The 60,948-nt window shown below is 37.5% G+C and overlaps 2 protein-coding genes across 2 annotated transcripts; both read right to left on the bottom strand.

Moving 5' to 3' along the window:
* Nucleotides 1-2,455: 2,455 nt before the first annotated feature.
* On the bottom strand, nt 2,456-11,200 carry LOC104100623 (double-stranded RNA-binding protein 2-like). The gene is made up of 3 exons (XM_009607892.4): nt 10,699-11,200; nt 8,492-8,711; nt 2,456-3,853 (listed from the first exon to the last, which is right to left on the bottom strand). The coding sequence occupies exons 1-3, from the start codon at nt 10,942-10,944 to the stop codon at nt 2,874-2,876; spliced, it is 1,446 nt and encodes a 481-aa protein (XP_009606187.1). The 5' UTR covers nt 10,945-11,200; the 3' UTR covers nt 2,456-2,873.
* A 30,934-nt stretch (nt 11,201-42,134) lies between these two features.
* Nucleotides 42,135-43,282, bottom strand: LOC138892773 (uncharacterized). The gene is made up of 3 exons (XM_070176510.1): nt 42,922-43,282; nt 42,749-42,838; nt 42,135-42,529 (listed from the first exon to the last, which is right to left on the bottom strand). The coding sequence occupies exons 1-3, from the start codon at nt 43,280-43,282 to the stop codon at nt 42,135-42,137; spliced, it is 846 nt and encodes a 281-aa protein (XP_070032611.1).
* Between the last annotated feature and the right edge of the window lie 17,666 nt (nt 43,283-60,948).

The raw sequence follows: 60,948 nt of genomic DNA, 5'->3' as shown, positions 1-60,948 counted from the left end.
ATAGCCCAATGAATTTAAACTTTTTATTAAATTCATATTTATTGGATTTAAATAATTAATCCAATTACATTATCTCACAATATTTATTTGAAAAAAATATATCTTGAATTTAATATAGTCCAGATTATTTTTATGAATTTAGATCCAATAAAAGTTAAATATGCACACTTCTAGTTTTAAACAAATTTAGTTTGACCTAAGAAGATAAATTATTTAGTATTGAAATGAAATGAATTTTAAAGAACAGAATACATATATGTAATTCACATAATAAAACCTAAATGATGTGTGGAAAAAGGATTTTATCAAAACTTTTTCCTGTTTTTTCAAAAAGTGAAAAAATTTCAATTCTTTTTCAAACCAAAAACATTAGAGTTTCAATTTTTCGAAAAACAAGTTTTAATTTCAAAATACCCCTTTCAACTTAACTTCAGATATTACTTTTTCAAATATCACATTTTTTATGTTTAAATGCTAAAAGCATCTAGAAAGGTATACTTGTACTCGGCTGCATCTACGGTCGAGGTAGACACGCACTTGAAGTGATAGTTATTAATCTTGTAGTGAAGAAAATATTTTCTAACAACATTTAATTATTAATGGTGTACTCTTCGTCTTATTTTATGTGAAGACGTTCGACTGCACAAAGAATTTAAGAAATTTTTAAAAAAAATTAACATATGAGTCAAATATATGCAAAGTACCAATATCATCATTTTAAATGATTGATGATGAGAGTCCAAGATAATAATTCTTTCTCTCTTTTTATAAAAGAATGAACTTTGACATCAAGGGGTCTCAATAAGTCATATTATCAAAGATAAATGATAGGCTAAAATTAAGAGCATGTTTAAAAAGTCACCTAGAAATTAGATTTGGGTGTAATTGGGTATAATTACACAGTTTGACATATTTGTTTGGCCAAGTAATTACTTGGTCAACATGGAATTGGAGTTAATTGGAGAGGTGTAACTACACTCTCCAATTCTCAGGGGGAGGTGAGAATTGGTAGTAATTACATTGTGTAATTACAAGATTACTTTTTAATTTCTTTCCTTTTTGTTTTTATTTTATTTTATTTTTTATAACTTTTTATTTTTATTTTTATTTTATTTTATCTTTTAATTTTAAAATATATTTTTCTTTGTGCATTATTTATCTTTTATTTCTCTACCTTTACTTCTTGTGATTCCATTTAATTGCTCGTGTATTTTATTTCTTATTTATTTTATTTTTTTCATTTAGCATAAATGCGTTATTAAATTATTCTAGTTTTTGAAACTACACCTCCTAATATTAGAAATAATGAGTCATTATCAAACTTGACATATAATGAGTGATGTCATTAAAGTAAAATTTTGTTGTTGAATGAAATTATTAACTTATTATGTTTCCTAATCTTAAGTTGTATTGGAACTTATTTTTATTATGTTGGAGTTTGACATATATTAAACTTTTAAAAAAATAATAATTAAAATTGTGTTATATTTATGGTTCTGATTTACTTGTTTTAGTAGTATTGGCTTGCTATTTCATATTACGTGTTGTTCATCTTTTAGATAGAATTGATGGGTTAGTTTTGTCAAACAGTTAAATAATGTTATGAAGTTATATTTAAAAATATTAATTTATTTTATTAAACATGCATTCCATGATGTTCTTACAAAACGTATGTTTTTAGCTTTTATAATTAATTAAAATGAATATTTATTAATTTGGATATATATCAATTATGTTTACAATATTAGTATAAATATATGATTATTAATTAATGTATATTCAAGAAAAAAATATGCATCTTAAATACCAAATCTAATTTCATTTATACTTATAAAAAATTATTTAAAGGCATATATTTATTATATTAACTTTTAAGTTTTGATAATTACTTCATTTAAAATTTAATCTAACTGTGTAATTACACTTGTACAACCAAACGGTACGCTTTTAATTACACTGTAATTACTTTATGACAAACAAACAGATCATCGTAATTACTATATTGAGTAATGCTAGGTCAAGTAATTACCACGCTTGTAATCACACCAATTCCAATGACTTTCCAAACAGACCCTAAATAATTTTCAAAAAGAAAGAATATGTATGTCACAAAATGAGAGAATAATCAAGAAGATGTGCTTTAACAACCTAATCATTTTTGAACTTTTCGCTGTGCATTCTATCGGTGGCTAATCATAAACCTATATTCTTTAGTTTGTCCACCACTTCTTAACTAATAATTCTTCCGCATGGACCTCGGTGAATAATTATTTAATGGGAGAACTATCCACCTTTACAGCCACAGTCAGCCTGCGTTTGGCTAGTTCGTGGAACTTAAAAATGAATGTATGACAGATTTTGTCATCCTATAGTTGTACCAAAATGAAAATGAAAAGAGGAAGAGAAAAAGAAAAGTAAAGAGCCAAGTCAGTTCACTATAAAAAAGTGGAAAATATAAAAGCAGAAAGGCATATTGCATTTTATATCGGTAGACTATTTCACAGAAGCAACAAGCTAAGACTTTAACCAGTAGGCACCTGCATACCCTAGGAAAGAACTGATAGTACACTTACTACTTGCTCATACTAAATAATTTCTGATAAGAACCTTACATATATTGACTTCTATTATAACTACATATCCATTCTCCAAATAACCAGAGGCAGTTTCGAGGATTGCTGGCAGTGAACTGTGCTTTGAACTCAAGAACCGGGGGCAAAGGCAGCTACACCTATTCCACAGGAGACTCTTCTAAATAGAATGTAAAAGGAACTGAAAATTTTAAGCCTACATAAAGACGTACAAGATAAGTACCAGTACAACAGCCTACATCAAAGGTTCCTGCATTTTAGAACTCCATTCCCGAGATCACATCAGATCTTCAGCTGTTTCAATTTCTCTATCTCTTCAGACTCTTGCAGCTTCTTGTCAGCTGCAATCCCAGTCACATCTGTTGGCGTTGCTGAGTTCTTTGAAGCCACTGGATCAACTTGAACTGGTAAAATGTCAAAATCAGTTGGCTTCTCTAGCTGAGATGGTTGGACTCGAGAGCCTGGTCGCTCCTCAACATGGACCTCTGCGAGGCATTGTGGTGATGGAGCTACTTTAATCGATGAGTCATGCACCTGAATTTCAGGTTCTTTTAGAGCCAGTTGCTCCTCAACTTGAACAGGTGGAGTTCTAGAATATAGGGGTTTCTTTACTTCAAGTGCTGGATCTAATACCGGTAGTTCCTCTGGCCGTGTAGGGGGAGCAGCATAAACTGGCACTGTCTGTCTTACACAGACAGGTGGTGCCACTCCGAATCCTGGTGGCCTCATCGCCCTTGGAGATTGAGATGGTGGCGGAAGTGGTGGTGCGGAGAAAACAGGAACTGCATTCCTTATTGTCACTGGAGGCGCCATTCTATGGTGTGGGCCAAAATGCCTGATAGGAATATATGGCGCTGCGCCAACGGCAGGGAACTTATCTGCTCGAACACTGTGGCTCTCCATGGAGAAGCTTTCATTTATAATACTACTGATTGCTTGTGCTGTTCTTGGACTCAAGGATGTATTACTTCCTGTAGTGCTAATAGGTCGACTTTGAGAAGTAGTTTTTACACATAATGGACTGATTGGTCTAGTGCGAGCAGCAGTTCTTGGGCATATTAGGGGAAGGATTTTTGATGTTGAGGATGGAAGCTGCTGTATACTTGATGGTCTGGGATTAGGTATTGGAAATTTAATTGGAAATGGTACTTTAGCCAGCTTTGCCTTCAAAATATACTTTCTCAGAGCACGTGCCACAGTTACATGCTCTTGCTCATCATTTTTACCTCTATCTGGTACTGAACTTTCAGACTGATGTGCCACTGGATGGACCAAAAAGTAGAAGCATGTCAAACAAAACAGGTACACTAATAACCTTAAGTTTTTTTATCACATATCAAAGTGCATATCAATTGTGATACTGAACAAAACCAAAAAGAACAAAAATAAGAAATCAGAATTGAAAATTCATGCTAATCTCTGAAAAGACAAATGTTCAGACAAATATCCAGTTGCAGCAGTGAAAACATTCTATATAAACCCTACCATAAAAAACAAATAAATCATGCCTAATTGACCAAAATAATCATTTGTAAGCACATAGAGGCAAACATTAGACTGTCACACTGAAACTGCACTGTCGACATCATTGTACTGTTGAAAAAGCTAATACTCCTAGATTATTGCTGGAAGGAACTGGCAGTATGAGAGTCAATCAGCTCAAGAAAAGTCTCATAACATGTACTATTTTCATCCTTTCAATTACTTAGAAAAGGATGCAGGCTGCCTTGCATCACAATAGCAACCTTCAAGTATGGCCTGACAAAACCAAGACATGCTGCGTGTGCACTCGAGATCACATTTTCGTAAAGGGCCACTTCGTGGAGCTTGTGAAACAAATATGGATCTGCTACGTGTCAAGTGATGAAAATAATCAAAAGGCAGGAGGATATGTGATTGTGACTGTTTAAGTGGTTTATCATTCGGGAAGCTGTCTTCGTGTCACTAGTCATTGCCCTCCTCACCAGCTGCTGTTCAATTACTACTGTTGAGTTGTCCCACCAGTGTTTTGGATAGCGTGTGGCGACAAATAGCGACGAGGGCCCGCTTCACTGAGGCGAGAGGCGAGAAGCGAAGCGCTCGCCTTTTTGATGTGAAGCAACAATTTATACAAAAAAATAAAATATTAAATTTGAAGCAACAATAGCAACAATATATTAATAAATATATCAATTCAAAAATTAAAAACTCAATAGATAGTGCTGCTCCATCAAAAATAGAGCAAAAACAGAATTGAATGCTACTCTTTGTTGAGTGTTGCTCGATCAAAAACAGAGCCAAAAAAAAAAGAAGAGAAGAAGAAAAAGGAAGAAAGAAAGAAAGGAGAAAGAAGAAAGAAGACCAAAGAAAGAAGAAAAAATGGCAGAAGAAGAACAAAGGAGAAGAAGAGAAGCGTACCTGGCTGGGTCGACTTGGATGAAGAAGAAAATGGCAGAAGAGATGAAGAAGAAAGAAGAATCGTTGTGGGTGGGTCGACTTGGAGAAAGAAATCGCTGGTCTGCTCGGCTGCTTGAAGCTTGAAAAAGAAAGAAATCCCTGAAAGCCCTAATCGCGGGTCTTTTTCTTTTAATCCCTGCGCTTTTTCTTTTATTTTTTAAAAAAGCGACTCTACAGTCGCCTCTCGCTACACAGGCAGAGGCGAGCACTATTTTGAAAACGCAACGCAACAGAGGAAAAAGGCGTTAGATGCTCGCATCGCTACGCCTCACGCTATTAGCGTTGAGGCGAGCGCTATTTACAACATTGTGTCCCACATCGGTGGAATGTGAAATATTTGGTCTACTTATATGGTCTTAAGCAGTCCTCGTCTCATCGCTTTTGGGTGCCCATATTACTTCTCTTAACATGGTATCAACGTCAGACCAATTCCAATTCTTGGTTTACCCGATGTTGGCCCTGCATATTATGTTGTCACTCCAGTTGGTAGGCCTGGGCGTGCCGGGGAAGGGGGTGTTGAGTTGTCCCACATTGGTGGGATGTGGAATATTTGATCTCCTTATATGGTCTATAGCAATCCTCACATCATGAGCTAGCTTTTAGGGTTGAGTTACACCCATAGTTCATTTCTTACTATCATACACATGATGCAGTATAATCCAAGTAAAGCTGAGATTCAATAATATTCATTTTAAGGATGCTACTAATACTGCAGAAGGAAAAATGTCCCAAATACGCTTGATATGGTTTACACACAATAAAAGTGACAAATCAGCAGGATTCGTTTTATGCTGGTCAATGCAAGGCAGTTTCTTTTTGTTTTTGTTTTTTCCTTTTCTAGTGGGAGGGGCCGCGAAGGGGTAATATTTGGAACTAATCAAGTTTTAAGAGTCAAGATGAGCCTCAAGTAAAAACTCGTGCTCCAAGTTTGATACGGCTTCTCCTTTCCAAAAGTTGGATACAGCTTCTGTGATTAGAGTCTCACATAAAGCTTCGGTTGACTCCGAAAAGTCTTATTCTCCAGGCTTTGTCTTGCCTATCAATCTTTCCATCTTTCTTTCAATTTCTCAAGCTAACTATTTGTATGTGTTAGGAATGCTGTCCTATGGTTAATGTTTTCACAGGTAGACATAACTGACAGTCAACATCATCTATTAGATATCTTTAGCATCCATAGAAATCAACTGATTTATCTGTTTGCTAGCTCTAATTACTAACTACACTCTTTAGTGATCCCTTATTCTTGCTCCTTTTCTCCTACTTTTGCAACAATTCTTCACCCAATCTACTCTTCAGCTGCTCCTTGCAATCCCTTTTTTTGTTTTTTGTGAGAATGAGCTTCTCCCTGCAGTTCTTCCAGCAGAGGCACTTTCATTATCATCGAACTAAAAGCCCCTGAGTCTCTCTCTCGAGAAAATCAAGCCATTTTGTTTCAATCAACCAAACAAAATTTCATTACATACCCTATCATGAAACCAACAGTACAACAGAAATTTATAGCACAGATAGTAAGTGCCATACTACTAGTGGGGGTTGTCATACAAGATTAGACAAGACTAAAAATGATCACATTTGCCACAAGGTGCAAGCAATACACATAGAGGATAAACTTAGAGAAGGTCGCTTGAGATGATTTGGTATGTCCTGTGACGGGTGTGAAACCAGGGAGAGTGAAAGTGCTTAACAGGAAATGAGATAGACCTAAAATCATATGGAAGGAAGTTGTCTTGGAAAACCTACAATTTCTTGGAATGCGTGCAAATTTAGCAAAAGATAGAGCACAATGAAAGAAAAAGATCTATACAAGCAATATTAATTAGGGGATATATGTTTTAGTCATGTTAGTACATTTACTCTAGGTCTTATGCTTTCTAGGAGCTTAACCCTATCTTAGATTTTTATGCCAATAGAAGACTATGTAGAGCTTCTAGTACTTTCTATTTTTATCGTATTTTGAATTATGTTGGGCTAAGATGAATTTAAATGGAAAAACATGGTTAGTGAGGATTCATAAAGCCGACCTCAATATGTTTGGGGATGAGATTAGTTGCGTAATCATGCGCAAGCAAAACATGGCACACATAGCTCTACACTATGTTGCTCGGCTTCGGATATGGGTATCCGATGCGGATGCGGATTTAGAGGTCGGATTCTTCATCACCATAAATTTTAGGATTTGGGGATATGAATCCAGGTGTAGATACGGATGCGGGGATACAACCAATAAATGTATATTATGACACATAAAGTATATATATTTCGATTAGTTAAAGTTATTAAACTAAAACTAATAAAACGTTAGTCTTTATAAAAAGGGCAGCCCCAAGCACAAAGCATCTTGCGTTCACTTACGGTTCGGGGAAGAGTCGTGCCCTGATGTAGACAACCTACCCTAATGCAAACATTAGTGGTTGCTTCCACGGCTCGAACCGTATTTTATATTTATAATATACACGCCAATATTTTATTCATAATATAACTATATATATATATATATATATATATATATATATATATATATATTTGACGAGTGGGTTGCTCTACTGGTGAGCACCCACCACTTTCAACCAAGAGGTTGTGAGTTCGAGTCACCCTAAAACTAATAAAATGTTAGTCTTTATAAAAAGGGCATCCCCAAGCACAAAGCATCTTGCGTTCACTTACGGTTCGGGGAAGAGTCGTACCCTGATGTAGACAACCTACCCTAATGCAAACATTAGTGGTTGCTTCCACGGCTCGAACCGTATTTTATATTTATAATATACACACCAATATTTTATTCATAATATAACTATATATATATATATATATATATATATATATATATATATATATATTTGACGAGTGGGTTGCTCTACTGGTGAGCACCCACCACTTCCAACCAAGAGGTTGTGAGTTCGAGTCACCCCAAGGGCAAGGTAGGGAGTTCTTGGAGGGAGGGAGCCGAGGGTCTATCGGAAACAACCTCTCTACCTCAGGGTAGGGGTAAGGTCTGCGTACAAACTACCCTCCCCAGACCCCACTAGTGGGATTATACTGGGTTGTTGTTGTTGAATATATATATATATATATGACATAAACCCAAAAATCAAACCAAATATGCAATCAATCTATACTTCTCAGTCGTAGAATGTAGTCAACGTACCCAAGGTAAGTTGACCAAATCTGGTATGGATCCCACACCCATATCATGTCGACACGGGTGCAACAGGGATTTTGAAGAGTCCACACAACATAAGCTCTACATATGTTAAGACAAAAGATGGACAAATTTTCTAATTCTGAAATTGAACTATAGAGAGCGGAAGACTACTCCTTCCACAAGCATGAAATGGCCAATTAGACAAAAATTTGGGGGGGGGGGGGGGGAGCATCACACATCCAGATACACCTTTAGAGTCTCTCTTCATAAGGAAATACGGTTTCCAAAGTTATAATGCTCTGTAGGTATTCAAATCACTTACATAGCTTCAGAGATGACCAGGCTGCCATTGCTGCATTCTTTTCAGCTTGCTTCTTATTCTTAGCTGGTTCTCCAGTAAATGTGACGCCTGCCAATTCTACTGTGCAGGTAAAGATGGGAAGGTGTCCTACACCGGACCTAAAGGTTGTATATATTGGCAATAATGCTCCTACTCTTTGTGAAACTTCCTGCAACAGATTCTTATATACCCCTGTCTCATCCTGTAAATTGTAGATAACAGAATTAGAAAACAATCATGACGAAAGAAAACAGCGAATCATTAGTTTTTCTTTTTCTTTTTTCTAATAAAGCAAACAACAAATCATAAGTATGAGCCTGCAGAAAGATTAGTGCCAATACTTGGCAGCTACATCTCCAATGACTAGATGAATTTTCCATATCCTTATATAGTACCAACACCATTACATAGGTGTTTCCATTGCAAATACATCAATGGGCCACATTATACATATGTAAAAATGGGCTTTAATCTCCAAACTCTAAACCTAAGGAACTAAGTTCACCAAACCACAAATTTCTCAACAAAGATGATTTAATAATACAAAGCAAACTATAAGAGTCTTTTTTTGGGCACGAGGTTTGAAACTCGGTGGATAATGCGCCTGGCAATCTACTTTTCTCCACTTAAATACAAAACTTTTGTCTATGGCTTGACGTGCACCTAACCCATAGATGACTTGTAACGCTCTTAGCACCAGACCAAAGCTCAGGGAAACTAGTAAAGAAGAGAAAACCAATACATTATGTTATTGAACAATAACTCTTCCCATGCTATTAAGTACTATACTTGCTAAAGGACAACAGGTCACCATTTTTTTCTCCTATTTCAGAAAAGATACAAGAAACCAGTTGTTTTTACAGTACCCAACTTAGCTAGGACCCCTTCACTTATCAAAAGTTCAACAATATTAAGTATCGTGATTGATATTAACTACTCAACCACCAATTTCATTGTTTCAATTATACTCTATCATCATGATTGCACCACTTCCACTTGAAGAGTTCCACTTCTGTTGTTCTGACTCCCCAGTTTCTACTCCTAAAAAGATAATGCAAATGCCTACTCTATCATCTGTAATGTGCCAAGTATAATCCACCTTAAGAGACGTTTAATATGAGTGTAAATATTAACACTTCCCAAAATATGAGACCAATCCTCCTTCAAGTCCATATGTTACTTCGGTCTCGAAGGCCTTAATCATATATCACTATGATATTATTATAGTTCAACTATAATCTTTGAAACATCCAACTTAAAGATAAAAATCAAATATGCTTAAGTTTGACTTTTGATAATTAAAGCTAAAAAGATATGCTTAAGTTTGACATGTGCAAGAGAGACTTTCCAACAATAGAAATGAATCTTGACAAAAAGAATGTGGATAACTGATAATTAGGAAATCACTAGGAATCCCTCCTGAGTGAAGCATCAATTCAAAGTAGAATATCAAAATACTACACTTAAAAAATGATTTATCCCAAATCTATTGATGTAAAAATAGGCAGGAGAAAGCGGAGACAGAACAGACAGTCATATATGATACACATTGATAAGCCATTGTATGTGTCAAATTCTAAAATGTGCGTTGATAAATATAAACGTTCTAGCTGTATCCACATTTAACTCTAAAATGCACATAAGATACATATAATTCCAAAATTTCCAAAAGAAGTGCTCAACACTTCAAGTCACAGAACAATCAAGTAATTTTGGCACAGTTTAAAGTTGCTGGAAAAAATCCATATTCAAAACAAACTTAAATCCGTCAAATTACATTAGACACAATTTCACAACCATAAGAAGCCGAGAATGCAACGACCAAATATCTTACACACAGCTCTTCTATTACTTCAACTAGAAAAAAGAGGATATAAATTTGGATTTCAATTATATGCACCACAATAAATTTTTTTACACCATTGGTATAATTTAACCATATATGGCATGATACTTACTATTTTCCGGGTTACTAATCAATGCTGACTTTTAGGCTAATAATGGCAAAGTCATTGAAGCTTATGAACATTTCTGCTACCTCACCGCCTCAAAAAGAGGAATACCTTTCTACCCAACCTCTTACCATAGAAGATCAGCATTCCTTATACAGCTAAACTCAACTCAAACAACCCATAAATGCAACACATATACATTTACGGAAAACCCTAAAATTTGAAAAATTAACTCACGAGAATTCTAGCGGCGAGGGAGTTAGAAGGACCACGATTAGCGAGTGCATTGAGTGCAACCTCAGCGGCGGAGTGTTCAGCCTGACGAAGTGTGGAGCAGTAATTAGGACTCTCGAAAATCTCGCCGTTGAAGTTCACCGTCGCCTTGAACCGCGGCGCGTGATCGGGACCTTCTCTTATACATGTGTAGGACGGCAAGTTGAAGCAGCTTCTCTGTGCCAGCTCCTGTAGCTGGTTCTTATACATTTCTTCAACAACCGACACACCAATCCCAGCAAACACGAATAATGAAACTTCGAAAAAATAAATGGAAGAAAAATCAGCTGAAATCAGTTAATTGAATAATCGGAGGCTTCATGTTCGCTGGCCATGGAGATCGATCGGAGAGTTACCCTAGGGTTTTTGGTGTATTTACATACACTCCAAGTGTATGTAATGATTTACAGAGAGAGAGAGAGAGTAGCATCTGAGGATTTTCGCCTCTAGAGAGAGAAAGGCAGCTAGATTTTCTTCAGAAAAAGAAAAAAAGAGTTTAATTAAATTAGTGCACTCTTTTTTCGGCTTGCATTAAAGAACAGGTGTGGACTACTCATCTACGCGCATTCTCATGTTGTTAAGGTAGAGAAATTACGAAATTTGACCGTTTAGAGGACCATTTCTTTCATTCACGAACTAATTTTACAAAACTACAATAATGGTTTCATTATCTATCTCTATATCTATCTATCTATATTTTATCTATCTATATTATTATAAAAGTATGAATACAATATCGGTTTACAAAAATAATCTTATAATATTAACCATAATAACTTACAATAAAATAATATAACAGGAATTCTAGACATTAGCCTTATAATCCTATTAGTTTTAGGACATATATCACACGTTAGGAATCCTACACGATTACCTTTAGCAGTCCTATTAGTATACTTACTTTCGGGCATAAACATATAATATTACATGTTAGCATGTAAACCTAATACCTTTAGAAACACGTTAGGTTTTCTTTTAGTATTTTGGTTAACTAAATTGGAATACTATTGGGTCTTAGCAAAAGATTGTAACATAATATTTCCTATTAAAAATGTTGTGCCATCTTACAAATTAGGTTTTGGCTCATCCAAAAAGGCCGTGATGCTTTTGATCAGTACCTTTTAATTTATTAGAAGGTGAAAATGAAATCAACGATAATTAATCTTTGTCTTTATGAAAATGAAAGTTAATAAATTAATCTATCTATATTTATATCTATCCATCTATCTATCTATATCTATATCTATATTTATATTTATTATAAAAGCATGAATACAATGTCGGTTTATAAAAATAACCTTATAATATTAAGCATAACAACTCACAATAAAAGGACATAACCGGAATTCTAGACATTAGACTTATAATCAGGACATATACCACATGTTAGGAATCCTACATGATTACCTTTAGGAGTCCTATTAGTATAATTACTTTCGGCATAGACATATAATACTACATGTTAGCATGTAAACCTAATACCTTTAGGAACACGTTAGGTTTTCTTTTGGTATAATTACTTTCGGGATAGAGACATATTTTTAGTCATGTAATCCTATTACTTTTAGGATACACTTTTTAAAAATTTCTATTACTAATTTAATTTGAAAACGTATTATAATGTCCTATTACTAATTTAATTTGAGAATGTATTATATTGTTCAAATCCATTTAAAAAAATGAGAGCCTATATATCTATATCTATATCTATATTATTTATTATAAAAACATGAATACAATCTCAATTTACAAAAATAACCTTATAATATTAAGCATAATAACTCATAATAAAAGGACAAAACCGAAATTCTAGATATTAGCCTTATAATCCTATTAATTTTAGAATATAATACTGCACGTTAGGAATCCTACATGATTACCTTTAGGAATCCTATTAGTATAATTACTTTTGGGCGGTCTAATTCATATAAAATTGAACAAGTAAATATCTTTAGTCATGTAATCCTATTACTTTTAGGATATACTTCTTTAAAATTTCTATTACTAATTTAATTCGAAAACGTATTATAATGTCCTATTACTAATTTAATTTGAAAATGTATTAGATTGTCCAAATCCATTTAGAAAAAGGAGAGCCTATTTTATTATAAAAGCATAAATACAATATTAATATACCAAAATAGCCCTAAAATGTTAAGCAGAAGAATTCATAGGGAAAGGACATAACTGCAATAACCTATTTTTTGGACTACAATACCTTCTTTGCTAATTTTTAATATTTAAGTTTAAAATTAATAAAATTTTATCTATTAAATTCTTATTAAAAATATGTAGGAAGGTTTAATAAAATTAATTTTATAAGAATCCTCCGCATTGGCAATACATTACCACACCACAATGTCCAATACCAAAAAAAAATAAAAGTAATATTAAATAGACTACATAAAGAGTTGAAATTAAGAAAAAATACCTCCACGGTAATATAAATTTGTATTATATTTGAATTATTTTCCTACTCAAATAATATTTTTTAATTATTTTTTCGTATAATATTGAAAAATACTTAATTATTAAACAACAACTAAGAAAATACTTAAGAATATAAATGTGTGAGAAAGAGGAAAAAAATGGTTAGTAAGAGTCAATACCACTAATGATTCTACAAACATAAAGATCTAAAAGTGAAATGTCATATCAATCTTTTACTCTTTGAAAATAAAATTTATAGTGGATAAAATTATAATTAAGATTAAATACTCAAAACAAGAGATGAACTAATATTAAAAGCTGAATCGACATAGAATAAATTATTTTTTATGTTAAAACCAAATAACTAAATCTTTAATTAATTATTTAGCAAGAGAATCCAATTCAATTATATTTTAAATTCATCATATGAGTAAAATTCTTATTCAAGTTAAAATAATATCTTAGGATACATAAATTTATTCAATTAAAAAAGCGTTAGAACACAAACTAAAAATGTTAGTATATTATTAAGAATCAAAATGCTATACAAGTGACTGAGGAAGCACAATCAAAATTAAATCATAATCAAGAATAAGCTTTCAAGACTATATTATAAAGAGTCGACTCTGGTATAACAGGAGTATTCTTTGCATATGCTTCCGGCATAATCAAAATAATATTTCTATGTCATGTATTACTTGCAAATATCATATAAAAAGGCATGACACAGTTAGCAATAATAGCAAGTGATGTACCAACAACGATTTTATTGTGAGGCCACCCACTTTAGATTTGATATACATCTTCAAACAACTTAAATAACCATCACAAATATATTAAAGCAGAGCAATGATATTAAATTTATCAGGAAAGCAAAATTGATAATATTGTATGAAGCACGTATGGCAAAGTGTCAAACAATCGAAATAATTGCCCAGAGTTCTTATTAATGAACCATTTGGTAGAAAATTAATGGGTTGGGAAGTGATTTCTATCAAGTACTACTAGTAGTTCTAAAATAGACAAAAGCAGAGAGTGCAAAAGCTTGCTTGCCAAATATATGCTTCTGCCTTCAAATATAAAAATATTCAACTGACAAAAAATATAAAGTAAGAGCACATCCAGTATTCAGTGTCTTCTTACTTTGTGTCGGAAACGAAGAAGAGTATCCAATAAAATATGATTTGGTTTTTCCTGAACACTTTATTATCAATCCCAATGGTAATAGTAGTACATTTAATAAGAGAAATATTTCTATCATTAGATTAAAATGTAATTTGTGCAAATCGAAGGATAGAATTAAAAAGATATCTTAATTAGCTATCATAAATGCATATGTTGATCAACTAAATAAAACGTTGATTGTACAATTTTATAATAAAAATAAAATGTTTTTGATTTTTTGACTCAGCAGAAAATGATACCAATAATTACTACCAAGAAGAATACTTAAATACTTTCATACCAAATGGCTTTCTACCATATATGTTTGTTGTCAAGTTTATTATTTCTTACGTATGTTAGTGTCACCGTATATATAATAGACAAAGTTAAAATTGATCTTCCATTGTATATAGGTTATTTATGAAAAATAATATGTCTGTCATGCTAATAAAAAACTTATATACGCCGAATAACTTATGTAATAGCACACATATGGTATATAGAAGTTTTGAAAATAACGTTATACATGCAAAAATTATGATACTGGTCAATGTGCTTCTAAGTATATTCTTATCCCTAAATTCAACTTTCGTCTTTCGAAACTAAGGAATATCCTTTTAAATTTGTGTGAAAATAATTTTTAGTATGTTTATGTTTTGCATATATAACAACTAAAGCATAAGGACAAACATCCTAAATATTGGACTATTGTCACGACCCCAAATTCTCTCCGTAGGATGTCGTGATGGCACCTAGTCTCTAAGACTAGGTAAGCCTATCAATACGGAATAACTGAATATAAACTGAAATTTTTAACAATTACAACTCCCAAAGCCCGGTAAGAATAAGTCACAAGCTTCTAAGAATTTATCCTTAATGTCTCTATACATCAAAGTCTAAAGAAAATAAGGAAGACAACATAATAAAATAGAAGGGGACTCCAGAGTCTGCGGACGCTGGCAGATATACCTCGAAGTCTCCGCGTATGGCTAATTCACTGATGCCTGGTTTGATAGGAAGTACCTGGATCTACAAAAAAGATGTGCAGAAGCGTAATATGAGTACACCACATCGGTACGCAGTAAGTGCTAAGCCTAACTTCGGTAGAGTAGTGACGAGGTCAGGTCACGCCCTACTGGAATAATAAAAGATAGGGTGGAAAGTTTAACAATATAATAATAAAAGTGACAATGGGAATAAATCAAGTAAGTAGTATGTCACAATTTAACTACACAAAATAAGGGCAAACAATACCTCGCGGAAGGAAAAACAAAAATTTATAACTTTAAGAAAATCACCAAAATAACCAAAGGCAAATGGAGCCATAAATAAATATCAACAAGGGCACTCCCGAGGTACCGCCTCGTAGTCCCAAATCATAAATAAATTCACAATATCTCATTTTCTTATATCACCGCGGGAGCCTTCACATTTAATTTTAAAAAAAATATTTTTCACGAAATAGCATCCTGCATTTTAGCTACCCTTATCACACCGCATGACTTCTAGTAGTTCCCTACAAGCCACCCTTATTTCACCACATGCGTTTCAACACCCCGAACCTTATACCACCACATACGTATCAATATCACAATATATCACAATTTGCACCTCAAGTGACCAATTATTTCAACTTGCCAAAAATAAATCAACAACAACATTATTTCCACAATAAGGAGCTCACGGCTCAATCTCAACGAATACAAAAATCTCACAAAATATTCGTAAGTGAATAACTCAACACAAATAATATTTTACAAATTTAACACCTTGCCTCAATACCAAATTTTTAATGTCAAATACTTCATATTAATACTAATTCAATTAAGAAATTCAACTTTCAAATATTGAGCACCGAATAAAGAAACAAAATTTCAACTAAACAGGTAAAACAAGTAGCAAGAAAAATGTTAGGCAAATTTAAAATATAAAAATAGATCAAAAATGATGAATATAACAGGATAAAATAATTTAATTAATATGCAATAGTGATCTACACAATTTAAGGACATAATCTTCCACATTTAGTCTGTGTACACACTCGTCACCTCGTGTATACGACTTTCAACACATCATAATTATCATATCAATACCAATCCTAAGGAAAATTTCCCCCACACAAAGTTAGACAAGTCACTTACCTCGAACTGGGTAATTCTTTACTCTGCTATGCCTTTGCCTCGTAAATTGTCTTCTGAAAGCTTCGTATCTAGTCACAATTAATTCGATTCAATCAATACACATTATTGGAATTTATTCCATATGAAAATACAAAATTTTCAACAAAATCTCAAATTTAACTCAAAAATCGCATGTGGGACCCATGTCTTGAAATCCGACGAAACTCATAAAATCCGATAACTCATTCAATTATGAGTCCAACCATACTAGTTTCACTCAAATCCGACTCTGAATTGATATCGAAGTCTCAAAAATTCGTTTTATGAGATTTATACAATTTTCCCCAAATTTTCATCTCAAAAGACTAATTAAATGATGAAAATAATGATATATTCGTGTATATTGACCAAATCCGAGTTAGAATCACTTACCCCAGTATTTTTCCTTGAAAATCTCTCAAAAATCGCCTCTCTCCAAGCTCCAATTTTTCAAAAATGAAAAATGGGACGAAGCCCCCTTTTTTTATAACTGGAAGTTTCTGTCCAGGCTGCCCTCAATTGCTGCCCCCGATCGCTACCCCTGATCCATCCCTCGATCCTGCCCCCGATCGCGAACGGATGAAGGAAACCAGATATAGGCATCGAAAAAACTCCATCAACTGTTTAAGTCCAAATTTCGATCCGTTAACCATCCGAAACTCACCCGAGGCCTTCAAGACCTCAACCAAATACACCAACAAGTCCTAAAATATCATACGAACTTAGTCGAAACCTCAAATCATATTAAACAACGCTAGAATCATGAATCATACCCCAATTCAAGCTTAATGAAACTTAAGAATTTCTAACTTCTACATTCGATGCCGAAACCAAACAAATAAATTTCGATATAACTCAAATTTTGCACACAAGTCATAAATGACATAACAGAGCTATGAAAATTTTCAGAACTAGATTTCGACCTCGATATCAAAAAGTCAACTCTCCGGTCAAACTTCCAAACTTAAATTCCTATTTTAGCCATTTCAACCCTAATTTAACTACGGACTTCCAAATAAAATTCCGGACACCATACGGAGCTGTTGAAATTATCAAAATTCTATTCCGGGGTCGTTTACACATAAGTCAATATCCGATCAACCTTTTCAAGATAAGTTTTTATTTTGGAGACTGAGTGTCTCAATTCATTTCAAAATCTCTACGGACCTGAAACGACTACCCCGACAAGTCACATAACAACTATAAAGTATTAAATGAGCAGTAAATAGGGGAACGAGTCTACAACTCTCAAAACGACCGGTCGGGTTGTTACATCCTTCCCCTCTTAAACAAACGTTCGTCCTCGAACGAGTTTAGAATTATACCTGGGTGGTGAAAACATGAGGATAACAGCTACGCATATCATTCTCGGTCTCCCAAGTCGCCTCCTCGACCGAATGACCCCTCCACTGTACTTTTACTGAAGCAATGCTCTTCGATCTTAGCTTTCTAAACTGTCTGTCCAAAATGGCCACTGGCTCTTCAACATAAGATAAATCCTTATCCAACTAGACTGAGCTGAATTCTAACACATGAGATGGATTGCCGTGATACTTTCGGAGCATGAAAACATGGAACACTGGATGAACTGCAGAGAGACTAGGTGGTAGTGCAAGTCTGTAAGCCACCTCTCCAACTCTCTCGAGAATCTCAAAAGGCCCAATATACCTAGAGCTCAACTTGCCCTTCTTCCCAAATCTCATAACACCCTTCATGGGTGAAACCTGGAGTAATACTCACTCACTAACCATGAATGCAACATCATGAACCTTCCGATTCGCATAACTCTTTTGTCTAGATTGGGCTGTACGAAGCCGATCCTGAATCAGTTTAACCTTTTCTAAAGCATCCTGAACCAGGTCTGTACCCAATAGTCTAGCCTCACCCGGTTCGAACCAACCCATTGGAGACCGTCACCACCTACCATATAAGGCCTCATACGACGCCATCTGAATGCTCGACTGATAACTGTTGTTGTAAGAAAACTCCACAAGTGGCAAGATTTGGTCTAAGCACCCCCAAAATCTATCACACAAGCACGAAGTATATCCTCCAGTATCTGAATAGTGCGCTCGGACTGCCTGTCCGCTGAGGGTGAAATGATGTACTTAACTCTACCCGAGTACCCAACTCTCGTTGTACGACTCTCTAGAACCGTGATGTAAACTGCGTACCCCGGTCAGAGACGATAGATACTGGTAAGCCATGAAGCCTAACAATCTCGCGAATGTAAACCTGAGCCAGCTGCTCCGAAGAGTAAGTAGTAACCACAAGAATGAAATGAGCTGACTTGGTCAATCTATCCACAATCACCCAAACTGCATCAAACTTCCTTTGAGTTCGTGGGAGCCCAACAACGAAATCCATAGTGATCCACTCCCATTTCCATTCTGGAATCTCTAACCTCTGAAGCAATCCACCCGGTCGTTGATGCTCATATTTTACCTGTTGACAATTTAAGCACCGGGCTATATACTCCACTATGTCTTTCTTCATTCGCCTCCACCAATAGTGTTGTATCAAGTCCTGATACATCTTTGCAGCACCCGGATGAATGGAGTACCGCAAACTGTGAGCCTCTTGGAGAATCAACTCATGCAAACCATTTGCATTAGGCATACATAGCCTGCCCTGCATCTGTAATACACTGTCATCTCCAATAGTGACTTCTTTGGCATCACCGTGCTGAACTATGTCCTTAAGGACAAGCATATGGGGGTCATCATACCGACGCTCCCTGATACGATCATACAGAGAAGACTGAAAAACCACACAAGCCAAAACTCGGCTCAGCTCAGAAACATCCAATCTAACAAACTGGTTGGCCAAGGCCTGAACATCTAAGGCTAAAGGCCTCTCTGTTACCGGTAAATATGCTAAGCTGCCCAAACTCTTCGCCTTACGACTCAAGGCATCGGCCACTACATTAGCCTTCTCGGGATGATAAAGAATGGTGATGTTATAATCCTTAAGCAAATCCAATCACCTCTGCTGCCGCAAATTAAGATCCTTCTGTTTAAACAAATACTGTATACTTTGGTGATCTAGATAAACCTCACAATGGACGTCGTACAAATAATGCTGCCAAATTTCAAGGCATGAACAATAGCTGCTAACTCAAGGTCGTGGACCGGATAATTTTTCTCATGTACCTTTAACTGTCTGGACGCATAGGCAATCACCCTACCATCTTACATCAACACTGCGCCGAGACCAATGCGCGATGCATCACAATACACAGTATAAGACCCTGAACTGTAGGCAATACCAATACTGGGGCTGTAGTCAAAGCTGTCTTGAGCTTTTGAAAGCTCTCCTCACATTCCTCGGTCCACCTGAACGGAGCACCCTTCTTGGTCAATTTGGTCATATGTGCAACAATAGAAGCTAAACCCTCTACAAATCGGCGATAATACCCCGCCAAGCCAAGAAAACTCCGGATCTCAGTAGCTGAGGACAGTCTGGGCCAACTCCTGCACTACTTCAATTTTCTTTGGATCTACCTGGGGGGAGATCCCCTTGTTCGTTACCACATGACCCAAAAATCCTACTGAATCAAGCCAGAATTCACACTTTGAAAATTTTGCATACAACTTCTTTTCTCTCAAAGTCTGAAGCACAGTTCTCATAAGTTATTCATGATCCTCCCAGCTCCGGTAATACCCCAGAATGTCGTCAATAAACACAATGACGAAAGAATCAAGATATGGCTAAAATACACTGTTCATTAAGTGCATAAATGTTGTTGGGGCGTTGGTCAGCCCAAATGACATTACAAGAAACTCATAATGACCATACCGAGTCCTGAAAGCAGTCTTCGGTATATTTGGCTCCCGAATCTTCAACCGATGATAGCCTGAATGCAAGTCGATCTTAGAGAACACTCTTGCACCCTGAAGCTGATCAAATAGGTCATCAATGCGTGGCAATGGATACATGTTCTTCACTGTAACCTTGTTCAACTGGCGGTAATCAATACACATCCGCATTGAACCATCCTTCTTCTTCACAAATAAGACAAGAGCACCCCAAGGCGATACATTAGGCCGAACAAAACCCTTATCAAGCAGCTCCTGTAACTGCTCCTTTAATTCCTTCAATTCTGCAGGGGCCATACAATATGGTGGAATAGAAATGGGCTGAGAGCCCGGTAACAAATCAATACCAAAGTCGATATCCCTGTCAGGTGGCATACCCGGAAGATCCGCTAGAAATACATCAGGAAAATCCCTTACTACAGGAACTGAATCCACGGTAGGAGTATCAACACTAACATCTCTCACATAGGCCAGATACACATCACACCCCTTCTCAACCATTTGTTGAGCCTTAAGAAATGAAACAACCCTGCTAGTAATATGATCCAAGGTACCTCTCCACTCGAGCCACGGTAGACCTGGCATAGCCAACGTCACCGTCTTGGTGTGACAATCAAGGATAGCATGATAGGGCAACAACCAGTCCATGCCCAAAATAATATCGAAATCCACCATACTGAGCAATAATAAATCAGCTCTGATCTCAAAACCACTGATAACAATCAAACACGACTGATACATGCGGTCAACAATAATAGATTCACCCACGGGTGTAGATACATAAATAGAAGAACTCAAAGAATCACGGGATATGCCCAAATACAGGGCAAAATAAGATGACACATAAGAATAAGTGGAGCCTGGATCAAATAAGATTGATGCATCCCTATGACAGATCGGAACAATACCCGTGATAACAGAATCGGATGCAACTGCCTCCGTCCTAGCAGGAAGGGCATAATATATGGCCTGACCTCCCCTTCTAGGGTGACCTCTACCCGTCCGACCTCCACCTCTAGCTGGCTGTGCATGTGGAGTGGCAGCTGGTGCAGTAATCATGGTCTGAGAAGCCTGAGGGCCCTGTGGAATGGGTGGGGCCTGAGAAATATGTAGAGGTGCACCCCTCCTAAGTATGGGGCAATCCCTCATGATATGACGAGTGTCACCACACTCAAAACAAGCCCTTGGAGGACGTGGCTGCTGGGACTGGCTCGGGCCTGATCGACTGGACTGCCCACTGAAAGCAACCCGTACAGGAGGTACAGTAGACACTAGAGGTGCATAATATGGAACCAGGGTTCTGGGAGTAGCCAGAATATTGTTGAAACCTGGAAGTGCTGAATGAATAAGACGGCTCACATAGCCTCTACCATGACGGGCTGCAGCTGGGGTACAAGAATTGTTATATGTGCCAGACTCTCGAGGTCTCTTAGCTTCCCTCTCTTCTCTCTCCTGGACCCACATACCTTACAATCTCGTAGCAATTGACACCACCTATTGGTATGTGATCTCCATCTCCAGCTCTCGGGCAATACTGAATCTGATACTAGGGTGGATCCCCTTAATAAATCGACGAACCCGCTCACGAATAGTAGCAACCAAGGCTGGTGTATGCCTAGCAAAATCACTAAATCAGACCGCATATTCTGACACGGTCATAGCACCCTGTCGCAGCTGCTCAAACTATGCGCGCCATGCATCTCTAAGACAGGATTTCAAGAATAACAGGATTATTCTGTCTTATAAAGAGTCGACTCTGGTATAACAAGATTATTCTTTTTAGATGCTTCCGGCGTAATCAAAATAATATTTCTATGCCATGCATTACTTGCAAATTTCATATCAAGAGGCATGACACTGTTAGCAATAATAGCAAGTGGTGTACCAACAACGATTTTATTGTGAGGCCACCCACTTTAGATTTGATATACATCTTCAAACAACTTAAATAACCATCATAAATATATCAAAGCAGAGGAATGATATTAAATTTATCAGGAAAGCAAAATTGATAATATTGTATGAAGCACGTATGACAAAGTGTCAAACGATCGAAATAATTGCCCAGAGTTCTTATTAATAAATCGTTTGGTAGAAATTTAATGGGTTGGGAAGTGATTTCTATCAAGTACTACGAGTTGTTCTAAAATAGACAAAAGCAGAGACTGCAAAAGCTAGCTTGCCAAAGTTATGCTTCTGCCTTCAAATGAAAAGATTCAACCGACAAGAAATATAAAGTAAGAACATATCCAGTATTTAATGTCTTCTTACTTTGTGTCGGAAATGAAGAAGAGCATCCAATAAAATATGATTTGGTTTTTCCTGAACACTTCGTTATCAATCCCAATGGTAATAGTAGTACATTTAATAAGAGAAATATTTCTATCATTAGATTAAAATATAATTTGTGCAAATCGAAGGATAGAATTAAAAAGATATCTTAATTAGTTATCATAAATGCATATGTTGATCAACTAAATAAAATGTTAATTGCAAAATTTTATAATAAAAATAAAATATTTTTGATTTTTTGACTCAACAGAAAATGATACCAATAATTACTACCAAGAAGAATACTTAAATACTTTCATACCAAATGGCCTTCGACCATATATGTTTGTTGTCAAGTTTATTATTTCTTACGTATGTTAGTTTCACCGTATATATAATAGACTAAGTTAAAATTGATCTTCCATTGTATATAGGTTATTTATGAAAACAAATATATCTGTCATGCTACTGAAAAACTTAGATACGTCGAATAGCTTATGTAATAGCATACATGGTATATAGAAGTTTTGACAATAACGTCATACATGCAAAAATTATGATACTGGTCAATGTGCTTCTAAGTATATTCTTATCCCTGAATTCAACTTTCGTGTTCCGAAACTAAGGAATATACTTTTAAATTTATATGAAAATAATTTTTAGTATGTTTATATTTTGCATATATAACAACTAAAGCACAAGGACAAACATCCTAAATATTGGACTATTGTCACGACCCTAAATTTTCTCTGTAGGATGTCGTGATGGCACCTAGTCTCTAAGACTAGGTAAGCAAATCAATGCGGAATAACTGAATATAAACTGAAATTTTTAACAATTACAACTCCCAAAGTTCGGTAGGAATAAGTCACAAGCTTCTAAGAATTTATCCTTAATGTCTCTATACATCATAGTCTAAAGAAAATAAGGAAGACAATATAATAAGATAGAAGGGGACTCCGGAGTCTGCGGACACTGGCAGATATACCTCGAAGTCTTCGCGTATGGCTAATTCACTGATGCCTGGTCTGATAGGAAGTACCTGGATCTGCACAAAAAGATGTGCAGAAGCATAGTATGAGTACACCACATCGGTACCCAATAAGTACTAAGCCTAACCTCGGTAGAGTAGTGACGAGGTCAGGTCAGGCCCTACTGAAAAAATAAAAAACAGGGTGGAAAGTTTAACAGTATAATAATAAAAGTGACAATGGGAATAAATCAAGTAAGTAGTATGTCACAATTCAACTACACAAAATAAGGGCAAACAATACCTCGCAGAAGGAAAAATAAAAATTTACAACTTTAAGAAAATCACCAAAATAACCAAAGGCAAATGCAGTCATAAATAAATATCAACAAGGTCACTCCCGAGGTACCGCCTCGTAGTCCCAAATCATAAATAAATTCACAATATCTCATTTCCTTATATCACCGTGGGAGCCTTCACATTAAATTTTAAAGAAAATATTTTTTTCGAAATAGCATCCCGCGTTTTAGTCACCCTTATCACACCGCATGACCACGCGTATCAAGCCACCCTTATCTCATCGCATGCGTTTCAACACCTAGACCTTATACCACCGCATGCGTATCAATATCACAATATATCACAATTTGCACCTCAAGTGCCCAAATATTTCAACTTGCCAAAAATAAATCAACAACAACATTATTTCCCCAATAAGGAACTCATGGTTCAATCTCAATGAATACAAAAATTTTACAAAATATTCGTAAGTGAATAACTCAACACAAATAATATTTCACAAATTTAACACATTGCCTCAATACCAAATTTTTAATGTCAAATACTTCATATTAATAATAATTCAATTAATAAATTTAACTTTCAAATATTGAGCACCGAATAAAGAAACAAAGTTTCAACTAAACAGGTAAAGCAATTAGCAAGAAAAATGTCAGGCAAATTTAAAACATAAAAATAGATCAAAGATGATGAATATAACAGGATAAAATAATTTAATAAATATGCAATAGTGATCTACACAATTGAAGGACATAATCTTCCACATTTATCCCGTGTACACACTCGTCACCTCATGTACATGACTTTCAACGCCTCACAATTATCATATCAATACCAATCCTAAGGGAAATTTCTCCCACACAAGGTTAGACAAGTCACTTACCTCGAACCGGATAATTCTTTACTCTGCTATGCCTTTGCCTCATGAATTGGCTTTCAAAAGTCTAGTATCTAGTCACAATTAATTCAATTCAATCAATACAAATTATTGGAATTTATTACATATGAAAATACAAAATTTCCAACAAAATCCGAAATTTAACACAAAAATTGCCCGTGGGGCCCACGTCTCGGAATCCGACGAAACTCACAAAATCTGATAACCCATTCAATTACGAGTCCAACCATACTAGTTTCACTCAAATCCGACTATGAATCAACATCGCAGTCTCAAAAAATCGTTTTATGAGATTTATACAATTTTCCCTAAATTTCCATCTCAAAAGACTAATTAAATGATGAAAATAATGATATATTCGTGTATATTGACCAAATCTGAGTTAGAATCACTTACCTCGATGTTTTTCCTTGAAAATCTCTCAATAATCGCCTCTCCCCAAGCTCCAATTTGTCAAAAATGGAAAATGGGATGAAGTCCCCCTTTTTTATAACTTGAAGTTTCTGTCCAGGATGCCCCCGATCGCTGCTCCCGATCCTGCCCCCGATCGTGAACGGATGAAGGAAACCAGATACAGACATCAAAAAAATTCCAGTAGCTGTTTAAGTCCAAATTTCGATCTGTTAACCATCCGAAACTCACCCGAGACTTTCAAGACCTCAACCAAATATACCAACAAGTCCTAAAATATCATATGAACTTAGTGTAAACCAATCACATCAAACAACGCTAAAACTATGAATCATACCCAATTCAAGCTTAATGAAACTTAAGAATTTCTAACTTCTACATTCGATGCCGAAACCAAACAAATAAATTCCGATTGACCTCAAGTTTTGCACACAAGTCATAAATGACATAACGGAGCTATGAAAATTTTCAGAACTAGATTTCGAACCCGATATCAAAAAGTCAACTCCCCGGTCAAACTTCCAAACTTAAATTCCTCTTTTAGCCATTTCAAGCCTAATTTAACTATAGACTTCCAAATAAAAATTCGGACACGCTCCTAAGTCCAAAATCACCATACGGAGCTGTTGAAATTATCAAAATTTTATTTTGGGGTCATTTACATATAAGCCAACATCCAGTCAACCTTTTCAACTTAAGTTTTCATTTTGGAGACTAAGTGTCTCAATTCATTTCGAAATCTCTCCGGACCTGAACCGACTACCCCGACAAGTCACATAACAGCTATAAAGTATAAAATGAGCAGTAAATTGGGGAACGGGACTACAACTCTCCAAACGACCAGTCGGGTCATTACAACTATATTTACCACAATATGTTTTCTCGGACGAACAACTGTATGTTCCACTTTCAAGAGGGATGTCAATATCGACAACAAGAGATTTGGTTAAGGCAGAGCAACCAAAGCATTAGGAGAAAACATACACAAAATAATATTGTCCATAAAGAAGTGTTCGGTAAAATACCATAATATTAAATACTTTTAAACTATAATAGATAATTATCTAACTAACATGAAAAAAATGATCATTTGTGTAAGTTTTGATGATGTCCTTTTATTTTAAATTCATGTATTATGCTAATGTTGTAATGACCCGACCGGTTGTTTTGAGATCTAGCATGTCGTTCGGCGGTTTGAGGCCTTGAGTAGTTTCACTTCAGGTATTATGACTTGTGTGCGTGGTCGGAATTGAATTTCGGGAAGTTCAGAGTTGATTTGGAAAGAAAACTCTCATTTCGGAAGCTTTAAGTTGAAAGAATTGACTAAGGTTTGACTTTTGGGTAAACGACCTCGGAATTGGAATTGGAAGGTTCCAACACGTTTGTATGATGATTTTGGACTTGGGCGTATGTCCGGATAGGGTTTTGGATGACCCAGGAGCGTTTCGGCGCCTATTGTGGAAGGTTAACGTTTTGGAAGAATTCCATAAATTTGGGTTGAAGTATATTTTTAATGCTATCGGTGTCCGTTTGGGATTTTGAGCCTGGAAATAGCTTCGTATGGTGATTCTGGTCTTAGGAGCGTGTTCGTATATGGATTTGGAGATCCTTAGGTCATTTTGGGGTCATTTGGCAAAAGTTGGAATTTTAAGGTTTTGGGAAGTTTGACCGGGAGTGGACTTTTTGATATCGGGGTCAGATTTTGATTCCGGAAGTTGGAGTAGGTGCGTAATTTCGAATGTGACTTGTGTGCAAAATTTGAGGTTAATCAGACGTGATTTGGTAGGTTTCAGCATCGAATGTAGAGATTTGAAGTTCTAAAGTTCATTAAGCTCTAATTGGGGTATGATTCATGATTTTGATGTTGTTTGATGTGATTTGAGGCCTTGAGCAAGTTTGTGTTATGTTATGGGACTGGTTGGTGTGGTTGGACGGGGCCCCGTAGGCCTCGGGTGTGTTTCGGGGTGGTTTCAGATCAATTCGTGCTGTTTTGGTTGCTGCTGTTGCTGCTGTTGCTGGTTCTGATGTTGTCCTTTGCGAACACGAAGGGAGTCCCGCGATCGCGAAGGGATGATTTTTGGGCTGCTAATGGTTGTTCATCACGAACTTGGCACGAGGGTTGCGAACGCGGAAGAGGGTTTGGAACAGCCTACGCGAACGCGGGAGAGATGCCGCGAACACGTAGAAGGAAGAGGGAGCGGGGCGTGGAGCAGTTGGCCTTCGCGAACGCGGATGGTGGAACGTGAACGCGAAGGGTGGTGGTCTCAAATGTTCGCGACCGCGACCAAGATGACGTGAATGCGAAGAGGAAATTGGAGGCAGTGTTTCTTTGGCCTTCGCGATCGCGATGGTCTTTCCGTGATCGCGAAGAAGGGCGGACCTGGGCAGTGAAGTTTAAAACGGGAATTTGGCCTTCTTTCTTTTCATTTCCTCTATCGGAGCCGATCATGGAGCGAATTTGGAGCACTATTTCCAGCATCTATCATAAGGTAAGTGATTTCCACCTATTCCAAGTTAAAAACATGGTAATTGAATGGATTTAAACATAAAAATTAGTAAAAATTTGGGATTTTAAAGAAAAACATAGAAATTTATATTTTTGGATATTGACCACAAATTTGGGCATGGAATTAGGAATAAATCATATATTTGAGTTCGTAATGTTATGGGTGATGTTTATCTTTGAAAAGTTTCGGAATCCGGGCATGTGGGCCCTAAGGTTGCTTTATCGACTTTTCGAGAGGAGTTAGGAATTTGTCTAAATTTATTTGTTATGAGTATTAGAGTGCATTTTTATTGGTTTTCACATTGTTTGACTATATTTGGAGAGGCAGGCATCGGTTTGAGGTGTTAGAGGGGCTTTGGAGCCGGTTATGGAACTTCAGAGCGAGGTAAGTCTCATGTCTAACTCTGTGAGGGGGAAATTACCCCTAGGTGTTGTAATTGATATTTGTTACTTGTTGCGGGGGCTACATACGCACGAGGTGACGAGAGTCCGTACGTAGCTAGATTCATGTCATTGTCCGGGTAGACTTAGGTTCATACCATGCTATACTTGTATTATTTGGGTTATCCTTGCTCGTTTAATTCCTTTATTTTGCTTTACGACTTGAGACTAGACATGCGTAGAGTGATAGACTCGCATTTGTAGAGATTTGATAAGTTTCATGATTTTTCGCGGAATAATGGTGTTCCTCCTACGGATTACTCACGCGCCATACGTTTTCATTGAAAGGTTTTCCTTAAAAAAATTTATAACTCACACGTTTATTCGTGAGTGGAGGTCAAGGACCCGTTTAAACTTCTTATTCTAATGGGATCGGGCCGTTCGCCTCGACAGGATTTATGTATCACACTCTCATGGGAGTGGGCCGTTTGCCTCGACAGTATAATAAATGCATCTATGGTTCGTGCTATTCGACTCTCGGCAGAGCATAAATTATGATGGGATCTATCCGTACGCCTCGGCATTTCTATAAAATTTTCTCATGAAATCATGCGTAATATATGGCAAAAAGCCAGTGTATCTGTGAGCTTTTGCTGATTTGAATTATACTAACCTATTTGGTGAGATCCATTATATATATATATATATATATATATATATATATATATATATATATATATATATATATATATATATACACACACACACATATGCTTCGGTCAAGGAGGAAATTGCTAATTGAGGGCTCGAGTTTATTGTAAAGAGGAGAATTGTACCACGTGTGTATAGTTATTTATTTTATTTATTTACTCTGCCTCATAATTGTGCACCTTTTTACTGTACCTGATATTATTAGACCACTAGTAAGTGTCGATGTCGACCCCTCGTCACTATCCCTCCGGGGTTAGGCTGTATACTTATTGGGTACACGTTGATTTACATACTCATACTATACTTGCTACATATTTTTGTGCAGGTACATTTATGTCTGATGGTCCTTTGGCGCGAAGGCGCGGATGATGCATGGACTTACCGCGAGCTGCATTTCATGTTATGATCCGCAGCCGACAGAGTCTCCTTCAGAGTTATTTATATTTTTCGTGTCTAATTTATATTCCGGACAGATGTTGTATTTTATTTTACTTCATAGTTGTTGCTCATGTACTTGTGACATCGAGTTTTGGGGGTGCTTACGGGTTATTCATTAATGTAGTTGCGAAAAAGCGAAAAATATTTCCATTCATTTTGTATATCCCACTTTGTATTATGTAATTAAAGAAAATTATGATTTCAAATACTGATATGAGTAATTAGGATAATCATTTATTGTTGGCTTGCCTGACCGCGGTGTTAGGCGCCATCATGACCTTTAATGGATTTTGGGTTGTGACAACATGGTATGAGAGCACTAGGTTCACTTAGGTCTCACGAGTTATGAGCGATTCTAGTAGAGTCTTGCGAATCGATACAGAGATATCTGTACTTATCATCGATAGGCTACATGACTGTTAGGAGCACTTCCCTTTCTTGATTCCTCATCGTGCGATTTGATTCCTTTGAGGCTTATGCCTTTATATCCTTCCTACTGATTCTTATACGATGTTCAGCGCTCGTGTTAATTGGGCATCGAGGAGTTGTAGTGGTACTACAGACGTGGGCAGGATGTTTCTCACTGCGCATTCGAGCAAGTTATTATCGTCTTCTTGTGGAAGGATGTTCTGTCATTTCAGCTCAGTAGCTGTGTTTTCAATGGTTTCAAGGCTGCGCGTAGATTGCTATGATGTTCAGACGTTGTTATCGCACCGTGTTGGTGTAATGGTATAGTGCTTGTTTATGTGTCGAGGAAGTGAACGACTTGAAAGGAGGTTTCTCTCAGTGCATGATTTAGAGGTTCAACATTCTATTTCCAGCGGAGGAAAGGCAATCGGACTATGAATGTTCAGGTTTGGGATCATGGAGTAACGAGACTTGGTATTTTCAAGCGTGGTGGAATTCTTAATTGTGATGTGGTGTCATCGTCCTTGTTGAACACGTTAAGGTTCGCCGGTGTTATGGTCTTCATCAATTTGTCTTCGGGGCAGGGTAGTGTGAAATGGTGCCGGAGGAGCGGTTGTCAGAGATAGCGGAGTGTAGCGATTTCGGAATCAAATGGATGTTTCTAATGTTGATGGCTAGAGAAGGATGATATTCTAGGAGGCTTGGAGTTGGTGGCAATTTATTAGCTCAAGCGTTACGGAGATAGATTCGGATTTGAGGCAACAATTGGGCAGCGAAGGACGAGGAAGGTCATGTGGGAGGTGTTTTGCGGTGGTTGAATTGCTAGAAGATCAAGTATGAAAAGCGAAAGTCGAGGAGTTACTTAAAGGATAGGGTTTAACCAAAGTGGGAGAGTGGCAGAGTAACATATGGGTTCCATGGTAGGATGGCCACATGCCTTGAGGAAAGTTTGGAGCCATTTGGAAATTCATGGTGGGCAGAGACTAGGTCCACAGATTTTATTTGGATGCAACATGACTTCGATCTTGGAATGCATTGTTGGACATTTAGCTGACATCAATGGGGAAGAAGGAATCTCTGTGGGTCCCAGGGTTATGTAATTGTTGCTTCAAGTTAAGCGGGAGAGCCCCAACGTCTATGATTGGATTGCGTGGTTGTCTACTTGTGCAGTTTCTTGTTATTGGCGTATTGGTGGGTTATTACGACTAAGGAAAGAAAACATCAGTGGTAATTTGAGCAAAGAATTTGAGGAATGTGTGTTATATTTGGCCTTATCGGTTCATGTTAAGGTTTTGGGATGACTCAGAGTCTATGCTTCATGTGGATGTGATGTACAAGGAAATGAATTCAGCCGGTTGCTTATTTGAGAGGGTGTTCATGTGCTAGTAGGGCCTTGGAGTTTGATTGTATTCGAGAACAAGTCAGAGTGGGTGACTCTCAATAATGGTCCTAGTAGGTTCAAAATTTAAGTGCGGTGCCTAAGGTTTTCGAGTCCGTGGTATGGTCAAGTATCGAGCTTTTGCAGTGGATTATGAAAGGGGCTTGGAGTGTTCCATGTTATCTTTGGTCTGCGGTGTAGCGTTAGAGGAACGGGAGAAAACAACTTCGGATTCATAGAGGAATTTTCAGAATAGGTGTACTAGTTGAAGATGCGAATATACACACAAGGAGGGTATGGGATGTTTCGTGGGTTTTGAGACAGCATGGCCTCGTGAAATAAGGTCGCTCAGGATGAATGCAGATTTGGGTTCGTTATGTTTTAAATGGAGCTATTATTATTATTATTATTATTCCTAAGGCAAGTCTGGAGTAAATTAGAAGAAGTCGGATCGGTTAGCAATGGTTGAATTGGCATGACGGTGACAATGATCAATTCCTTCAGCGTGTTGAGTTATGCATGTGATTTGTGGCAGTGCGCGCGAGGCTTGATGACTGCCGTAATTGATTTATTTGGAGGCATTCGAGTATCATGGACTGTTATGTGTAGATGAATCCCGGAAGAATTATGGTGTTTTGGACCACTACTCGAGGTTTGTATTTTTTTTCTGCGGTTATGGGAATTCAGTCATGTGTTGCAATGGTTCTCCAGAATTGAGTTAAGTGAATGGTTTCTATATGATGAAGTGTGTACCCTATTAGTGGTTCAGAAGTTTTGATGAAATTCTTGTACTCTCACGTATTGGCATGTTAGGTGCAGTGAGTGGCATGTGAATTGGAAGTTGAGGATCAAGGTTGCAGTTCGGTGTAGACAAGGATGTTACGAGCTTGGATGAGCAGGAAAAGATTCAGATGTTTTGAGTAAGCTGGTATTGTCTTTAGCGTCACCTGAGATCAGTGTCCTGTGTAAGAGGTTTTGTTTACTGATCTGCGGATTCTCGATTTGCTTTACAACATTGTATGGCCAGTGGTATGGATGTGCAGGCTTTGTTACCTAGTGCGAAAGGCCGTGGGAGCGTATCCCCCGGGAAGATTGCATAGGTGTGGCATGCAGTCACTTGATTGATTAAAGATTGAAACCAAGTATGGAAATTATGGTACTATCGCTAAGGTGAGGGTTTAGGCCTGGAAGATGCTCTATTCATTTGGTTGTGAGCTGCGGAAGTTGTTTCGGATTCGACGGTTGTTCTTGTGTTTCATGGGAAAAATGTTATTGTGGATCCTTGAAAGGTTATTGGCCCAGTACGGTACGATCAGAATCGGCTTGGGGTCTGTGGATGGATCTAAATGTGAGTGTGTGCTCTATATTGGGCTAGATGCGCTCATTTCAGCATAACATTGTTTACGGAGGAGTCTTCGGGCCTTGGATGTTATTTATGTCGTCAGCTATTTCATGTGAATTATGTGGTGCATGGTGTGAATTCAATAAGGGTATACAATCATGTTTGGTACAGTGTGTAACGATTGATACAGTGTTCGTATGTTGGGAACATACCTGGTAGAGAATTTTAGATGTTGGAATTTGGCTCTAAGGCTAACTTGACTAAATAAAAGGGAAAAATTTCAGGTTTGCTCGAGCTAATGTACTCAACTGGGTTGTGGTAACACGGGTAGGTGCACGAGGTGTTAAACAATGATTTTGGACAATTTCAGAGTAGTTCTTAGCACGTTCGAGGACGAACGTATGTTTAAGTGGGAGTGAATGTAACGACCCGACCGGTCGTTTTAAGCTCTAGAGCGTCGTTCGACGGTTTGAGGCTTTGAGTAGTTTCACTTCAGGTATTATGACTTGTGCGTGTGGTCAGAATTGAATTTCGAGAGGTTCGGAGTTGATTTGGAAAGAAAACTCTCATTTCGGAAGCTTTAAGTTGGAAGAATTGACTAAGGTTTAATTTTTGAGTAAACGACCTCAGAATCGGGATTGGTAGGTTCCAACAGGTTCGTATGATGATTTTGGACTTGGAAGTATGTCCGGATCGGGTTTTGGATGACCCGGGAGCGTTTCGACGCCTATTGTGGAAGGTTGGCGTTTTGGAAGAATTTCATAAATTTGGGTTGAAGTATATTTTTAATGCTATCAGTGTCCGTTTGGGATTTCGAGCCTAGGAATAGCTCCGTATGGTGATTCTGGTCTTAGGAGCGCGTCCGGATATGGATTTGGAGATCCATAGGTCATTTTGGGGTCATTTGGCGAAGGTTGGAATTTGAGGGTTTTGAGAAGTTTAACCGGGAGTGGACTTTTTGATATCGGGGTCGGATTCCGATTTCGGAAGTTGGAGTAGGTCCGTAATGTCGAATGTGACTTGTGTGCAAAATTTGAGGTCAATCGGACGTGATTTGATAGGTTTCGGCATCGAATGTAGATGTTTGAAGTTCTAAAGTTCATTAAGCTCAAATTGGGGTGCAATTCATGATTTCGATGTTGTTTGATGTGATTTAAGGCCTCTAGTAAGTTTGTGTTATGTTATGGGACTGTTTGGTGTGGTTGGACGGGCCCCAGTGGGCATCGGGTGTGTTTCGGATCAATTCGGGCTGTTTTGGGTGCTGCGGTTGCTGGTTCTGATGTTGTCCTTCGCGAACGCGAAGGCAGTCCCGCGATCGCGAAGGGAGGATTTTTGGACTGCTGATGGTTGTTCATCGCAAACATGGCACGGGGGCTGCGAACGCGGAACAGGGTCTGGAACAGCCTACGCGAACGCGGGAGAGCTACCGCGAACGCGTAGAAGGAAGAGGGAGAGGGGCCTGGAGCAGTTGGCCTTCGCGAACGCGGCTGGTGGAACGCGATCGCGAAGAGTGGTGCTCTCAAATGTTCGCGAACGCGACCAAGATTACGCGAACGCGAAGAGGAAATTAGAGGAAGTGTTTCTTTGGCCTTCACGATCGCGATGGTCTTTCCGCAATCGAGAACAAGGGCGGACCTGAGCAGTGAAGTTTTAAACGGGAATTTGGCCATCTTTTATTTCATTTCCTCCATGGGAGCCGATCTTGGAGTCATTTTGGAGCACTATTTCCAGCATCAATAATTAGGTAAGTGATTTCCACCTATTCCAAGTTAATAATATGGTAATTGAATGGATTTAAACATGAAAATCAGTAGACATTTGGAATTTTGAAGAAAAACCTAGAAATTTATATTTTTGGATATTGACCACGAATTTGGGAATGGAATTGAGAGTAAATCATATATTTGAGTTCGTAATGTTAAGGGTAATGTTTATCGTCGAAACGTTTCAGAATCCGGGCACGTGGGCCCGAGGGTTGCTTTATCAACTTTTCGAGCGGAGTTGAGAATTTGTCTAAATTGATTTTTATGAGTATTAGAGTGCATTTTATTACTTTGCACATTGTTTGACTATTTTTGGAGATGCGGGCATCAGTTTGAGGTGTTAGAGGGGCTTTGGAGCCAGTTATGGAACTTCGGAGCGAGGTAAGTCTCCTGTCTAACTCTGTGAGGGGAAAACTATCCCCTAGGTGTTGTAATTGATATTTGTTACTTGTTGCGGGGGCTACGTACGCACGAGGTGACGAGAGTCCGTACGTAGCTAGATTCATGTCATTGTCCGGGAAGACTTAGGTTCACACTATGCTATACTTGTTTATTTGGGTTATCCTTGCTCGATTAATTCTTCTATTTCACTTTACGACTTGAGACTAGACATGCGTATAGTGATAGAGTCGCATTTGTAGAGATTTGATAAGTTTCATGATTTTCCGCGGAATAATGGTGTTCCTCCTACAGATTTCTCATGCGCCATGCGTTTTCATTGAAAGATTTTCCTTTAAAAAAATTTATAACTCACACGTTTATTCGTGAGTGGGGGGTCAAAGACCCGTTTAAGCTTCTTATTCTAATGGGATCGGGTTGTTCGCCTCGGCAGGATTTATCTACCACACTCTCATGGGAGAGGGCCGTTCGCCTCGGCAGTTTCATAGATGCATCTATGGTTCGTGCCGTTCGACCCTCGACAGTGCACAAATTATGATGGGATCAGGCCGTACGCCTTGACATTTCTATAAAATTTCCTCCTAAAATCGTGCGTAATATATGGCAAGAAGCCAGTGTATCTGTGAGCTTTTCCTGATTTGAATTATACTAACCTATTTGGTGAGATCCTATATATATATATATATGCTCCGGTCAAGGAGGAAATTGCTAATTGAGGGCTCGAGTTTATTGTAAAGAGGAGAATTATACCACGTGTGTATACTTGTTTATTTTGTTTATTTACTCTGCCTTATAATTGTTCACCTCTTTACTGTACCTGATATTATTAGACCACTAGTAAGTGTCGATGTCGACCCCCCGTCACTACCCCTCCGGGGTTAGGCTGGATACTTACTGGGTACACGTTGATTTACATACTCATACTACACTTGCTGCACATTTTTGTGCAGGTACATTTATGTCTGGTGGTCCTTTGGCGCGGAGGCGCGGATGATACAGGTACTTACCGCGAGCTGCATTTCATGTTACGATCTGCAGCCGATAGAGTTTCCTTCAGAGTTATTTATATTTTTTATGTCTAATTTGTATTCCGGACAGATGCTGTATTTTATTTTACTTCCTAATTGATACTCATGGACTTGTGACATCGGGTTTTGGGGGTGCTTATAGGTTATTCATTAATGTAGTTGCGTAAAATATTTTCATTCACTTTGTATATCCCATTTTGTATTATGTAATTAAAGAAAATTATGATTTCAAATACTGATATGAGTAATTAGGATAATCATTTATTGTTGGCTTGCCTGACCGCGGTGTTAGGCGCCATCACGACCTTTAATGGATTTTGGGTCGTGACAAATGTAATAATATTTTTCGGCATTTAGATGATTGTTGTATTATTATACATAAAATTTCTCTCATTAATTAAATTTTATTGTTCTTTCATATAAATAAATATTTAAATCATCACGTGTCATTATTAACGTGCAACACACGTTCATAGATACTAGTTATTACTAATAATACATAAAGTAGTCATGTAGACATTATAATAATGTTATAATAATTTGTTATGTATGAGTTATCTAATTTAAGAGCATGTGTGGTTTCCATATTCTTATTAAACCATGAGTATTGCTTGTGTATGTATTCTTATTTAACATATTATCCTGCATAAAAGAAAGAAATTTCAAGAATACAATATAACTCAACAGTTCATATATATTTTATTTAAGCTATTTTTCTAGATTTTTGAGATGAAAAGTTAATAACAATTTTTTAATGAATCAAAATTCGATAGGAGGAGGAGGAAGCGAAAGCGTCTAGCTTGAGCAAGTGGTTCATGTCGTGCGACGACTATAAATTAGGTGCTTGTTGGGAGGCAACCCAACTTTGTTGCTTTCTTTTTATTTTTATTTGGTTATTTATCTTTTATTGTTTTATTTGTAGGAGTATGAGCATGGGAAGCATGACCATAAGATGTGTGCAAAAGCAAGCTAGATGATTAGAACTAAGTGTGTGTGCCCCCACAAAAGACCATACCTGAGAGAAGTCTAAGTACCCCATGAACCGTTAGTGCTTCGGCCTTTGGCCTTCTAGGGAGTTCTTTTTTTCACCCTCTATTTTTTACTTTAATTATATATTAGGGACTCGACACTTTTTAATTATAGAGTGGGGAACTTCCTTCGGATAGAGTTTTTATTGTAGCTTCTTGATTTTATTTTACTTCATTAGTATATTACTTCCTCCGGTCCATAATAAGTGTCCCTTTGATTTTTTTATTTTGGTCCAAAATAAATGTACTTTTATATAATCAAGAAAGAGTTAATTTTTTTTTTTCACAATTGTCCTTATTTACATATCTCAATATGTCAAGGTAACAATATACAACTTTTAATTAAGGGTAATTTAGTGAATATATCTTTTTTTTTCTCTAGGAGTTAGTGTTTTTTTAAGGGGTGTGTCAAAGGTAAAAAAGTCACTTATTATGGATTAGAGGGAGTAGTATATTAGATTTAGCAATTTTAGTAGTTTTAGTAGCTTAAATTAAAAAAATCAATAATAAAAAAAATCAGAATAAAATTCTTGAAAAATATTAGATTTTTCATGACGATGGATCTCCTAGACAGTTTTCTTGAGGGATTAATTCTAAATAAAACAACAAAAAATAAAAAAATAGAAAATTATAAAAATAGGTCTTCTTTTGTTTTCTTTGTGTAGTAATAATTCCCCGTATTTTTATTTGTGCCTCGATTATTTTTCATGGGATGTAACTTCAACCAGGTAAATTTTATTTTTAGAGTAGATTAGGAATTAGAAAATAAAAGGATGAAGAATAATATGATTCCTAGGTACCTTTTGACTTGTTTGATAATTGCATATTTAGGCCTTGGCATGTGTACTACCTTCCTATGTTTTGATACTTTTGATGATGCATTTATGATAGCATGTTTTGTGACACATATGCTCATTTTTTTAAACTTGTGTTCACTTTGTGATTCATGCTTAATATCTTTTGGCTCCGCAAGTACTTGCTTTAATTTGAGAGTCGCAGTACGAACGTCCTTAGTGAGTCATGTTCCATGTATGATAAAATTTTTGTATAGTTCATATCTTAGCACTTGAGTCTAGAACTTGTCTGACATGTGAGTTGAAGCGAAATTCTAGGTGTTGCTCGATTTGAAAAAAATTATTTTAGGCCTTATTTGACCTTTTGTTGAGCTTATTACTACTGCAAATAAAATCATTCATAGTTAGCCTTGTTGAGCATGTAGATTTTTGCTTTGCACTCGCATTACTAGTCTATACCCTTTCATTTTTAATTAAATTATTTTAATTATTTATCTCTTAAAGCACTTGAATTGTAAAAGTGAGTGCTAGAAAGAAGTAAGGAGGAAAATTGGATCATGGTTGAGTGAAACCAATGAAAGGAAAAAAGATGCACTTGTATCTTAAGAAATATACCATTAACATGGAGTGCAAAGTACACGAAAAATATAGAGACCAAAAAAAGAGAAAAATCTACAAGAAAAGAATTTAAAAAATATCCCCAAAAAGAGTACGTCTTTATCCTTGCTAGTGAGTATGAGTTAAAGTAGTGCTTAAAGAAAGAGGGAACATTTTTAAAGTGATCTTGCTTGTGATGTTTGAAAGTGGAGTGAAGAAAGTTGCGCTTAAAGTTGACTACGTGATATGTTAAAATATTTAGGAGGGTTAGTCACTATTCCTAAATATATCCTACCCATTCTTTAGCCCGTGTTATAACCTTGACAAAGTCCTAATTTGATTTAGACTGAGCGGATCTACATTAGTAGAAGTTTACATAGTGGGCGAGCCTATGGTACCATTTACGTGCATATGACTTCTTTGTAAGAGTGAGCGATTTTTTTCATGTGTGTGAGTCCTTAAAATATATTTGAGCATTTGATTTGAATGTGTGGACCACTTATTCTCTTCGATTTTGTTGTGAGGGGATATGGTTTCACAATAAATAGGTAATGTTATTAGTCTTCTTGGTTGATGTGAGTGTTCAAGCCACGAGTACTTTGTGACATTGAGTTAATCTTTGAGACTATCTTATTGAGAGCTTGTTATCCAAGTGGTTTGAATATTTTGAATGAATTTGACATGAGAATTAGGAAGTATGTAGAGAATGCGTATGCTAAAGCTTAATTGTTGCAATCAACCATGATCATAGGTTGTAGTGTGCTTTGAATGGTTAGAGCTTGATTTTATTTCGTTTACTATAATTATAGTTTGTTCGAGGATGAAAAAAGATTTAAGCATGCGGTGATGATGCTGGGCATATTTGTTTGTGTTTTGATATTATTTTATTCGCACTTTATCACTTTCTGGTTGTATTTAATATTGAATATGTCACGACCCGAAATCCCAACCATGGGACCGTGATGGCGCCTAATATCCACTTGCTAGGCAATCTAACGTTAGCTAATTAATTAACTATTTTTAACATTTTAAAAAGAAGAACAGTAGTAATAATAATTAACGATTGGTGAAAAACTGAAATACATACGATAACTCCATAAATACCATGGTCTATACTAATCCCAGAAATTCGGTGTCACAAATACATGAACGTCTAGAATACTACCAACATGGTCTGAAATGAAATACACTGTCTGAAACTAGAATAATAGTAAAACAAGATAGAATGGGACTTAGGGATTGTGGATGCCAAGAAACTCTATCTCAAGTCTCCTGACAAGTCAATTCGAGCGAACTTCTCTACGCGCCGCTGGGACCAACACTGGGATCTGCACAAGAAGTGCAAAAGTGTAGAAGTGCAGTATGAGTGCAACCGACCCCATGTACTTTGTAAGTGTCGAGCCTAACATCAACGAAGTAGTGACGAGGCTATGACATGACACTCACTATAAACCCGTACCAATAATAATAACAGAATACATAAACAAAGATAAAGCAGTAAACTCGTAAAACCGGATCCGAAGTTCAACCACCAAAGGGTTCCAGAATAAATGATCTCAAATCTCATATTACAATAACGAGATAGAACTCTACAACTACAAACAACTTCAACACATCATACTCTATTGCGGTGCGCAATCTGATCCCAACATTTATCACAATATCTGTTGCAGCGGGCAACCCGATCCAATATCATTTCACAATATCTGTTGCGGCGTGCAAGCTGATCCCAATATTATATTAATATCTGTTGCAACGTGCAACCCGTTCCCATTATTAGTTCATTTCAATAATGTTGCGGCACGTACCCAATATCAACTCATAAGCATATACAACTCAACACAACCAACAACGTGATCTCAACACAAAAGGGAAATGAAATGTATGAAACATCAAGAAACTATCAGTATAAACAAAAAATAACCAATACCTCGTAATCACAAACCTCGACAATTCATTAATACAAGAACAACTAAATAACTCACATAATCAGATATAATTTGATAAAGTACAACAAGTAACGTGCAAACAATAAAGCAAGTAAAGACATAAGACAATGAAGATTTATAATTAATATAGGTAGGAACATACAACAGGTAAGCATATATTGAGCGAGAAATGAATAAATCAAAATAGGTAACAAATAATTGACAGGTAACAAGTTAGGCATGAATAACAAATAAGATCATGTAGCAATCAAAGCATGTAATATGAGATAAGATAGAATAAATGATGACACAAAGGTAAATAGCCCCAACCCGTATGATTTAACCCATGATAGCGCATATGTACTCGTCACCTCGCATATACACTGTTTCCCCACATAATTCATGTAACAAATAGACCAACAAGTTCTAATTCCCTCAAATCAAAGCTAGACATTACACTTACCTCTTTGCGCAACCAACTCAACACTCAACCACGACTTTTCCTTTCGGACAAGCCTCTAAACTAACCAAATCTAGCCAAATATTGTTCAAACAATTCAAAATAAGCTTTAGAAACTACCCACAAGTGAAAAAAGGTTCAATTTTTGATGAAATTAAAAAGGTCAACAAAAGTCAACCCCGTAATCGCTTGGTCAAAATCTGAGACCCAGACCAAAACTCGATTACCCATTCACCTCTAAGCCCGGTTATGTGATTTGTTTCAAAATTCGGCCTTAATTTGAGGTCTAAATCTCAATTTTATAAAATCCCTAAATTCTACTCAAAATCCCTAATTTCTACCATAAAATTCCTAGATTTGATGTTAAACACTCATGAAAAGTAATGGAGAATTGATAGAAAATGAATTAGAGTTGCTTACCAATGATTTTGGGGAGAAAAAGTTCTTCAAAAATCACCTCTAGAGTGTTTGGGGTTGAAACATTAAGTGAAATTAGCTAAGTCCCGATTTCCCCCTATTTAACCGAGCTGCAGGTATCATATTTGCAAATACTTGTTCATAAATGCGAAGTCCGCATATGTGTCACACTGATCGCAAATGCGATCAGTGCATCAGGGCCAGTAAAGTCGCAAATGCGACATTTTGTTCGCATATGCGAGGTGCCCCCCATCGCAAATGCGAACCAACACTTTGCATATGCGACGCTCACTACCAGGAAACTATGTTGCAGATGCGGTCTTAGCTTGGTCCGCAAATGCGAACAATTCTTCGCAAAAGTAAAGTTCCAACCCTCCAACCCTTTTCGCAAATGGGATCGTTTGACCGCAAAAGCGAGGCTCGCAAATGCGAGCCGGACATCGCATATGTGATATCTGCAGGCTTGCAATAGCAGTTCAAAAATCATCCAAACTCATCTGATACATACCCAAAACTCACTCGAGCCCCTCAGGCTCCAAACCAAACATGCACACAAGTCTACAAACTTGCTCGCTACCTCAAATCATCAAAATAACATCAAATAACAAGAATATACTCATAATTTTCAACTTTAAAACTCATTTAAATAATATTTCACATAATGCACCGAAATGCTCTCGGGTCACCCCGAACCCCAACCAAATGTGGGTACAAGTTCAAAAATATCATACGGACCTACCAGAATCATCAAAACACCGATCCGAAATCGTTTACTAAGAATGTTGATCTTGGTCAACCCAAATCTCATTTTAAGCCAAAAATCATTTTTTCTTCAAAAGTTTTACGTAAAAACTTTTCGGAAAATGACATGGACCATGCACACAAATCAAGAAATATCGAATGGAGCTATAAGAGGTCTTGGAACACTGAAATTAATTGCTAGTACTCAAAATAACCTTTCGGGTCGTCACATTATCCACCCCTAAAAAACGCATTCGTCCTCGAATGGACATAGAAAAGTACTTGGACTGGTAAAAAGGTAGGGGAATGTACTCTGCATACTGGACTCAGAATCCCACGTAGCCTCCTCAATCGGGTGACCTCTCCATTGCACTTTCACAGAAGGAAAACTCTTAGATCTCAACTTGCGAACCTGCCTGTCTTTAATAGCTACCCGCTCTTCCTCATAGGTAAGATTTTCATCTAGCTGCATCGTGCTGAAGTCCAAAATATTTGATCTATTCTCATGGTACTTCCGAAGCATGGAAACATAAAATACCCGATGTAACTGTTCTAGGCTAGGAGGTAATGCAAGCCTATAAGCAACCTCCCCAACTCTCTCCAAGATATCGAACGGGCCAATAAACCTCAGGCTCAACTTGGCCTTCTTCTCAAACTGCATCATGATGGCGACACTCGGAGAAGAACCTTCTCAGCCACCATATAAGCCACATCTCGAACCTTCCAGTTTGCATAACTCTTCTGCCTGGATTGAGCTGTATGAAGTTCCTCCTGAATCTTCTTAACCTTTTCCATAGCATCACAGACCAAATCAGTGCCCAACAATCTAGCATCTCCAAGATCAAACCAACTAATCGGCAAACGACATCGCCTCCCATATAAGGCCTCATATGGATCCATCTGGATACTCGACTGATAGCTGTTGTTGTAGGTGAACTCTGCTAGAGGTAAGAACTCGGCATGTAACATGTCCTCTAAGATCTTAATAGTGCGATCTGACTGTTCGTCTGAGGATGAAATGTGATACTCAGCTCGACCCGCGTACCCAACTCGTGCTGCACGACTCTCAAAAAATGCGATATGAACTGCGTGCCTCAGTTAGAAATGATAGATATGGGCACGCCGTGTAGGCGGATAATCTCCCGGATATAAATCTGAGTCAACCGCTCTACAGAATAGTAAGTCATCACTGGAATGAAGTGTGCGGACTTAGTCAATCGGTTTATAATAACCCAGACTGCGTCATATTTCCTCAAGGTCCGTGGTAAGCCTACCAAAAAGTCCATAGTGATGTGCTCCCACTTCCACTCTAGTATCTCCAATCTCTGAGTCAATCCACCCAGTTTTTGATGCTCGTACAACACCTGTTGACGATTCAAGCACTGTGATACATAAACAACAATATCTTTCTTCATTCTTCACCATCAATAGTGTTGTTTTAAGTTACAGTACATCTTTGTGGCACTTGGGTGAATGGAATAGCGCAAAATGCGAGCCTCCTCAAGGATTAACTCTCTCAACCCATCAACATTTGGAACACATATCCGGCCTTGAAGCCACATAACACCATCATCTCCAATCGCAACCTCTTGAGCACCACCCCTCTCCACCATATCCTTCAACCCCAACAATTGATGATTATCAAACTGGCTAGCCTTGACACGCACCAACAACAAAAACTGTGCTACAACACAAGCAAGAACCCGACTAGGCTCCGAAACATCCAATCTCACAAACCGATTGGCCAAAGCCTGAGCATACATGGCTAGTGGCCTCTCTGCTACCAGTAAATATGCCAAATTGCCCATGCTATCAGCCTTCCTACTCAATGCATCAACCACTACATTGGTCTTCCCCGGATGATATCATAGTCTTTCAGCAACTCCAACCATCTTTGCTGCCGTAAATTAAGATCTTTCTACTTGAAAAGGTGTTGGAGACTCCGATGGTCGGTGTAGACCTCACATGGAACGTCGTATAGATAGTGCCTACAAATCATCAGCATGTGAACCATGGATGCCAACTCTAAATCATGCACAAGGTAATTCTTATCATGAACCTTCAACTGCCAAGACGCGTAGGCAATCACACTACTGTCTTGCATCAACACCGCACCAAGCCTAATACGCGATGCATCACAATACAGGGTGTAAGATCCCAAACCTGTAGGAAACACTAACACCGGGGATGTAGTAAATGCAATCTTGAGCTTCTAAAATCTCAACTCACACTTGCAAGACCATCTGAAAGTCAACTTGGTCAATGGGGCTGAGATAGATGAAAACCCCTCCACGAATCGGCGATAATAACCCGCCAAACCCAAGAAGCTCCGAATCTCTGTAGCTGAAGTAGGTCTAGGCTAGTTCTGAACTGCCTTAATCTTTTTAGGACCCACCTTAATGCCCTCAGAAGATACAACATGGCCCAAAAAGATAACTAAGTCCAACCAGAACTCAAACTTTGAAAACGTGGCATATTTCTGACGATCCTTCAAAGTCTGAAGTACGATCCGAAGATGCCGCTCATACTCCTCTCGACTGCGGGAGTAAACCAAAATATCATCAATGAAGACGATCACAAAGTAATTTAGATAGGGCTTGAACACCCGGGTTATCAAATCCATAAAGGTTGCTGGGGTATTAGTCGTGGTAAATGACATCACTAAGAACTCATAGTGACCATACCTAGTCTGAAAAGCTGTCTTAGGGACATCCGATGGCTTAATCGTCAGCTGATGGTAGCTAGCTCTCAAGTGAATCTTGAAAAATACCTTGGTACCCTGAAGCTGGTCAAATAAGACTTCAATCCTCGGCAACAGATACTTGTTCTTGATAGTGACTTTGTTCAACTACCGATAATCTATACACATCCTCACCGTTCTGTCTTTCTTCTTCACAAACAACACCGGTGCACCCCAAGGCGAAACACTAGGTCTGATGAATCTCTTATCAAGAAAATCCTGCAACTTCTCCTTCAATTCTTTCAACTCAACAGGGGCATACAATATAGTGAGGTAGAAATAGACTGAGTGCCCGGAACCAAGTCAATATAGAAATCGATATCTCTATCGGGTGGAATCCCTGGTAAATATGTAGTAACACGTGTGGGAACTCATGCACTACTGGAACTGAATCCATGGAAGGTACTCCGCACCAGGATCACAGATATAGGCTAAATATGCCAAATACCCCTTCTCAACCATACGTCGAGCCTTCACATATGAAATGACTCTGCTAGTAGAATGGCCAGGACTCCCTCTCCACTCCAATTGAGGAAACCCCAGCATGGCTAATGCCAATATCTTAGCGTGACAATCCAAAATAGCATGATAAGGTGACAACCAATCCATGCCCAAGATTACGTCAAAATCCACTATATTAAGTAATAGAAGGTATACCCTATTCTCATAGCTCCCAATAGTGACCAAGCAAGCACGATATACCTGGTCTATAACAATAGAATCCCCAACAGGCATAGATGCATAAACAAGAGCACTCAAAGAATCACAAGACATATCCAAATATGAAGCAAAATAGGATGACACATATTAATAAGTGGAACCCGAATCAAATAGAACTAATGCATCTCTATGGAAAACTAGAATAATACTTGTGATGACCGCATCCGATGACTCTACCTCAGATCTAGCTGGGAATGCATAGAAATGGGTCTGAGCCCCACCACTCTGACCTCTATCTCTCGGACGACCTCTAACTTGCTGGCCTCCACCTCTAGTGGTCTGAGCACAACTTCGGGTTGCCTGACCCCCGCCTCTAGCTGGCTGAGCTGGTAGTGGAGCAACTGGTGCCAGAATCATGGCACGAGTACCCTGCTATGGCCTGCTCCTCCTCAATTTAGGAAAGTACCTCCTGATATGACCTACGTCACCACACTCAAAGTAATCCCTCAGCTGGTGCAACTGTTAAGTCTAAGACGAACCCTGGTGACCTTAATAACCACCGTAGCAACTCCGTAGCGGTGCTGCTTTAATAAGAGCTGAAGGTGTGCTGAATACTTACTTCTAAGGATGAGACCCATAAGAACTATGATTGTACGAAGAACCGTGTGCTGCCTGAAGCTTTGACTGAATCGATCTGGGAGAATGGCCTCTGCCAAATGAAACCCTGCCTCCAAATCAAGCACCACTGAAACCACCGGAATAACGAGGCCTCTCCTCAGATGCCACCTTTATGCCTTGACCATGAATCTTCTTGATCCATCTAGAAATCTCTACAACTCCATTAAAGGAAATATCGTCATCAGTCTCTCTGGCCATCTGCAACCTAATATCATAAGTAAGGCCATCTATAATTCTCCTCACCCTCTACCTCTTAGTAGGGATCAAGACAACTGCATGGTGAGATAGGTCCACAAATCTGGTCTCGTACTGGGTAAAAACTATGCTACCCTACTGTAGGCGCTCAAACTGGTTGTGGTAGACCTCTCTTAGAGTAAATGGGATGAACTTATCCAAGAATGGCTATGAGAACTAATCCCAAGTGATTGGAGGTGAACCTGCTGGTCTGCCTCGAACATAGTCCTACCACCATCTCTTGACATAATCGGTCATCTGAAACACTGCGAAGTCGACTCCATTGAACTCCACAATACATATATTACGCAACACCTCATGGCAACGGTCCAAGTAATCCTGTGGGTCCTTAGAAGATGTACCACCAAAATAAATAAGAAAGAGCTTGGTGAACTTGTCCAACCTTTTCAGCCCCTCTGAAGACATAGTGGGTGCCTTACTGGGCTGTGTAGGAATGACAGGCTAAACTGCTGCAACTGCTGCAACCGCTTGAATCTGATATATGGGAGCCATCTACTCCGGAGTGTGAGTAGCGGGAGTCTGGGCTCCTCCCCCAGCCTGAGAGATGGCTGGTGCTATAAGAAATGCACCGGCCTGAGCCATGCTCTCCACAAGGCCCACCAGACAGACTAGAGCGTCCTAAAGTATGAGGGTAGCAATGAACCCCTCTGGGACCTGAACTGGTCCAATTGGCAAAGTCTGAACAGGGCCCTCCTCCTTCTGCTCTACCTTAGGCTCTGTCATAAGTGTTATGGTATGGGCTCTAGGTTGAGCTCTGCCTCTGCCTCTATCTCTGGCTCGACCTCGGCCCGGCCCCTACCCCTGGTAGTGGCTACAACCTGGGGGTCCAACTTCTACTCGGTTGTGAATGTTGTGTGTGTCCTCACCATCTGCGAGAGAACAATAATATAATGGTTCAAACTTTAGTGATAGAATAAAGTCACATGATAGGGAGAGAAAGAATTGAAATTTTCTAAAGCCCTATAGCCACTAGAAGATAAGTGTAGACGTCTCCGAACCGATCCTCCAAACTCTACTAAGCTTGTTCATGACTCATGAAACCTAGGCAACCTAGTGCCCTGATACAAACTTGTCACGATCCGAAATTCCAACAATGGGGCCGTGATGACGTCTAACATCCACATGCAAGAAAAGCGAACATTAGCTAATTAATTAACCATTTTTAATAGTTTAAAAGCAGAACAGTAATAATAATTAATGATTGGTGAAAACTGAAATACATACGATAACTCCATAAATACCACGGTCTATACTGTTGATACTCAATTTTGGCCTCATATTTTTTTTAATGTATTTCATATACTTTCAAAATATATTTTTGCATTACCACACAATTTATAGAGATCATATAAGTAGATTTTATAATTTTTAATGCTTTTAAAATTGATTTCTTGCATTTTTAATTGTTAAATATTTATTAATTACTCCTTCAAATTATTTTGAGTGATATAAATTAATTGCTTATACCCATATGCATACTCTATAATATTTTGCTTCATTGAATATAATTATATTTGTATTTTTACTTATTATTATATTATTTGCAATAATAACTTATATTCTACAAATAATTGCGTTTACTATATTGTCACGACCCCAATTTTCCACCTTAGGATGTCGTGATGGAACCTATTCTCTAAGACTAGGTAAGCCTAACATGCATAGAGAAATAATGGAAATAATACTAAAATCTCAAATTAAACCATTACACTATTATAATAAAACTCAATAGTACAATAGCCAACACTTCCCAAAAACCTGGTGGAACAGAGTCAAAAGCGCTACAAGAAAGTACTAATAGAGCCCTAATACAATACTATTTTGAAACAAGAAATAAATAGTAGAATGTCTAAAAAGAGAAGGTGACTCCGAGGTCTGCAGACGTTAAACATGCATACCTTGAAGTCTCCAAAAGCAGCTAGTCAATAAATCTCTAGCGTCCAACACGGGCAGACGTATCTGGATCTGCACAAAAATATGCAGAAGCATAGTATGAGTACACCACAACGGTACCCAGTAAGTATCAAGCTTAATCTCGATAGAGCAGTGACGAAGCTAGGTCAAGACACCTACTGGACATGATAAACAGAACAAAAATATAATAACGAGAGGTAATGGAAAGAAGATAAATGAATGATAATGAAGCAATTTAATAACGTAAACTAATGATAGAATTGTAAGCATAAAGATAACAAGAAGGAAGAATTTAATGAGAACCAAACATAGTCAAATACAGACAAAACTGGTAAGACAAGGGAGAATAAAAGCAACAAGAACCATTCAACCAATAACTCTTTTCAATATGAAATGCAGAACAAGAATCACAATCGAGGTACCGCCTCATATTCACATTTTACAATTTTAATCACAATCTTTTCTTATATCACCGCGGAAGCCTTGCATTTAGCTTTGAAAATCATTTTTCTCGAAATAGCTACCTGCGGTTTAGCCCATCTTATCACACCGCGTGACTTCAAGTAGTTTCGCTACTAGCAACATGCGTATCAAGCCCACCTTATCTCACCGCATGCGTATCAACCCCTAGCCTTATACCACATCTTGCGTATTAATATCACAACACAATCACAACTCGCACCACAAGTGCCCATATGCCACAACTTACCAAAAGAATCAACAATACCAATATTTTGATAACAAATATCCCATGACTCAACCACAATGTGTACAAGAATCTAAACGATAACAAAATGAATGTAAATTGCTCAACAAGAAAGATATTTCGACAATTAACAACTTCACCTCAATGTGAAAACAACCTTTGCATCTTCAACACCAATAACTCAACACAAAGATATTCCACGAAATAACGACTTCAAGTAAAAGTAATTCAACAATTTAAGAGGTAACAAGTCTATAAGGAAGGAAGTAACTTCAAACAATCATATAAGAGCAAAATAAAAAGTAAGAGGTACAAAAAGTGTTAACAATGTCAAATAGAGCATGTAAGGGTAGTTTAACACATGTAAGAGTTGATTAACAATGAGGAATATAACATGTTATGACAATTCAATTAAGGGCATGGAAATAGTCTAAATAACCTAAACCGATCAATTACCACATATAGCCTGTGTATCTACTCGTCACCTTGCGTACACGACTTTCACATAACACAAATAGCACAATCAACCCAAATCGTAAATGGTAGTTCCCCACATAAAGTTACGCAAGATACTTACCTCAACTAAGCCAACTCAACCCTCGGAAATAACTTTTCCCCTAAAATTTGCCTCCACACAGCTCAAATCTAACCAAAAGTGACTTAATATCATCAACAAATGTAAGGGAAAACAATTACAATAGAAAAAGCTTTGATCTTTACAAAATTCCCAAAACAATCAACAAAAGTCAACCACGGACTTGCCCGGTCAAAATTTGGGTGCAAGGGTAGATTCCGACTACCCATAACCCCATGAGTCCATATATGTGATTTGTTTTCAAATCCGAGTCCAAATCGACTCTCACAACTCAAATTTTCATTTTTCAAAAACTTCAATAAATTTTCCAATTACTCCTCTTTGAATCACATAAATTTTATGTTAAATCTAAGATATATTCATGAAATATAGTTGAAAATTAATTAGAATCACTTACCCAATGTTTGTAGATGAAATTTCCCTCCCCAAATCGCCTCCTACCGAGCCTAGGGTTCTAAAATGTGAGATATGAGACTAAAATCCTGACTTTCTAACCTTTTGTTCAATTGCAGGGTGTCACAATTGCGTCACTGGGTTCGCAATTGCGAAGAATGCCTCGCAAATGCGGCACTGACAACCTATGTGGGAAGTTGCAATTGCGACATGGGCTTCGCAAATTGTGAAGCCTTCTTCCCTCGCAAAAGCGACAAAAATTATCACAAATGCGAACTACCCAAGCCCAGGTCAACTTCGCAATTGCGACCCAGGCATCACAATTACGATACTGTGATCCCCCTGCTAAGGTTTCAAATTGCGACGCTGGTGTTCGCAAATGCGATACCAGAGGCATCATCACACCAACAATTCTATTTTTAGTTCAAATCATTCCACGACACGTCCGAAACTCATCCGAGCCCCCGGGGCTCCAAAACAAACATCCACACAAGTGTAAAAATATCATACAAACTTGCTCGCGTGATCAAAATATAAAAATAACATCTATAACTACGAACCGGACACCAAAACACATGAATTTCAAAGTAAAGTTCAAGAACCTCTAGAATTGCAACCAAGCGTCCGAATACTATCAAATCAACTCCAAATGATACCAAATTTTGCAGAAAAGTTCTTAATAGCAATACAGACTTGTTTCAAGTCCCAAAACTAAATTCTGAACCCAATAGCCAAAAGTCAACCTACAATCAAACTTCTAAACCTCAAATTGCCAATTTTGGCAAAATAACATAAATCAACCTACGGACTTCTGAATTCAATTCCGGGCATATTTCCAAGTCCAAAATCACGATACGAAGCTATCAAATCTATCAAAATACCATGCCGGGGTCGTTTTCACAAAAGTCAAATATTGGTCAACATAATCAACGTAGGCTTCTAAGCCAAGAGCCAAAGGTCTAAATCAACTCAAAATGAAACCAAACCATCCCGTAAGTCATAAAACCCAAATTACACATATGTGAAGCATCAAAAAGGGAAACATAGCACAAACATATAAAATGACCGATCGGGTTGTTACATATATTATTTATGCCAAAATAGCATTCTGTATTTTTATAATTTTTTATTTTTATATTTAAGCATTTTTATTTCATAAATAATATTTTTTATTTATTAGCCATTTTAATAATTTATTTTAATTAATTTGTGTATTTTTAAAATCTGGCCCAAGTGAAGGCCAATTTTCGGACCAAAGGCAGGCCCAATACACCTACCCCACTTCCCCATAGCCCAGACCAAACAATCCCTTTACAAACCCGGCCGGACCCGTTCAAATAACTCGCCCTGTTTCCCTTTGATCTTGGTCGTTGATCTCAAATTATCAATGACCCATAATAAACCTACCCATCTTCTTATATCCCCTTAACCCGAAACCCTAACCTATTTTCTTCGCCCAGCCGCCCCTAAACTCTCTCAACGCCCCCCCTTTCTTCTGTAAAACTTAGCAGCCGCCTCCTAATTTCTCTCCATTTCCGACCTAAAAATGGAATCAATCTCTAATATACTTACCTTATTAGTATCCTCTCGCTACTGGTCACTCATTTATGGTATTACTTAGGTACTTGCCTAATTTTGGCAAGTACTACCTCCAAGATCGGACTGTGTGGACCTGAATCCTTGGGATTTGGACAATAATCTGTTCATATATGCTCAACAAGGAACGATTTTTACCTTTTGTTCGATTTATAGATAGTTGGACCCTACTAGGGTTTGAGTTTTTCCATCTCCTTTACTGGTTGTGATTGCATGAGATCTTTTCTTGCCTTATTTATGTTTAATTGATTATTTTTCATGACTTTGTTTGCTTGATCTAATTCTTTATAAACCCCTTCCCTGATTTCCCTAAGACAACTTTAATCGCTCTTACTCCCTCAATTATTCACTCAGCCATTCTGAGACTACTGGTTCTTGGACGGTGGAAAGCCAAGGCCACCGGAATACGCTTTATTGACCTTCCTAGTGCAAGCACTGCTCGGGACTCATCTGAAGCCCTTGTGAACTCTGACACACTAGGTTTGGGGTCTTGTTGGTCTCTCTTTGCTACTGATAATTGAATTACTATTGGAAATTGCTCTTCTCATTTTCTTGTTCGTTAATTTGTAACTGGTAAGTACCTTCGACTCTCGCAATTTCATTCTCTTTTGCTAGTGTTCATGCTCTGTATATCCATGTCACTTAAGCTTTCGTGAACCAATATGCTACTATGTTGGATCTGTTTGTGGTCCTCTTTGCTTTGAAGTTATCTTGTAGCCCTATGTTTCCTAGCATCAGAACCTGCATAAAACTCTAAGCTTTGATGTGTGCCCATGACTTCTGATTGTCTTAAGCCTGCTTAGCCTAGCGTGTTTGTGTATGTCTGAATGCTTATATCTACTGCTTGTCATGAGTTCATCTCTCTGCTTGTTTCAGATTCTTGTGATAGACTAATTCGTGCCCAGAATTTGTTTTAATGTATTACTTCCTGTTGAGTCATTCATGTATAACTTGTTAACTTTCTTATGGTTGATCCATGCTCATGTAATTTCTAAATTCCAGTATTGCCTGAACTTCTAAACAAACATGACATGTTTTCTTGCTATTTGTAAACTCTAATGTGTGCTCTTTTGACTTGTTTAATTCTGTGTTCTTCAAATATTTCCTAAATCTTCAATATCTAGCCTCTTCTTCTATATATGGTTAACTGGTATAAGTCTCGATGTCTGCCTATCCTGTTAATCTAGAGTTGATATATTTCACCTACTATGAGTTCTGGTATTGTTTGTGAACTTTTGTGTTATGACTGATGCTCAATATGTTAAATTTTCCATGTTCAATTAAGTGATTGCTTGTCAACCATTGTAGACTATGCCCACTAGCCTATTTGTTATGTTGTCTGTGATCATACCTTCACTAGGCTCTGATGTTAGAAACTTCCATGTGAAGACTGCTATTTCACTTATTGATGTCTTTGATTCTGCTAGACCTTCATGTTAAGACTCTTATGTCTAAAGTCCTTTTGGCTAATTCTGGATCATACTTTACTTTGAAACTCTATTTGGAGTATTTTGCTAGCTTATGATGTTCAATCCTATCACTTTGAACTTGTTTATGGAAATACAACATGAGCCTACCTTATTTCGTGTAATCTTGTCTTTGTGACTTAGTATATAGTTTTCACTTATATGGTTAGTTTTGCATCCAGTTGGGTAAGTAAGGCATTCATTTGGGCCTAGTTTTGTTGGTCCATATATGTTATTGGACCTGGGCATTAGATTCATGCATACTCTAATTGTCCTTGTAAGCCTGGGATTTGGACCTGCTGGTTGTGCGAAGAGTAAGGCTGTTGAAGGCCTAGAAATATCACTGGGTTATTCTGTATTGGGCTTGTATTTGTTCTATTGGGCTTGTAGTTGTTCATTCTGTAACTAGTCATATTTGGGTTTGTACTATTTCATTTGAGTCTGTAATAATTTGTAATAACAAATAATGGGAAATTAGTGAAAATGGGGGCTATGATATTTTATTCTCTTGCATGAATGGGTATAAAACCTGTTTATAGGGCTTTAACTGTCTTGTTTGCTTTCCATACCTTATATTTTGGGAATTATCCGTACAACATGTTGGTTAATTCACCTATTCACTTAGAAAACATGATTTAGGGTTAATTTAATGTCTTAACTCACAATGTTAGAAGAGCATGCCTATATGATTTAAATTGGACTTGTTTGTTGCTTGTTTAACTGCCTCATCTTTGCACCTAGATATCATGTCAATACAATAATTGAAACTGCTCACCTTGGTATATTTCCTTCCATTACGTGACTCGCCTAGATATCATATCTATAGGATGTCAATCCAAGTAATCAAAACTGCCCCTGTTGATATCTTTCCTCTGTTACGTGGACCGCATAGAAAGCATGCTTGTAGGAATAAACAAATAAACTTGCTCCTTCAATAACTTTGCTGCCCATATATGAATCATTTAGATATCATGTCTATAGTATTCTATTATTCACCTAGAAAGCTTGGCTATAGGATCATTTAACAGAATTATGTTTCAAAATGGCTTCATCATTAAATCTGGTCATCTAGAAATCCTGCCTATTGGATTTTATATTAATTGTTGAATTGCTTAATCATACCCACTCGTATAGAAACCATGCCTATAGGTTTGAACTACTTAGCATGTTCCAATTCTATGTTTTCCTATTTATAGTTGCCCGCCTACCTAATCTTGAACGTATTCAATAAAAGTAACAACAATTAGTCTAATTAATTGCGTGCACATGAGTCTATATGAGGAGGTAAACTTGAGCCTTTTGTGTTACTTATTATGTGAAGTCCTATTTGTTTTAATTGTGAACGCTTAGTTTTATTGTTTTGAGCAGCCTAGGGGAGTCTAGAACAACCCATATAGTAGGTCCAAAAGCCTCCTGGACCATAGGCATGGGGCGGGTAAGGCACACATAGGACGTGACTTAGAATTGAACTAGAACACTTTTAGGTAAACAACTTTAAGATAGTAATTGGATAGCAGGAGATGATAGTCTATGCCCGCTGAATAATATGAGCAACCCTTATACTTAAAGAAGTTGTGAAGTATTATTTTTTTTGCACAGGGTGATCTTTTAGGCTAAAAAACTTAGGACCCCCCATACATGGTTACTACTTGTACACTTGTCTATTGAACTTAGATTGAACCGGAATATACCTTGTAATTCTCAAATGATTGTACCAATCACTTATCAGTAGATAAGCTACTTCTTTTATATGTGTAGTTTCTTTATCGCTCGTTTCAGGCTATAATTTAATTAGATATTCGGACTCTCTGCTTTAATTGACATGATCACATAGGATAATAATAATTCGATAATCCACATAGTTGTAGAATTCGGTCGGAAACCACAGTTGTAGACCTCCTAACACCTTCTCTTTGAGGTAATTTGAGCCCTTACCCGATCTTTGGTGATACAGACTAGTTAAAACAAAGTTATTTGCAAATAGGTGTCCTAACAAACCTTAAAATAGTTAGGTGGCAACTCTTCTATTTTAATACCCATTAAAAGAGTTGTCACATGTCAAAACCTGCTTATGCGAGAAAATGGGGTATGCCATATATAATCCCAGAAATCTGGTGTCACGAATATATGAGCATCTAGAATACTACAAACATAGTCTGAAATGAAATACATTGTCTGAAACTAGAATAACAGTAAAACAAAAGAAGAAAGGAACTTTAGGGACCGCGGATGCCAAGATGCTCTACCTCAAGTCTCATGGGAAGTCAATCCGAGCGAACTCCTCTACGCACTGCTGGGACCAACACCGGGATCTGCACAAGAAGTGCAGAAGTGTAGAAGTGTAGTATGAGTACAACCGACCCCATGTACTCTATAAGTGTCGAGCCTAACCTTAATAAAGCAGTGACGAGGCTATGACATGACAATTATTATAAACATTCACGAATAATAATAACGGAATACGGAAACAAAGATAAAGCAGTAAACTCGTAAAAATGGACCCGAAGGTCAACTACCAGAGTGTGCTAGAATATATTATCTCAAATCTCATATCACGGTACCGAGATAAAACTCTACAGCTACAATCAGCTACAACACATCATACTCTCTTGCGGCACGCAACCTGATTCCAACATTTACCAAAATATATGTTACGGCATGCAGCCCGATCCTAATATCATTTCACAATATCTGTTGCGGCGTGCAACCCGATCCCAATATTATATTAATATCTGTTGCGGCGTGCAACCCGTTCCCATTATAAATTTATTTCAATACTATTGCGGCGCGCAACCCGTTCCCAATATCAACTCATAAGCATATATAACTCAACACAACCAACAACGTAATCTCAACACAAAAGGGAAATAAAATGTACGGAACATCAAGGAACTGCCAGTACAAATGGAGAATAACCAATATCTCGTAATCACAAACCTCGACAATTCATTAATACAAGAATAGCTAAATGACTCACACAATCAAGTATAACATGATAAAGTGCAACGAGTAATGTAAAGACAATAAGGCAAGTAAAGACATAAGATAATGAAGATTTACAATTAATATAAGTAGGAACATATAGCAGGTAAGCAGATATTGAGCGGGAAATAAATAAATCAAAACAGGTAACAACTAATTAACAGGTAACAAGTAAGGCATGGATAACAAATAAGATCATGTATCAATCAAAGCATATAACAAGAGATAACAAAGAATAAGTGATGACATAAAGGTAAATAGCCCCAACCCGCATGCTTTAACCCATGACAGCGCATATCACTCATCACCTCGCATATACGTCATTTCTTCACATAATTCATGTAACAAATAGACCAACAAGTCATAATTACCTCAAGTCAAAGATAGACACGATACTTACCTCTTTGTACAACTAACTCAACAATCAATCACTGCTTTTCCTTTTGAACAAGCCTCCAAACCAACCAAATCTAGCCAAATATTGTTCAAACAATTCAAAATAAACTTTGGAAACTACCCACGAATGAAAAAGGCTCATGATGAAATTGAAAAAGTCAACAAAAGTCAATCCCGAGCCCGCTTGGTAAAAATCTGATATCCGGACCAAAACCCGATTACCCATTCACCCTCGAGCCTGGTTATGTGATTTGTTTCGAAATCCAATCTTAATTTTAAGTCTAAATCTCAATTTTACAAAAATCCCTAAATTTTACCCAAAATCCCTGATTTCTACCATGAAATTCATAGATTTGATGTTAAAAACTCATGAAAAGTAATGGAAAATTGATAGAAAATGAATTAGAGTAGCTTGCCAATGAGTTTGGGGAGAAAAAGTTCTTCAAAAATCACCTCTAGAGTGTTTGGGGTTGAAAATAGAGTGAAATGAGCTAAGTACTGATTTTTCCTTCCTTAACCCAGCTGGAGGTATCGCATTTGCGAACACTTGTTCACAAATGCGAAGTCCGCATATGCAACACACTGATCGCATGAACTTCGCATTTGTGACACACCGATAGCAAATGCGATCAGTGCATCAGGCCCAATGAAGTCGCAAATGCGTCATTTGGTCGCAAATGTGAGGTGTCCCCCATCGCAAATGCGCACCAACACTTTGCAAATGCGAAGCTCACTCACAACACACTATGTCACAAATGCGGTCTCAGCGTGGTTCGTAAATGCGAACTATTCTTTGCAAAAGCGAAATTCCAGCCCCCAGCCCTTTTCGCAAATACAATCGTTTGATCGCAAAAGCGATGTGATCCTGACATCACAAATGCTATATTTGTAGGCTTGCACCAGCAGTTAAAAGATCATGCAAACTCATCTGATACACACCTGATCCTCTCGGGCTCCAAACCGAACATGTACACAAGTGTAATAACATCCTACAAACTTGCTCGCTATCTCAAATCATCAAAATAATATCAAATAACAAGAATCGATCATCAAAACTCATGATTTTCAACTTTAAAACTCATTTTCACGATTTTTCACATAACGCGCCGAAATGAGCTCGAGTCTACGGATCCCAACCAAACATGCGTACAAGTATTAGAAATATCATACGACTCTCTCAGATCGTCAAAATACCGATCCAGGGTCATTTATCACAAATGTTGACCGTGGTCAACCCAAATATCATTTTAATCTAAAAATCACTTTTTCTTCAAATTTTTACGTAAAAACTTTCTGGAAAATGACACAAACTATGCATGCAAATCAAGAAATATCAAATGGAGCTATAAAAGGTCTCGGAATACTAAAATTAATGCTAGTACTCAAAATGACCTATCGGGTCGTCACAGAATATGTCCAACTTAGTTTGATTATAGAGTTTTATGCTTATTTGAGTGTTAACCATAATGTAGGTAGTTTGGAGATGAAATTTGGGAGAAAAGTAAAGATTTGAAGTGTATTTTATACACTATAATTATAAGCTCATAATTATCTAATGATTGTCTAATGATTGAAGACATACAATTTGCAAAAGAAAAGTAAAGAAAGGAAGTTGGAAAAGTCACAATTGGAGAAGAGCATCAAAGTTGGTTGAATTTAGACAAAGCAATATGATAGAGTCAACTTGGAAGGCAATGGATAGCCATGGGCAAAATGAAGTGCGACACTTCCTATACAATGTTGGAGGTAGCAATGATTCAAGATACGAGGCATCCAGATTGCACGACTATATACATCGTGAGACACCCTCAACCAGGGATAATTTGCTTCAATTAGGATTCGCCTTTAGGAATAGAATGAATCGAATTGGCTGAAGCCGTCAACATACGCTTTTGGGAAGTTGTTTACCTTATAGACAGAGGAGATATAGAAAATGTGTCGTTCTTGATACATAATATTCTATAATCAATAGTATTAGTATATTATTTTACTTAGCATGAGGGCAACATTCATGTCAATCATCACTACTTTCTCCCGAGGGCATGATACAACTTTGTTCTTGGACTTGTTTTATAGATGTCGAGTGACGCTTTTTCCCGTCCGAGAATCTCCATCTGCTTTAAGTGGGTGCAAGCTAGAATCCTTTTGTCAGCTTGGTTGTTCAAAAGACTGTCTCTTTACCCATTGCATCTTTATCTTTTCGAAAACCCAGACCATTCTTCTGGATATGCATTAGTCCTATTTCAGGAGCAAAGCCTATTCAATAAAGATCTCTTTTTTTTCTCCCCCATTTCTTGTTTTGTGCATATCTTACAGCCCTGAGACCGGTCTCCCCTCATTCATGCCGTCCTTCAAGGCCTATTTTTTTGTCCCACTGAGCGACTACATTGTTCTTTATATGTTTTTGCCACGTCCCTTTCTCTCCGAAGAAGAAGGTTTTCTCGTAATTATTGGAAGAATTCTTAATGTAGGAAGAACAAGTTCTTAATTTGACCTTCCCACCAGCTTCTAAAAAACCCGTCCACAGTTCGGATTTCAGGCTGCAACTCGCCTGTAGACAACCAATTTATGTTGCGATGCGCCAACGTCTATTTTTAAGTGTGTTTCGTCTTTTTTTTGTTTTGTTTTGGACTTGATTATTTCATTCGGGGATTTACCCTATATCTATATATATATATCTTTAACACGTTTTTAAGGATGTAATTTGACTTTGAAGAGAAAGAAGTCGTCGGGGGAGCTAAGCTTTATCATTTGGCTACCATGTCTATGTGGAGCTAAGCTTTACATTCTACGGTCGTGGTTTTTCTATGACAATTGTTTTTTGAATATTGATTTTATTTCTTGATTTATCATTTTGGTTTATCTACTCAATCCTTGATCACATTCAATTCACACCCCAAATAAGGAAATATGAAATTGTCGTTACAATAATAAAATCCAACGCGAGTCGGGGTTGAACCACAAGGAATTTAGATTGGATGTTAAGGTAAACACTTAAGAGAGCAAATTCAAATAACTAAATTTAACTTCCAAACAAAGATGTGTATCAATTTTCTAATTAAACTACTAAGGATTGTGACTAAGCTAGCAAATAAGTAATAATTGAAATGTTTTTGAAGTTTTATCAAATAGAGAAAAGCCTAGGGTTGTAACCTTAATTTAGGTGTAAACCTAATGGGAAATGTAAATGTATGCTTGCTTGGTAGATTGGGGTTGTTATCACTCTCAACACTCAAGTACTCACTCAATACCTCTCGGTTAAGAATGCTAAATTTAACTCTCTCAAGTCCAAATGGGTAGCTATAGGTGCAATTGAATATGCATTCAAATTAGATTATCTCTATCTATAGTTCAAATTCGTTAATTAAACAAGTCAATAACTCAACTAGTTCAATTTCTTTTTAGCCAAGTTTTCCTAGATTAAATTCCTATTTCTCAAGTAAGAACAAATTCAAATAGGCATGAATCAATGTTTCGACCATCAATTCTAGCATCAAAACATAAATAAGGCTAAATAACACTAACGCAATTATTAGCAAGCATAATATTAATAACCAATAATATTTACATACTAGGATTGGATCACAACCCAAGATAAAAATCTAGCTACTCATGTTAATAGTCATAAAAGATGAAAATAAGAATAAATAAAAGACTTAAAGCTAAAATAAAATGAAAGAGTAGATGATTCTCTCTAATTGTAACTCAAGCTTTCTCCAAATAGCTAAAAATACCTAACTACAAGCTGCTACAATGAAAAGATACCCTAAAAAAGTCATAAATTCCTATTTATAGGGATCCCGAAATCTCTGATAAAAATGCCCTTCGAAGGTTTCTGCGGCCGCACTTCAGCTTCTACGGTCCACACTTTGTTGGATTAATGTTGCATGTGCCTTCAGTCGGAGGAGTTCTGCGGCCGCCCTTCAGCTTCTGCAGCCATACTTTAATTCCTACGGATCGTATTTGAGGAGGCTTCAAACTTCATCAATTGCTCATTCTTTGATATGTCAAGCTTGTCAGTGCAAACCTGTGATGACTCAAAAGGTCATCATATGCTTTAGAACTCGAATCTGTGCTCTTAAGCCTTAAAAACTCCCCTTTTACCCTCCTTGATTTGCGTGCGTAGTCCGGGAAGGTTTTCGGAAACCTTTTATGTTGAAAACTAATAAAAATAAGAATATTTGCCTTAAAAGTTAATTTTAGTTGACTTCGGTCAATATTTTTGGTAAACGGGCCTGAATCCGTGCTTTGACGATTCTCGTAGGTCCGTATCGAATTATGGGACCTGGGCGTATGTCCGAAATCGAATTTGGAGGTCCCTAGCTTGAGTCATGAATTTTTGATGAAAATTAAAAATTTGGAAATTATTTGTTTTTAAGAATTGATTGATATTTGGCATTGTTAGTATCGGGTCCGTATGTTAGTTCTGGAGTCCGGTACAGGTTCAATATGATATCTAAGACATGTCTGTGAAATTTGGTGAGAAACTGAGTTGATTTGACGTGATTCGGACGTCCAGTTGAGAAAATAAAAATTTTAAAGTGTTCTTGAGAATTTCATTTGATTTGGTGCTAAATTCATAGTTCTAGGTGTTATTTTGGCGATTTGATTACACGAGCAATTTTGTATGATGTTTTTAGACTTGTGTGTATGTTTGGTTTGGAGCCCCGAGGGCTCGGGTGTGTTTCGGATAGGCCACAGGATGTTTTGAACTTAGAAAATGTTTCTGGTATAACTGAACCTGTTGCAGGCCTCTGATCTCGCAATTGCGAGATCAGGCATCGCAAATGCGAACATAATAGGGTCCGCAATTGTGAGGCTTTCATCGCAATTGCGATCAGAAGCCTGGGCCAGCAGTTCTCGCATTTGCGAGGTTACCTTTGCAATTGCGAAGGGAGTCTGGGAAGGGCAGGTTCGCAAATGCGAACATCTACTCGCATTTGCGAAGTTCAGTGGTCGCAATTGCGACACTTTCCTCGCATTTGCGAAGGCAGCGAGATTGTGAAGGGCATCGCAATTGCGATTGTTCCTTCACATTTGCGAAGCTCAGGTCACAATTGCGACACCTGCAACTGAGTAAAAGGGGCTTAGAC

The sequence above is a fragment of the Nicotiana tomentosiformis genome, chromosome 5, assembly GCF_000390325.3.
Source record: "Nicotiana tomentosiformis chromosome 5, ASM39032v3, whole genome shotgun sequence".
Classification (NCBI taxonomy): Eukaryota; Viridiplantae; Streptophyta; class Magnoliopsida; order Solanales; family Solanaceae; genus Nicotiana; species Nicotiana tomentosiformis.
The sequence above is the reverse complement of the archived record's forward strand: the minus strand, read 5'-3'. Positions and strand labels throughout refer to the sequence as shown.

Coding starts and splice junctions, on each gene's coding strand:
- LOC104100623 (XM_009607892.4), bottom strand. CDS start 10,944: ATGTATAAGAACCAGCTACAGGAGCTGGCACAGAGAAGCTGCTTCAAC. Junction 8,712..10,698: donor CCCTCGCCGCTAGAATTCTC/GTGAGTTAATTT, acceptor TACAATTTACAG/GATGAGACAGGGGTATATAA. Junction 3,854..8,491: donor CTGGTCATCTCTGAAGCTAT/GTAAGTGATTTG, acceptor TGGTCCATCCAG/TGGCACATCAGTCTGAAAGT.
- LOC138892773 (XM_070176510.1), bottom strand. CDS start 43,282: ATGGGCAATTTGGCATATTTACTGGTAGCAGAGAGGCCACTAGCCATG. Junction 42,839..42,921: donor AAGTGCCACAAAGATGTACT/GTAACTTAAAAC, acceptor AATCGTCAACAG/GTGTTGTACGAGCATCAAAA. Junction 42,530..42,748: donor ACATCACTATGGACTTTTTG/GTAGGCTTACCA, acceptor AGAGTCGTGCAG/CACGAGTTGGGTACGCGGGT.